The 72,089-nt window shown below is 40.3% G+C and overlaps 1 protein-coding gene across 1 annotated transcript; it reads left to right on the top strand.

The window, feature by feature from the left end:
* The first annotated feature begins 39,191 nt into the window (after window positions 1–39,191).
* On the top strand, window positions 39,192–59,095 carry LOC127029050 (cAMP-specific 3',5'-cyclic phosphodiesterase 4D-like). The gene is made up of 10 exons (XM_050914712.1): window positions 39,192–39,239; window positions 43,996–44,089; window positions 47,669–47,841; window positions 48,844–48,942; window positions 49,026–49,190; window positions 52,637–52,736; window positions 56,596–56,750; window positions 57,279–57,401; window positions 57,901–58,083; window positions 58,685–59,095. Exons 1-10 carry the CDS (start codon window positions 39,192–39,194, stop codon window positions 59,093–59,095), a joined length of 1,551 nt encoding a protein of 516 aa, XP_050770669.1.
* The last annotated feature ends 12,994 nt before the right edge of the window (window positions 59,096–72,089 follow it).

The following is a 72,089-nucleotide window of genomic DNA, read 5'->3' as shown; positions in this document are numbered from 1 at the left end:
GTGTGCAAAAAAGCCGATTAACACACAGAGTCGAGATATTTGTTTATTTCATGTCTGCGCAGAGATGGGTGCTAGGTGGTAACTCCACAAAGCTAGCACACCTGGTTAACACACGGTAAAGCATTTTATACCTTTCGAGCAACAGTTATCAGTATTTTTACAGTTTTGCTTAGTTACTCTCGTTCCTATTGGTTCTCGCAAGTCTCATCTCCACTTAAAGTCGCAGTGTCCTCCTTTTTTACTGCGCATATTCTGTGAGGAAGGGGCTTCTGTTGGTAGGGGGCTCTCCCTACTCAAGGGTGGGTTTTCTAGTATGTTAATTAGGATAGTTCACTCGCAGTTCAAGTAGCTCTTTGATTGCCCCTGTGCTTATCTTGGTATGTCTTTACCCACTGACTTATGGTGTCATCTTGTTTCTCTTCTCAAGGTCACGCCTCGTTAACTAAGTAGCATCCTTTGGTTTTGTTTCTCGCATATCTCCAACAATTCCCCCCTTTGAGACTTAGGTAAATAGTTCTTATTTAAAATAAGTCTCACTTAGATATTTTCATTCTAAAACTTCAGTCTCTGGGAGATTTCAAAATTTTCCAAAACTGCTCATAGGTTCCTTCCCATTGACATATGTCTCGCTGGAATTTTTCCCTGTCCTTTATAGGGAAGTTTTCAAGTTTGAGGGATTTATCTCCCTCTGTCATGAGCGTGCATACCCTGGGTGATTGCATTAGAGCAATTTGCTTCATCATGTACCAAACCTTAAAATACAGTATGATTATAAGCAGTAAACATGTTAGTGATAACAAGATCACAACAGGGTGTAGCATGAGATTAAGAATGCCTGTTGCCTTGGGTGACCATCCGAGGAGGGCTTCCCACCACCTATGTTCTCCATCTTTCTTCACCCGGTCCAAAACACGATGTATCTCTTCTGTGTCATGGTGAACGGTGATGAAAGTCTTTTGTCCCTCTTCTCGGGCACGTTCCAGCAACCGGTGTAGATCATTATGTTGTAAAAATTTTTTTTCACCAGCGTGAGATCCATCCCAATGAAAGTAAGCAATAGATCCTTAACTAAAGTATAATTGGATTGTATTAGCTGATAAGTCGTAACCGGAGCTGAATAGTTGAAATCACATCCTATAATGTTAGTAAAAGTTACAAATGCAAGTATTTGAGTGATTATTTATCCCGACAGTAATATTATCTACAACTATAAAATTACATAGAGTTCTTATACACACACATCCTTTCCCAATATATATATAAGCACAGTTCTAGGGATTTCTTCTGGATGTATCTCGAAGTGACAAACATTTTGCTCAGTGTCAAGACAAATGTCTTGAGCTTTGATGGTATTACTTTCGCAAATAAATCCCTGTTGTTCCCGTACCACACATGCATCAACTTCAACAGTCTGCCATCTGTTATTGTCTCGTTGGGCCCATACTCTATGCTCTAGTGGATAAAGTACAGTCCCATTGTGATTTAAGCCTAACGCGATGATCGGGTAGATGGCTTTTACTGATGCATTCTGTATGGTTACAACAAAGGCCGTGGCTTTGTTATGGATAGGATTGTGAGTGAAATTGCCCAGATACCACCATGACTGGAATTCTCTTTCAAATGCAGTTGCCTTTTCCCAGATTATTTCCTGAATTTCAGTAGGTAAGGTGCCGTCTTCACCTTCTCTTACAATTGCTGCTATTGTATATTGCACCCACAGTTGAGCCTGGATGCAACTAAGAGCTAGAGAAATATTATTTTGGGCTATACCAAGTGCATCTATGATTATTGGTGGTCCTTTTCATTAACCCTTTCCCGCTGAGGCAATATATCAGATAACAGCCATCGATGAGTTCCTAAGGGAGGATCGCAATGGATGTTCTAATTTTTTTAGATCATGTGTGGCTGTACTAAGTTTTTTTGCAAGTTCTTCATATCTATGCTGTTTAAGACTCTCAATCCTGTCCCTAGGATACCAGTTACATTTCTTTTTACTCGATTTGGAAGGGTAAGAGACTGCCCATGTAACCACGCTAACCATCCTGTATAGGACGCACTTACGAATGGTGAACAGGCTGGTTTAACTGCAGAGATATTAATCTGCATTGATAGTTCTACCCGTTTGAGGGACCATGATGGATTAAACAAAAGTCGTTGTTGTCCAACCCTTTTAACGACATATGGTCCAACTCTAGTTATCTGGGGGGTTATTTCCTTTAGTAATATCCTAATTACTTCCCTAGCCCCATTGTTGCGACAAGGGAAAGTCTCAGGCCATCCGGAAAACGTATCCACTAGAACAAGTAGATACTTATGTTGTCCACATTTTGGTAATTCAGAGAAATCTATTTGCCAGTATTCCCTAGGGGTTATTCCTCTTTTTACGTCACCTGCTGGCGGCTTTCTTTGTATTTTGGGATTATTTACACAAGTTTCATCTCTTTACTATTATATCTGCATTTGTCTGCATTTTTGGCCCTACAGCGTATCTCTTAACACCGCTTATCATAGCATCAGCTCCCATGTGAGTTTCTTCATGTAGTTTCTTGAGGAGAGCTTCCATCATTTTTTTTAATTTCATCGAAACTACTCCGACACTCTGGAGTCCATTCTAACAACTTCCCACAAGGCCCTTTGTGGCTGCGTATAAGGGTTTGGTTGTAAGTCCGAAATTGGGGATCCATATCCAGCAGAATCCGGCTATTCCCAGAAAGTTTAGCAGGCTTACTGTGGCTTCTGTACAAGTCTGTTCTGTATCTGCTCCAATTAAGATATCGTCCACATACTGTAAGAGAGTAACATTATCATTATTAGTTTGCCATTGTTCTAATTCTTTGGCCGGTACTTCACTGAACAAAGTGGGACTATTTTTAAATCCCTGGGGAAGAACGGTCCAACACAGTCGTCCTTTCCTTCCAGTAGTCGGATTCTCCCATTCAAAAGCAAAGAGTGTTTGACTCTGTTCATCCACTGGAATGCAGAAGGCGGCATCTTTTAGGTCCAACACTGTAAAATAGGCATTGTTTTCAGGTACAGATGCTAACAAAGTATAAGGGTTAGACACCGTAGGATGTATGTCTTTTGGTTATCCAATTTATAGCCCTCAAGTCCTGCACTAATTGGTAATCCTGGGAGTGAGGCTTTCTCACTGGTAAAATCGGTGTATTGTATTCAGATTGACATTCTCTGAGCAGTCCATATTGAATAAAGGTATTTATCAGGGCTTCGAGGCCCTTGCGAGCTTCCAGCCTAATAGGATATTGATGCACCCTTACTGGTTTTGCCCCCTCTTTTAGTTCTACTTTAATCGGACTCACGTTTTTTGCTTTACCTGGGTTTTCAGAAGCCGATACCAGGGGAATTACCACATTTAATACAGCATCTGGAATATTCTCTTCAATTTCTTCTGGTGTTTCATCTGTCAGCAAGCAGATCTGAGCTCTCCAGGTGGTTTCAGGCGGGATATGGAGCTGTACAGCATTCTTAGAAAAGGTTACTTGTGCATTTAGTTTGCATAATAAATCTCACCCCAATAAAGGTAGGGGGCATTCTGGCATGTATAGAAACTCATGAATTAATTTTGCTCCCCCAATTGTGCATTCCATTGGTTGTAAAAATGGCCTTAATGTTCTTTTTCCCTTTGCCCCAACAATAGGTATAGTTACTTTACTTAGAGGTCCTTTACAACTGGTGACTACTGAATGAGTAGCCCCACTGTCAATTAAAAAAAATCTATGGTCTCGTTCCCCAGCTTAACTGGAACCAGGGGATCAGCTGGGGAGACTTTAATGTTCTCCCCTGGTCCCCTTCATTCATTGTCTGAATCTTCTAACATAATAAGATTAGCATTTTCTGCATGATCCCGTTCCTTTGGCCCCTTTCGTTTCAGGCATTCATTCTTCCAGTGTCCCTCCTGTTTACAGACCGCACACTGATTTAGCCCTAAAGGGGTTCAGTTTTGCGGACCTCTTCCCTGCATTATTCCACCGCATCCTCCTCTTCCTTTACTTTTTCCTCTACCCTTCCCTTCAACATCATTTCCATTTATTGCCGCTGCCAGCAAAGATGCGTGCAACTTCATTTTGTTCTGTTTTTCTTTTCTTTCCCTCTCATCTCGATTGTTATAAACCTTATACTCTATCTCTATCAATTGTGAGATCGACATTCCCCAGCTCCATCAACTTTCTGCAACTTTCTCCTTATATCCTGAGTCGACTACCCAATAAACAACATATATTGAACATCCTCTGATTTGCCTCATCATCCGGATTCAAGTCCGTCCATTTTCTAGCTACCTCACATAGCCTTTCGTAAAAGGCTGATGGATTTTCCTCCGGACCCTGCCTTACCTCATAAAACTTAGACACATTCTTCGGTCTAGGCACTCCATGCTGAACCCATATAGTATCAGCTGCTGATACTGCTTCAGTTGAGCCCTCGTTTCCCCCCCCATTAGGATCCCATTCTGGGTCCCTTTTAGTAGGTAGGAACTCCTCAGAATCTTCTTGCCTGTTTCTCCTTCCCCTTCTTCCCTGGCCCTTTCAATCACCATTCTCTTTTCCTCTGCCGCAAAGAATGTATTTAGCAGAGCCTGTATATCTCCCTAGTTGGGATTATGTGTTAACATTATAGCTTCTAATAGTTGATGTACTCCCTCAGGGTTTCCCTTATAGGATCCAACAGATTGTTTCCAATTTAACAGGTCAGAGGTAGCGAATGGAACATGTACAAAAACCGGCAGTCCTTCTGGTCCCACCGCCTGTCTCGGGGGAGCCTGTACAACTGGTTCAGCGTGCCCTCTAGTCCGGCTGGAAATGGGGCTAAAATTCTCATTGCCCGATTGTAAATTAGGATCGATTGGCAATTGTCCAGCACTATTTTTGTATAGAGGTGGGGCTGTCGGGACTAACAGTTGCACATCTTTCTGCTCTTCTCCCCCTGCAATCTTTCTATCATCACAGCCTATGCAACAACCACTCTCCTTTTTCTCAGAAGCTGTATACATCACCAGGTCAGTCTTTAGCTTACATTTTTCCCGCATATCAGGTTTTCTGTACAAAGTCATAAAGGCATCAACATAAGGTACTTCGTCCCATTTCCCCATCCAACGGCAAAACGACATCAATTGTCATATAGCGTTATAGTTTACCGATCCATTTTCTGGCCAGACCTCATCGTCACCCAATTTTATAATTCAGCCACCATTGATTACAATATCTTTTCATTTTATCTTTAGTCATCAGATCTCCCCCAAACTTATTCCAATTTTTCAAAATACACCCCAAAGGGCTACAGGGAGGAATCGTGGATTGGCTTGATCCCATTTTAACCAAATTTACCTATTTGCCGGCTTTGACTCCCTTGGTCAGTAATTACCCCTCTGACCCCCCTTTGGTCAGTAATTACCCCTCTGACCCCCCTTTGGTCAGTAATTTCCCCTCTGACCCCCCTTGGTCAGTATGCGCACTCAGTTCTGACCCCCCTGGTCAATTAAGGCAACCCTTGCCGAGCGTCTATGTGCGACTTTACCCTTTAACCTTCCACGGGAGTCATTGAATTTGTAATTAAATTTTATACTCACCGATCCAAGGATTCATTCCCCTTTCACCCTGATACAAATATCTCTGGTCAGCGTTGCACCTTTGAGTCACTTGTCGCCCCGGCTTCGGAGGGAATCCGGAGGAGTCCCCGATCAATAGGTTGGTGCGCGCTGGAGCTCGGTCCAGTCTGGTCTGCTGTTGGGGACGGCAAGACGATCCGGGCAAGGCCTTATGGCCGTCCCATCTGGGTCACCAAAATGTTGTCCCAAAAATCAGGATTCTTTCACCCGGTGTGCAAAAAAGCCGATTAACACACAGAGCCGAGATATTTGTTTATTTCATGTCTGCGCAGAGATGGGTGCTAGGTGGTAACTCCACAAAGCTAGCACGCCTGGTTAACACACGGTAAAGCATTTTATACCTTTCAAGCAACAGTTATCAGTATTTTTACAGTTTCGCTTAGTTACCCTCGTTCCTATTGGTTCTCGCAAGTCTCATCTCCACTTAAAGTCGCAGCATCCTCCTTTTTTACTGCACATGTTCTGTGAGGAAGGGGCTTCTGTTGGTAGGGGGCTCTCCCTACCTAAGGGCGGGTTTTCTAGTATGTTAATTAGGATAGTTCACTCAAAGTTCAAGTAGCTCTTTGGTTGCCCCTGTGCTTATCTTGGTATTTCTTTACCGGACTGACTTATGGTGTCATCTTGTTTCTCTTCTCAAGGTCACGCCTCGTTAACTAAGTAGCATCCTTTGGTTTTGTTTCTCGCATATCTCCAACACTTACAGTGGACTGGGCAATATTGGGAATTTGTGTCACCTAATGCATGCTGAGAAAACAGTCTTAAAAATCAGCAGCATGTTTGGTTTTTAAAAGCTAGGAATATGCTTTTTACACATGTAGCATTAAATTAAGCAGTAATTAATAGAATAGGCATATCAATCTTGTGAAGTGAGTATGAAAATAACATTTGATAACTTCAGTGAATATCAAAGTTAAATCAGGCTCATTTTTTTTAATGGGATTTGCCTTAGACAAGACATAAACTCCCTAGTTAACCATAGTGTCACATACAGATGAACTACACTTGTTACACCCTTTCAGTTTTGTTCTCTGGTTTGGAGCTTGAGCAAAAATATGGCGTTGGGGGCTGGAAGGTGGTGGTACTAGAGCATCGGCTCCCATTGCCTGGGGCATTTGAACAGTTAGTTTGAATTCAACTAGAAGATGATCTGCTGGAGCTAATGAGAGTCTTTAAATTGACTTCATCAGACTGTGGATGGAGCCCATAGCCAGTTTTATTTAGCATCGTTATCTCTTTGATAAAGAGTTGGTAGAATCAACTGTTAAGCAGGGGCTTTGGAGAACTGGAGGAAGTGTTTAATTTGTTGCAGACTGTGAGCCTTTTTAATGTTTCTGTCCTCATGGTAAAAATGGGCTTGTGCATGTGTGTGAGCTCCCACGTAAACGGATAGACTGCTGTCTTTCTGAGTCCGCCAAGGTCTCTCCAGTGTTTCCTGTGCTGCTCAGAGCTTTTCCAGCTGCTTCAAACATTGTATGTAAATGGGCAAAAAGTAGCCAAATTTTCCCAGCTTTTTTTTTACTAATAAAAATGCAAGCCAAAGATGAAGAAGATGCCAGATCTATTTAGAGCATATCAGTTTTGTTTCATTTTTAATATGTTTTTCAAACTAGGGATGATTTTTATAGAGACTTAAAAGTATCTATTTAAGCAGATTGAAATATGATAAATGCCTTGTTACTTGATAAGATACCTAGTAATAATGAAAGGTTAATAGTTAATCTTTTACTTGAATAACGTCTGTGTATTTTGTATCCATATTACAAGTTCATCAGAGAATATACCCCAATCTAATGATGTACTTTTTCTTTTGTTAGTGGAACCTAATTACTTTCCAGTATGTGAAGTTATTTTCATTATTTTAAGTCTACCTTTGGTTTCTAATTTTTGCATGAATGGCAGGATGCGTTACAATTTAGCATTCAGAAAAGAAAATAAGTGATGATGGGTTATCATTGATTAAATAGAGGTCTTACGTTTCAAATGAAATGAATTGTCTTTAATGCTTTGCTATGCTATAGAAGTTCATAAGTGACCTAAATTGTCAAAGCTAAAGCATATTAATTAATTCATTACTGATGTACATTTAGAATATAAAATATTCACTGGTTAAAAACAATGAATAAAAGCAGTGTTTACAAAAGGTGATTACAGTATGGTGTTACAGTGCATACTGAAAATTGCTAAATATAAGTTGCATTTGAGCATTTTCAAAGGAAATATTGATTTAGCTGTAAAATTGATATTTGCAAGGAAACAATTTATTGGTGCTCTGTCAAACCAGGATTGCTTAGGAGTAACCCACAGTAACGTTACTGAGGGGCAAGCACATTGATGTGGCAAGTAAACCTTGATATCTATTTGTATATTCCATACTATTTATTCTTCTCGAAAAGTTAGCATAAAAATGTTTCCTACATTTGAACAATCAGCTGTGCATAATGCAAAGACGTTGTTAAAAAAAGGTGGAGGATTACTTAAAGGGTACCTCTCACCTGAAATCCTATATATTGTGTGACTTCAAGAGAGAGTCTTGGTGCTTTGTTTGGTGTTAGTTCCATTTCATAACAAGAAGCAAAATTCACCCAAGTGAGAGGACTCGTACAAAATCCTTTCAACTAGAGCACTGTTGTGATGAGACTGTATTAGAGACTAATAGATGTAGGAGTTGTACTTCAATGGCTCCCTATAGCTACCTTAAATAAAATGTAGTGCAAAACCAGCTGTGTTTGGGAAGGCTCCTGGCTGTAGGCTGTGGACTCTGAGCTGGTGAGACAAGAACCAGTTCCAGTCTGGAAGGTACATGAGCCATGTAGCATGAGAGTGGTTCTGAGCCAATACCCCCAATCTCACAATAGTCCGTGGTTGTGCTGGTTTTGGCTGGGATAGAGTTAATTTTCTTCATAGTAGCTTGTATGGGGCTATGTTTTGGATTTGTGCTGAAAACAGTGTTGATAATACAGGGATGTTTTCGTTATTGCTGAGCAGTGCTTACACAGAGTCAAGGCCTTTTCTGCTTCTCACACCACCCCACCAGCGAGTAGGCTGGGGGTGCACAAGAAGTTGGGAGGGGACACAGCTGGGACAGCTGACCCCAACTGACCACAGGGATATTCCAGACCATATGATGTCATGCTCAGCAATAAAAGCTGGGGGAAGAAGAAGGAAGGGGGGATGTTCAGAGTGATGGTGTTTGTCTTGCCAAGTAACTGTTATGCGTGATGGAGCCCTGCTTTCCTGGGGATGGCTGAACACCTGCCTGCCGATGGGAAGTAGTGAATGAATTCCTTGTTTTGCTTTGCTTGCATGCGCGGCTTTTGCTTTTCCTATTAAACTGTCTTTATCTCAACCCATGAGTTTTCTCACTTTTACTCTTCTGATTCTCTTCCCCATCCCATTGTGGGGGGAGTGAGTGAGCGACTGTGTGGTGCTTAGTTGCTGGCTGGGGTTAAACCACGGCAACGGTGTGAGGTAGGAAGGAACAAAAAAATGTTCACAGGATAGATTGATACTGCAGGTCTACATTAATGGAAGAACCAGGTATCCAGTTGAATCTCCTGACCCTCAGTCGTTGTTCCTGATGCATTCTGTTTCCAAGAGCGTGCTCTCCTGAGCAAAACTGATCCTTTGTATGTTCCTTCCCATCTATATTACGAATAATGAGCTACGCAGAAACTCCAGTAGCTAGAGATGAAAGACAGTAACAGGCCATTTCTTAAACTGCCTCTCAGCTGTTAGTTGCTGCCCAGCTGAGACTCAGTTGTGACACTCACCTGCTCTGCTCCAGCGCAAGGTTAAATAGGGTTGCCAAACCCAAAGGGAACCATCTGTGTTTACATGGGACAGCGAGGAGTGTTCTCTGTCAGGCATGGGTGCATCACTCTTCCTTACCAGCACTTGGCCAACACCTCCCAAGTGTGACCTGTTCTGAACCCTGCCAAACCCTGGCCAGGTATGCAAACATCCATGGCTGGCAAACCGTGTGCCAGGCGACAGATCGGAGCAATCACTCTGTGTGATCCTAACAGGGCAGCACCCCACCGCGCTCTGTGAGCACGACACAAGAAGTCAGCGCCCAAAAACACACTCGGATCCTATGAGTAGGATAAGAGGCAAATTACTGGTATCAATAGATGGGGGAGCAAGGAAACAATTCCATGAATATACCATGAGCTTCCTCATGCAAATACTGAGACCTCTTATAAGAGGGATTTAAGTCACACAGGTAATAAGTATGCAATTCAGGAAACTACAGAGCTGCCTTTGGCCTGGTTTTGTTATCTTGTCTTCATCTCTCTCTCGTGTACTGATAAACCCAACCTCACAGTACACCTGACTGTGGAACTGGAAACCACTTGGGTTTTGTGCTTGTTTGCTTAATTTGACCTAGGGGCATTTGGGTGAAGCGCTCACTTGGACAAAAAAAGAAGCATTACATTTTTGTGTGTTTCCACATATGCATGAGACAAGGGTGTAATGGATGAGACTGGTTATTTGTCCTGTTCTGGATGGATAGATTTTTATTTTTTTTTAATCTACATAGATTTAGAGCATGTAGTCTAAATACATAATCAAATGAAAGGCATGAAGGACAGAATGGAATGAATATTTGTTGGTGAATAACCCTTGCTGAGTTTTTTTCCTTGAAAGAACAATGACGCTATCACATGCACTTTAGTTAGAAGTACAAAAGCCATGGTTTAATAAGAACTGGAGCCTGAACCAACAAAATTGCATGAAACAACTTGTGGTCTGTTGGTATCTACTGTGGATGATTTACAGGCACTTGCTAAGGCGTGTTTATATCAGAGCCATACTGAGCTTGTTGCAGTGTTAGTAATATTACTTCACAGTCCACAATTCTCTGCTTTTGCCTGTAGTATCATTGCTTTTTTTTTTTTTTTTTTTTTTTTTTGTAGGATGGCTTTTACCTTCTGGTTTTTCTGGGTTTTGTTTGTTTGTTTGTTTGTTTGTTTGTTTTTTTAAACTGAGTGATAGTATTTAAAGGATAGGAAATAAGTTTGGTTCATATTTGATTTTTATATATATTAGAATTAGAAAAAAAGTCATATTTAATTTTTGCTTTTTCACAAGAACAGTATGTATGTTAAGCATGACTGTAGCTTTAAAAAAGATGATTAAAAGACTCATTTCTTTTAGTATGAAATGGCTACCATTCAACAAGATTTCTGATGAACTGTTAAAGCATGTGCTTGGCCAGGTCTACGGTAGGAACACCTTGTTGTCCCAAAAATCAGGATTCTTTCACCCGGTGTGCAAAAAAGCCGATTAACACACAGAGCCGAGATATTTGTTTATTTCATGTCTGCGCAGAGATGGGTGCTAGGTGGTAACTCCACAAAGCTAGCACACCTGATTAACACACGGTAAAGCATTTTATACCTTTCAAGCAACAGTTATCAGTATTTTTACAGTTTTTCTTAGTTACTCTCATTCCTATTGGTTCTCGCAAGTCTCATCTCCACTTAAAGTCGCAGTGTCCTCCTTTTTTACTGCGCATGTTCTGTGAGGAAGGGGCTTCTGTTGGTAGGGGGCTCTCCCTACTCAAGGGTGGGTTTTCTAGTATGTTAATTAGGATAGTTCACTCGCAGTTCAAGTAGCTCTTTGATTGCCCCTGTGCTTATCTTGGTATGTCTTTACCCACTGACTTATGGTGTCATCTTGTTTCTCTTCTCAAGGTCACGCCTCGTTAACTAAATAGCATCCTTTGTTTTTGTTTCTCGCATATCTCCAACAATTCCCCCCTTTGAGACTTAGATAAATAGTTCTTATTTAAAATAAGTCTCACTTAGATATTTTCATTCTAAAACTTCAGTCTTTGGGAGATTTCAAAATTTTCCAAAACTGCTCATAGGTTCCTTCCCATTGACATATGTCTTGCTGGAATTTTTTTCTGTCCTTTATAGGGAAGTTTTCAAGTTTGAGGGATTTATCTCCCTCTGTCATGAGCGTGCATACCCTGGGTGATTGCATTAGAGCAATTTCTTCATCATGTGCCAAACCTTAAAATACAGTATGATTATAAGCAGTAAACATAAACATGTTAGCAATAACAAGATCACAACAGGGTGTAGCATGAGATTAAGAATGCCTGTTGTCTTGGGTGACCATCCAAGGAAGGCTTCCCACCACCTATGTTCTCCATCTTTCCTCACCCGGTCCAAAACACGATGTATCTCTTCTGTGTCATGGTGAACGGTGATGAAAGTCTTTTGTCCCTCTTCTCGGGCACGTTCCAGCAACTGGCGTAGATCATTATGTTGTAAAAATTTTTTCACCAGTGTGAGATCCATCCCAATGGAAGTAAGCAATAGATCCTTAACTAAAGTATAATTGGATTGTATTAGCTGATAAGTCATAACTGGAGCTGAATAGTTGAAATCACATCCTATAATGTTAGTAAAAGTTACAAATGCAAGTATTTGAGTGATTTTTTTATCCCGACAGTAATATTATCTACAACTATAAAATTACATAGAGTTCTTATACACACACATCCTTTCCCAATGTATATGAGTACAGTTCCAGGGATTTCTTTTGGATGTATCTCAAAGTGACAAACATTTTCCCCAGTGTCAAGACAAGTGTCTTGAGCTTTGATGGTATTACTTTTGCAAATAAATCCCTGTTGTTCCCGTACCACACATGCATCAACTTCAACAGTCTGCCATCTGTTATTGTCTCGTTGGGCCCATACTCTATGCTCTAATGGATAGAGTACAGTCCCATTGTGATTTAAGCCTAACGCAATGATCGGGTAGATGGTTTTTACCGATGCATTCTGTATGGTTACAACAAAGGCCGTGGCTTTGTTATGGATAGGATTGTGAGTGAAATTGCCCAGATACCACCATGATTGGAATTCTCTTTCAAATGCAGTTGCCTTTTCCCAGATTATTTTCCGAATTTCAGTAGGTAAGGTGCCGTCTTCACCTTCTCTTACAATTGCTGCTATTGTATATTGCACCCACAGTTGAGCCTGGATGCAACTAAGAGCTAGAGAAATATTATTTTGGGCTATACCAAGTGCATCTATGATTATTGGTGGTCCTTTTCATTAACCCTTTCCCGCTGAGGCAATATATCAGATAACAGCCATCGATGAGTTCCTAAACCTGACAGGGAGGATCGCAATGGATGTTCTAATTTTTTTAGATCATGTGTGGCTGTACTGAGTTTGTCTGCAAGTACTTCAGCATCTATGCTGTTTAAGACTCCCAATCCTGTCCCTAGGATACCAGTTACATTTCTTTTTACTCGATTTGGAAGAGTAAGAGACTGCCCATGTAACCATGCTAACCATCCTGTATAGGACGCACTTACGAATGGTGAACAGGCTGGTTTAACTGCAGAGATATTAATCTGCATTGATAGCTCTACCCGTTTGAGGGACCATGATGGATTAAACAAAAGTCGTTGTTGTCCAACCCTTTTAACGACATATGGTCCAACTCTAGTTATCTGGGGGGTTATTTCCTTTAGTAATATCCTAATTACTTCCCTAGCCCCATTGTTGTGACAAGGGAAAGTCTCAGGCCATCCGGAAAACGTATCCACTAGAACAAGTAGATACTTATGTTGTCCACATTTTGGTAATTCAGAGAAATCTATTTGCCAGTATTCCCTAGGGGTTATTCCTCTTTTTACGTCACCTGCTGGCGGCTTTCTTTGTATTTTGGGATTATTTACACAAGTTTCATCTCTTTACTATTATATCTGCATTTGTCTGCATTTTTGGCCCTACAGCGTATCTCTTAACACCGCTTATCATAGCATCAGCTCCCATGTGAGTTTCTTCATGTAGTTTCTTGAGGAGAGCTTCCATCATTTTTTTTTAATTTCATCGAAACTACTCCGACACTCTGGAGTCCATTCTAACAACTTCCCACAAGGCCCTTTGTGGCTGCGTATAAGGGTTTGGTTGTAAGTCCGAAATTGGGGATCCATATCCAGCAGAATCCGGCTATTCCCAGAAAGTTTAGCAGGCTTACTGTGGCTTCTGTACAAGTCTGTTCTGTATCTGCTCCAATTAAGATATCGTCCACATACTGTAAGAGAGTAACATTATCATTATTAGTTTGCCATTGTTCTAATTCTTTGGCCGGTACTTCACTGAACAAAGTGGGACTATTTTTAAATCCCTGGGGAAGAACGGTCCAACACAGTCGTCCTTTCCTTCCAGTAGTCGGATTCTCCCATTCAAAAGCAAAGAGTGTTTGACTCTGTTCATCCACTGGAATGCAGAAGGCGGCGTCTTTTAGGTCCAACACTGTAAAATAGGCATTGTTTTCAGGTACAGATGCTAACAAAGTATAAGGGTTAGACACCGTAGGATGTATGTCTTTTGGTTATCCAATTTATAGCCCTCAAGTCCTGCACTAATTGGTAATCCTGGGAGTGAGGCTTTCTCACTGGTAAAATCGGTGTATTGTATTCAGATTGACATTCTCTGAGCAGTCCATATTGAATAAAGGTATTTATCAGGGCTTCGAGGCCCTTGCGAGCTTCCAGCCTAATAGGATATTGATGCACCCTTACTGGTTTTGCCCCCTCTTTTAGTTCTACTTTAATCGGACTCACGTTTTTTGCTTTACCTGGGTTTTCAGAAGCCGATACCAGGGGAATTACCACATTTAATACAGCATCTGGAATATTCTCTTCAATTTCTTCTGGTGTTTCATCTGTCAGCAAGCAGATCTGAGCTCTCCAGGTGGTTTCAGGCGGGATATGGAGCTGTACAGCATTCTTAGAAAAGGTTACTTGTGCATTTAGTTTGCATAATAAATCTCACCCCAATAAAGGTAGGGGGCATTCTGGCATGTATAGAAACTCATGAATTAATTTTGCTCCCCCAATTGTGCATTCCATTGGTTGTAAAAATGGCCTTAATGTTCTTTTTCCCTTTGCCCCAACAATAGGTATAGTTACTTTACTTAGAGGTCCTTTACAACTGGTGACTACTGAATGAGTAGCCCCACTGTCAATTAAAAAAAATCTATGGTCTCGTTCCCCAGCTTAACTGGAACCAGGGGATCAGCTGGGGAGACTTTAATGTTCTCCCCTGGTCCCCTTCATTCATTGTCTGAATCTTCTAACATAATAAGATTAGCATTTTCTGCATGATCCCGTTCCTTTGGCCCCTTTCGTTTCAGGCATTCATTCTTCCAGTGTCCCTCCTGTTTACAGACCGCACACTGATTTAGCCCTAAAGGGGTTCAGTTTTGCGGACCTCTTCCCTGCATTATTCCACCGCATCCTCCTCTTCCTTTACTTTTTCCTCTACCCTTCCCTTCAACATCATTTCCATTTATTGCCGCTGCCAGCAAAGATGCGTGCAACTTCATTTTGTTCTGTTTTTCTTTTCTTTCCCTCTCATCTCGATTGTTATAAACCTTATACTCTATCTCTATCAATTGTGAGATCGACATTCCCCCAGCTCCATCAACTTTCTGCAACTTTCTCCTTATATCCTGAGTCGACTACCCAATAAACAACATATATTGAACATCCTCTGATTTGCCTCATCATCCGGATTCAAGTCTGTCCATTTTCTAGCTACCTCACATAGCCTTTCGTAAAAGGCTGATGGATTTTCCTCCGGACCCTGCCTTACCTCATAAAACTTAGACACATTCTTCGGTCTAGGCACTCTATGCTGAACCCCATATAGTATCAGCTGCTGATACTGCTTCAGTTGAGCCCTCGTTTCCCCCCCCATTAGGATCCCATTCTGGGTCCCTTTTAGTAGGTAGGAACTCCTCAGAATCTTCTTGCCTGTTTCTCCTTCCCCCTTCTTCCCTGGCCCTTTCAATCACCATTCTCTTTTCCTCTGCCGCAAAGAATGTATTTAGCAGAGCCTGTATATCTCCCTAGTTGGGATTATGTGTTAACATTATAGCTTCTAATAGTTGATGTACTCCCTCAGGGTTTCCCTTATAGGATCCAACAGATTGTTTCCAATTTAACAGGTCAGAGGTAGCGAATGGAACATGTACAAAAACCGGCAGTCCTTCTGGTCCCACCGCCTGTCTCGGGGGAGCCTGTACAACTGGTTCAGCGTGCCCTCTAGTCCGGCTGGAAATGGGGCTAAAATTCTCATTGCCCGATTGTAAATTAGGATCGATTGGCAATTGTCCAGCACTATTTTTGTATAGAGGTGGGGCTGTCGGGACTAACAGTTGCACATCTTTCTGCTCTTCTCCCCCTGCAATCTTTCTATCATCACAGCCTATGCAACAACCACTCTCCTTTTTCTCAGAAGCTGTATACATCACCAGGTCAGTCTTTAGCTTACATTTTTCCCGCATATCAGGTTTTCTGTACAAAGTCATAAAGGCATCAACATAAGGTACTTCGTCCCATTTCCCCATCCAACGGCAAAACGACATCAATTGTCATATAGCGTTATAGTTTACCGATCCATTTTCTGGCCAGACCTCATCGTCACCCAATTTTATAATTCAGCCACCATTGATTACAATATCTTTTCATTTTATCTTTAGTCATCAGATCTCCCCCAAACTTATTCCAATTTTTCAAAATACACCCCAAAGGGCTACAGGGAGGAATCGTGGATTGGCTTGATCCCATTTTAACCAAATTTACCTATTTGCCGGCTTTGACTCCCTTGGTCAGTAATTACCCCTCTGACCCCCTTTGGTCAGTAATTACCCCTCTGACCCCCCTTTGGTCAGTAATTTCCCCTCTGACCCCCCTTGGTCAGTATGCGCACTCAGTTCTGACCCCCCTGGTCAATTAAGGCAACCCTTGCCGAGCGTCTATGTGCGACTTTACCCTTTAACCTTCCACGGGAGTCATTGAATTTGTAATTAAATTTTATACTCACCGATCCAAGGATTCATTCCCCTTTCACCCTGATACAAATATCTCTGGTCAGCGTTGCACCTTTGAGTCACTTGTCGCCCCGGCTTCGGAGGGAATCCGGAGGAGTCCCCGATCAATAGGTTGGTGCGCGCTGGAGCTCGGTCCAGTCTGGTCTGCTGTTGGGGACGGCAAGACGATCCGGGCAAGGCCTTATGGCCGTCCCATCTGGGTCACCAAAATGTTGTCCCAAAAATCAGGATTCTTTCACCCGGTGTGCAAAAAAGCCGATTAACACACAGAGCCGAGATATTTGTTTATTTCATGTCTGCGCAGAGATGGGTGCTAGGTGGTAACTCCACAAAGCTAGCACGCCTGGTTAACACACGGTAAAGCATTTTATACCTTTCAAGCAACAGTTATCAGTATTTTTACAGTTTCGCTTAGTTACCCTCGTTCCTATTGGTTCTCGCAAGTCTCATCTCCACTTAAAGTCGCAGCATCCTCCTTTTTTACTGCACATGTTCTGTGAGGAAGGGGCTTCTGTTGGTAGGGGGCTCTCCCTACCTAAGGGCGGGTTTTCTAGTATGTTAATTAGGATAGTTCACTCAAAGTTCAAGTAGCTCTTTGGTTGCCCCTGTGCTTATCTTGGTATTTCTTTACCGGACTGACTTATGGTGTCATCTTGTTTCTCTTCTCAAGGTCACGCCTCGTTAACTAAGTAGCATCCTTTGTTTTTGTTTCTCGCATATCTCCAACACTTACAGTGGACTGGGCAATATTGGGAATTTGTGTCACCTAATGCATGCTGAGAAAACAGTCTTAAAAATCAGCAGCATGTTTGGTTTTTAAAAGCTAGGAATATGCTTTTTACACATGTAGCATTAAATTAAGCAGTAATTAATAGAATAGGCATATCAATCTTGTGAAGTGAGTATGAAAATAACATTTGATAACTTCAGTGAATATCAAAGTTAAATCAGGCTCATTTTTTTTAATGGGATTTGCCTTAGACAAGACATAAACTCCCTAGTTAACCATAGTGTCACATACAGATGAACTACACTTGTTACACCCTTTCAGTTTTGTTCTCTGGTTTGGAGCTTGAGCAAAAATATGGCGTTGGGGGCTGGAAGGTGGTGGTACTAGAGCATCGGCTCCCATTGCCTGGGGCATTTGAACAGTTAGTTTGAATTCAACTAGAAGATGATCTGCTGGAGCTAATGAGAGTCTTTAAATTGACTTCATCAGACTGTGGATGGAGCCCATAGCCAGTTTTATTTAGCATCGTTATCTCTTTGATAAAGAGTTGGTAGAATCAACTGTTAAGCAGGGGCTTTGGAGAACTGGAGGAAGTGTTTAATTTGTTGCAGACTGTGAGCCTTTTTAATGTTTCTGTCCTCATGGTAAAAATGGGCTTGTGCATGTGTGTGAGCTCCCACGTAAACGGATAGACTGCTGTCTTTCTGAGTCCGCCAAGGTCTCTCCAGTGTTTCCTGTGCTGCTCAGAGCTTTTCCAGCTGCTTCAAACATTGTATGTAAATGGGCAAAAAGTAGCCAAATTTTCCCAGCTTTTTTTTTACTAATAAAAATGCAAGCCAAAGATGAAGAAGATGCCAGATCTATTTAGAGCATATCAGTTTTGTTTCATTTTTAATATGTTTTTCAAACTAGGGATGATTTTTATAGAGACTTAAAAGTATCTATTTAAGCAGATTGAAATATGATAAATGCCTTGTTACTTGATAAGATACCTAGTAATAATGAAAGGTTAATAGTTAATCTTTTACTTGAATAACGTCTGTGTATTTTGTATCCATATTACAAGTTCATCAGAGAATATACCCCAATCTAATGATGTACTTTTTCTTTTGTTAGTGGAACCTAATTACTTTCCAGTATGTGAAGTTATTTTCATTATTTTAAGTCTACCTTTGGTTTCTAATTTTTGCATGAATGGCAGGATGCGTTACAATTTAGCATTCAGAAAAGAAAATAAGTGATGATGGGTTATCATTGATTAAATAGAGGTCTTACGTTTCAAATGAAATGAATTGTCTTTAATGCTTTGCTATGCTATAGAAGTTCATAAGTGACCTAAATTGTCAAAGCTAAAGCATATTAATTAATTCATTACTGATGTACATTTAGAATATAAAATATTCACTGGTTAAAAACAATGAATAAAAGCAGTGTTTACAAAAGGTGATTACAGTATGGTGTTACAGTGCATACTGAAAATTGCTAAATATAAGTTGCATTTGAGCATTTTCAAAGGAAATATTGATTTAGCTGTAAAATTGATATTTGCAAGGAAACAATTTATTGGTGCTCTGTCAAACCAGGATTGCTTAGGAGTAACCCACAGTAACGTTACTGAGGGGCAAGCACATTGATGTGGCAAGTAAACCTTGATATCTATTTGTATATTCCATACTATTTATTCTTCTCGAAAAGTTAGCATAAAAATGTTTCCTACATTTGAACAATCAGCTGTGCATAATGCAAAGACGTTGTTAAAAAAAGGTGGAGGATTACTTAAAGGGTACCTCTCACCTGAAATCCTATATATTGTGTGACTTCAAGAGAGAGTCTTGGTGCTTTGTTTGGTGTTAGTTCCATTTCATAACAAGAAGCAAAATTCACCCAAGTGAGAGGACTCGTACAAAATCCTTTCAACTAGAGCACTGTTGTGATGAGACTGTATTAGAGACTAATAGATGTAGGAGTTGTACTTCAATGGCTCCCTATAGCTACCTTAAATAAAATGTAGTGCAAAACCAGCTGTGTTTGGGAAGGCTCCTGGCTGTAGGCTGTGGACTCTGAGCTGGTGAGACAAGAACCAGTTCCAGTCTGGAAGGTACATGAGCCATGTAGCATGAGAGTGGTTCTGAGCCAATACCCCCAATCTCACAATAGTCCGTGGTTGTGCTGGTTTTGGCTGGGATAGAGTTAATTTTCTTCATAGTAGCTTGTATGGGGCTATGTTTTGGATTTGTGCTGAAAACAGTGTTGATAATACAGGGATGTTTTCGTTATTGCTGAGCAGTGCTTACACAGAGTCAAGGCCTTTTCTGCTTCTCACACCACCCCACCAGCGAGTAGGCTGGGGGTGCACAAGAAGTTGGGAGGGGACACAGCTGGGACAGCTGACCCCAACTGACCACAGGGATATTCCAGACCATATGATGTCATGCTCAGCAATAAAAGCTGGGGGAAGAAGAAGGAAGGGGGGGATGTTCAGAGTGATGGTGTTTGTCTTGCCAAGTAACTGTTATGCGTGATGGAGCCCTGCTTTCCTGGGGATGGCTGAACACCTGCCTGCCGATGGGAAGTAGTGAATGAATTCCTTGTTTTGCTTTGCTTGCATGCGCGGCTTTTGCTTTTCCTATTAAACTGTCTTTATCTCAACCCATGAGTTTTCTCACTTTTACTCTTCTGATTCTCTTCCCCATCCCATTGTGGGGGAGTGAGTGAGCGACTGTGTGGTGCTTAGTTGCTGGCTGGGGTTAAACCACGGCAACGGTGTGAGGTAGGAAGGAACAAAAAAATGTTCACAGGATAGATTGATACTGCAGGTCTACATTAATGGAAGAACCAGGTATCCAGTTGAATCTCCTGACCCTCAGTCGTTGTTCCTGATGCATTCTGTTTCCAAGAGCGTGCTCTCCTGAGCAAAACTGATCCTTTGTATGTTCCTTCCCATCTATATTACGAATAATGAGCTACGCAGAAACTCCAGTAGCTAGAGATGAAAGACAGTAACAGGCCATTTCTTAAACTGCCTCTCAGCTGTTAGTTGCTGCCCAGCTGAGACTCAGTTGTGACACTCACCTGCTCTGCTCCAGCGCAAGGTTAAATAGGGTTGCCAAACCCAAAGGGAACCATCTGTGTTTACATGGGACAGCGAGGAGTGTTCTCTGTCAGGCATGGGTGCATCACTCTTCCTTACCAGCACTTGGCCAACACCTCCCAAGTGTGACCTGTTCTGAACCCTGCCAAACCCTGGCCAGGTATGCAAACATCCATGGCTGGCAAACCGTGTGCCAGGCGACAGATCGGAGCAATCACTCTGTGTGATCCTAACAGGGCAGCACCCCACCGCGCTCTGTGAGCACGACACAAGAAGTCAGCGCCCAAAAACACACTCGGATCCTATGAGTAGGATAAGAGGCAAATTACTGGTATCAATAGATGGGGGAGCAAGGAAACAATTCCATGAATATACCATGAGCTTCCTCATGCAAATACTGAGACCTCTTATAAGAGGGATTTAAGTCACACAGGTAATAAGTATGCAATTCAGGAAACTACAGAGCTGCCTTTGGCCTGGTTTTGTTATCTTGTCTTCATCTCTCTCTCGTGTACTGATAAACCCAACCTCACAGTACACCTGACTGTGGAACTGGAAACCACTTGGGTTTTGTGCTTGTTTGCTTAATTTGACCTAGGGGCATTTGGGTGAAGCGCTCACTTGGACAAAAAAAGAAGCATTACATTTTTGTGTGTTTCCACATATGCATGAGACAAGGGTGTAATGGATGAGACTGGTTATTTGTCCTGTTCTGGATGGATAGATTTTTATTTTTTTTAATCTACATAGATTTAGAGCATGTAGTCTAAATACATAATCAAATGAAAGGCATGAAGGACAGAATGGAATGAATATTTGTTGGTGAATAACCCTTGCTGAGTTTTTTTCCTTGAAAGAACAATGACGCTATCACATGCACTTTAGTTAGAAGTACAAAAGCCATGGTTTAATAAGAACTGGAGCCTGAACCAACAAAATTGCATGAAACAACTTGTGGTCTGTTGGTATCTACTGTGGATGATTTACAGGCACTTGCTAAGGCGTGTTTATATCAGAGCCATACTGAGCTTGTTGCAGTGTTAGTAATATTACTTCACAGTCCACAATTCTCTGCTTTTGCCTGTAGTATCATTGCTTTTTTTTTTTTTTTTTTTTTTTTTGTAGGATGGCTTTTACCTTCTGGTTTTTCTGGGTTTTGTTTGTTTGTTTGTTTGTTTGTTTGTTTTTTTAAACTGAGTGATAGTATTTAAAGGATAGGAAATAAGTTTGGTTCATATTTGATTTTTATATATATTAGAATTAGAAAAAAAGTCATATTTAATTTTTGCTTTTTCACAAGAACAGTATGTATGTTAAGCATGACTGTAGCTTTAAAAAAGATGATTAAAAGACTCATTTCTTTTAGTATGAAATGGCTACCATTCAACAAGATTTCTGATGAACTGTTAAAGCATGTGCTTGGCCAGGTCTACGGTAGGAACACCTTGTTGTCCCAAAAATCAGGATTCTTTCACCCGGTGTGCAAAAAAGCCGATTAACACACAGAGCCGAGATATTTGTTTATTTCATGTCTGCGCAGAGATGGGTGCTAGGTGGTAACTCCACAAAGCTAGCACACCTGATTAACACACGGTAAAGCATTTTATACCTTTCAAGCAACAGTTATCAGTATTTTTACAGTTTTTCTTAGTTACTCTCATTCCTATTGGTTCTCGCAAGTCTCATCTCCACTTAAAGTCGCAGTGTCCTCCTTTTTTACTGCGCATGTTCTGTGAGGAAGGGGCTTCTGTTGGTAGGGGGCTCTCCCTACTCAAGGGTGGGTTTTCTAGTATGTTAATTAGGATAGTTCACTCGCAGTTCAAGTAGCTCTTTGATTGCCCCTGTGCTTATCTTGGTATGTCTTTACCCACTGACTTATGGTGTCATCTTGTTTCTCTTCTCAAGGTCACGCCTCGTTAACTAAATAGCATCCTTTGTTTTTGTTTCTCGCATATCTCCAACAATTCCCCCCTTTGAGACTTAGATAAATAGTTCTTATTTAAAATAAGTCTCACTTAGATATTTTCATTCTAAAACTTCAGTCTTTGGGAGATTTCAAAATTTTCCAAAACTGCTCATAGGTTCCTTCCCATTGACATATGTCTTGCTGGAATTTTTTTCTGTCCTTTATAGGGAAGTTTTCAAGTTTGAGGGATTTATCTCCCTCTGTCATGAGCGTGCATACCCTGGGTGATTGCATTAGAGCAATTTCTTCATCATGTGCCAAACCTTAAAATACAGTATGATTATAAGCAGTAAACATAAACATGTTAGCAATAACAAGATCACAACAGGGTGTAGCATGAGATTAAGAATGCCTGTTGTCTTGGGTGACCATCCAAGGAAGGCTTCCCACCACCTATGTTCTCCATCTTTCCTCACCCGGTCCAAAACACGATGTATCTCTTCTGTGTCATGGTGAACGGTGATGAAAGTCTTTTGTCCCTCTTCTCGGGCACGTTCCAGCAACTGGCGTAGATCATTATGTTGTAAAAATTTTTTCACCAGTGTGAGATCCATCCCAATGGAAGTAAGCAATAGATCCTTAACTAAAGTATAATTGGATTGTATTAGCTGATAAGTCATAACTGGAGCTGAATAGTTGAAATCACATCCTATAATGTTAGTAAAAGTTACAAATGCAAGTATTTGAGTGATTTTTTTATCCCGACAGTAATATTATCTACAACTATAAAATTACATAGAGTTCTTATACACACACATCCTTTCCCAATGTATATGAGTACAGTTCCAGGGATTTCTTTTGGATGTATCTCAAAGTGACAAACATTTTCCCCAGTGTCAAGACAAGTGTCTTGAGCTTTGATGGTATTACTTTTGCAAATAAATCCCTGTTGTTCCCGTACCACACATGCATCAACTTCAACAGTCTGCCATCTGTTATTGTCTCGTTGGGCCCATACTCTATGCTCTAATGGATAAAGTACAGTCCCATTGTGATTTAAGCCTAACGCAATGATCGGGTAGATGGTTTTTACCGATGCATTCTGTATGGTTACAACAAAGGCCGTGGCTTTGTTATGGATAGGATTGTGAGTGAAATTGCCCAGATACCACCATGATTGGAATTCTCTTTCAAATGCAGTTGCCTTTTCCCAGATTATTTTCCGAATTTCAGTAGGTAAGGTGCCGTCTTCACCTTCTCTTACAATTGCTGCTATTGTATATTGCACCCACAGTTGAGCCTGGATGCAACTAAGAGCTAGAGAAATATTATTTTGGGCTATACCAAGTGCATCTATGATTATTGGTGGTCCTTTTCATTAACCCTTTCCCGCTGAGGCAATATATCAGATAACAGCCATCGATGAGTTCCTAAACCTGACAGGGAGGATCGCAATGGATGTTCTAATTTTTTTAGATCATGTGTGGCTGTACTGAGTTTGTCTGCAAGTACTTCAGCATCTATGCTGTTTAAGACTCCCAATCCTGTCCCTAGGATACCAGTTACATTTCTTTTTACTCGATTTGGAAGAGTAAGAGACTGCCCATGTAACCATGCTAACCATCCTGTATAGGACGCACTTACGAATGGTGAACAGGCTGGTTTAACTGCAGAGATATTAATCTGCATTGATAGCTCTACCCGTTTGAGGGACCATGATGGATTAAACAAAAGTCGTTGTTGTCCAACCCTTTTAACGACATATGGTCCAACTCTAGTTATCTGGGGGGTTATTTCCTTTAGTAATATCCTAATTACTTCCCTAGCCCCATTGTTGCGACAAGGGAAAGTCTCAGGCCATCCGGAAAACGTATCCACTAGAACAAGTAGATACTTATGTTGTCCACATTTTGGTAATTCAGAGAAATCTATTTGCCAGTATTCCCTAGGGGTTATTCCTCTTTTTACGTCACCTGCTGGCGGCTTTCTTTGTATTTTGGGATTATTTACACAAGTTTCATCTCTTTACTATTATATCTGCATTTGTCTGCATTTTTGGCCCTACAGCGTATCTCTTAACACCGCTTATCATAGCATCAGCTCCCATGTGAGTTTCTTCATGTAGTTTCTTGAGGAGAGCTTCCATCATTTTTTTTTAATTTCATCGAAACTACTCCGACACTCTGGAGTCCCTTCTAACAACTCCCCACAAGGCCCTTTGTGTCTGCGTATAAGGGTTTGGTTGTAAGTCCGAAATTGGGGATCCATATCCAGCAGAATCCGGCTATTCCCAGAAAGTTTAGCAGGCTTACTGTGGCTTCTGTACAAGTCTGTTCTGTATCTGCTCCAATTAAGATATCGTCCACATACTGTAAGAGAGTAACATTATCATTATTAGTTTGCCATTGTTCTAATTCTTTGGCCAGTACTTCACTGAACAAAGTGGGACTATTTTTAAATCCCTGGGGAAGAACAGTCCAACACAGTTGTCCTTTCCTTCCAGTAGTCGGATTCTCCCATTCAAAAAGCAAAGAGTGTTTGACTCTGTTCATCCACTGGAATACAGAAGGCGACATCTTTTAGGTCCAACACTGTAAAATAGGCATTGTTTTCGGGTACAGATGCTAGCAAAGTATAAGGGTTAGACACTGTAGGATGTATGTCTTTGGTTATCCAACTTATAGCCCTCAAGTCCTGCACTAATTGGTAATCCTGGGAGTGAGGCTTTCTCACTGGTAAAATCGGTGTATTGTATTCAGATTGACATTCTCTGAGCAGTCCATATTGAATAAAGGTATTTATCAGGGCTTCGAGGCCCTTGCGAGCTTCCAGCCTAATAGGATATTGATGCACCCTTACTGGTTTTGCCCCCTCTTTTAGTTCTACTTTAATCGGACTCACATTTTTGCTTTACCTGGGTTTTTTTTTTGAAGCCCATACCAGGGGGATTACCACATTTAATGCAGCATCTGGAATATTCTCTTCAATTTCTTCTGATGTTTCATCTGTCAGCAAGCAGATCTGAGCTCTCCAGGCAGTTTCAGGCGGGATATGGAGCTGTACAGCATTCTTAGAAAAGGTTACTTGTGCATTTAGTTTGCATAATAAATCTCGCCCCAATAAAGGTAGGGGGCATTCTGGCATGTATAGAAACTCATGAATTAATTTAGCTCCCCCAATTGTGCATTCCATTGGTTGTAAAAATGGCCTTAATGTTCTTTTTCCCGTTGCCCCAACAATAGGTATAGTTACTTTACTTAGAGGTCCTTTACAACTGGTGACCACTGAATGAGTAGCCCCACTGTCAGTTAAAAAAAATCTATGGTCTCGTTCCCCAGCTTAACTGGAACCAGGGGATCAGCTGGGGAGACTTTAATGTTCTCCCCTGGTCCCCTTCATTCATTGTCTGAATCTTCTAACATAATAAGATTAGCATTTTCTGCATGATCCCGTTCCTTTGGCCCCTCTCGTTTCAGGCATTCATTCTTCCGGTGTCCCTCCTGTTCACAGACCGCACACTGATTTAGCCCTAAAGGGGTTCAGTTTTGCGGACCTCTTCCCTGCATTATTCCACCACATCCTCCTCTTCCTTTACTTTTTCCTCTACCCTTCCCTTCAACATCATTTCCATTTATTGCCGCTGCCAGCAAAGATGCGTGCAACTTCATTTTGTTCTGTTTTTCTTTTCTTTCCCTCTCATCTCGATTGTTATAAACCTTATACTCTATCAATTGTGAGATCGACATTCCCCCAGCTCCATCAACTTTCTGCAACTTTCTCCTTATATCCTGAGTCGACTACCCAATAAACAACATATATTGAACATCCTCTGATTTGCCTCATCATCCGGATTCAAGTCTGTCCATTTTCTAGCTACCTCACATAGCCTTTCGTAAAAGGCTGATGGATTTTCCTCCGGACCCTGCCTTACCTCGTAAAGCTTAGACACATTCTTCGGTTTAGGCACTCCATGCTAAACCCCATATAGTATCAGCTGCTGATACTGCTTCAGTTGAGCCCTCATTCCCCCCCCTGTTAGGATCCCATTCTGGGTCCCTTTTAGTAGGCAGAAACTCCTCAGAATCTTCTTGCCTGTTTCTCCTTCCCCCTTCTTCCCTGGCCCTTTCAATCACCATTCTCTTTTCCTCTGCTGTAAAGCACGTATTTATCAAAGCCTGTATATCTCCCCAGTTGGGATTATGTGTTAACATTATAGTTTCTAATAGTTGATGTACTCCTTCAGGGTTTCCCTTATAGGATCCAACAGATTGTTTCCAATTTAACAGCTCAGAGGTAGTGAACGGAACATGTATAAAAACCAGCAGTCTTTCCGGTCCCACTGCTTGTCTCAGGGGAGCCTGTACAACTGGTTCAGTGTGCCCTCTAGTCCGGCTGGAAATGGGGCTAAAATTCTCATTGCCCAATTGTAAATTAGGATCGATTGGCAATTGTCCAGCACTATTTTTGTATAGAGGTGGGGCTGTCGGGACTAACATTTGCACATCCTCCTGCTCTTCTCCCCCTGCAGTCTTTCTATCATCACAGCCTATGCAACAAGCACTCTCCTTTTTCTCAGAAGCTGTATACATCACTAGGTCAGTCTTTAGCTTACATTTTTCCCGCATATCAGATTTTCTATACAAAGTCATAAAGGCATCAACATAAGGTACGTCGTCGCATTTCCCCATCCAACGGCAAAATGACATCAATTGTCATATAGCATTATAGTTTACCGATCCATTTTCTGGCCAGACTTCATCATAACCCAATTTATAATTCGGCCACCATTGATTACAATATCTTTTCATTTTATCTTTAGTCATTAGATTTCCCCCAAACTTATTCCAATTTTTCAAAATACACCCCAAAGGGCTACAGGGAGGAATCACGGATTGGCTTGCTCCCATTTTAACCGAATTTACCTATTTGCCGGCTTTGACTCCCTTGGTCGGTAATTACCCTTCTGACCCCTTTGGTCAGTAATTACCACTCTGACCGCTTTGGTCAGTAATTTCCTCTCTGACCCCCCTTGGTCAGTACCGCTCTGACCCCCCTTGGTCAGTATGCGCACTCAGTTCTGACCCCCCTGGTCAATTAAGGCAACCCTTGCCGAACGTCTACGTGCGACTTTATGCGCCCCCCTGGCGACTTGATGCGCACTCGGCTCTGACCCCCTGGTCAATTACGGCACCCTTTGCCAAGCGTCTACGTGCGACTTTATGCGCCCCACCGGCGACTTTATGCGCACTCGGCTCTGACCCCCCTGGTCAATTACGGCACCCTTTGCCAAGCGTCTACGTGCGACTTTATGCGCCCCCCTGGCGACTTGATGCGCACTCGGCTCTGACCCCCCTGGTCAATTACGGCACCCGTTGCCAAGCGTCTACGTGCGACTTTACCCTTTAACCTTCCATGGGAGTCATTGAATTTGTAATTAAATTTTATACTCACCAATCCAAGGATTCATTCCCCTTTCACCCTGATACAAATATCTCTGGTTGGCGTTGCACCTTTGAGTCGCTTGTCGCCCCGGCTTCGGAGGGAATCCGGAGGAGTCCCCGATCAATAGGTCGGTGCGCGCTGGAGCTCAGTCCGGTCCGGTCCGCTGTCGGGGACGACAAGACGATCCGGGCAAGGCCTTATGGCTGTCCCATCTGGGTCGCCAAAATGTTGTCCCAAAAATCAGGATTCTTTCACCCGGTGTGCAAAAAAGCCGATTAACACACAGAGCCGAGATATTTGTTTATTTCATGTCTGCGCAGAGATGGGTGCTAGGTGGTAACTCCACAAAGCTAGCACACCTGATTAACACACGGTAAAGCATTTTATACCTTTCAAGCAACAGTTATCAGTATTTTTACAGTTTTTCTTAGTTACTCTCATTCCTATTGGTTCTCGCAAGTCTCATCTCCACTTAAAGTCGCAGTGTCCTCCTTTTTTACTGCGCATGTTCTGTGAGGAAGGGGCTTCTGTTGGTAGGGGGCTCTCCCTACTCAAGGGTGGGTTTTCTAGTATGTTAATTAGGATAGTTCACTCGCAGTTCAAGTAGCTCTTTGATTGCCCCTGTGCTTATCTTGGTATGTCTTTACCCACTGACTTATGGTGTCATCTTGTTTCTCTTCTCAAGGTCACGCCTCGTTAACTAAATAGCATCCTTTGTTTTTGTTTCTCGCATATCTCCAACAACCTCATTAAAATAAGAATGTCACGTTACAGGAGAAGTAAGATGAATCCAGCCATACCAGTGAAGCTGTTTTTTGTCCCTACATAGTAAGACAGTTTTCTGTGTGAAATAGGCAATACCCGTAAAGCTCAGTTTTTACTGGTATAGCTGTATCAGTCTTGGGGTGAGTATGCCATCACGGCTCTGAGAGTTTAGGAATTGCTCTTCTTTGCACATGTTAGACATAGCAGTCTGCAAAAGTGCATAATGTGGGTACAAACCTCTTTTTGTGGCTATGCTACAGTAGATATTTATGGGGTAGGTTATTTACTTGCAGGGTGCATATATATATAAAAATATAAATAAGTTATATTATTAAATAAGTTATATGGTTCTGCATTTTATATTCCTCTTATTACAGACCTATTTCTTAGCCCAAATTGGCACTCATGTTGGGGAAAAAAAAACCCTCACAAAGGACAAAAGGAGGGGAAAATTGCAAAAGTTTTTCTTTCTAGATATCCTTAAATTGTTTGTAACAACCTGATATTTGCATGAGATCTGTGGGGTGATCAAGCAATAAGTGCAATATTCCTGCTTTTTACTGGTGGCAAGCTGGAATTCTTTACTTGTATTTTTTTACCTACTATGTCTGTTAGACGTGGCTGCTAGTGTTAACTAGGCAAATGTTAAATAGATATGAGCTAGGAAAAGGAGAAAAACTTTCAGATGTGTTTAAAGCCAAATCTTTTCCATTCAGTAAGAAGGGAACTTTTAGAATGTCCTAAAATATATATTTTAGAAAAAAAAAATCCTTTTTCTCTTTTTATGATGCTTAATGAAAAAGTACTTGTTTGCAGAGGAACATTTTAGTATTAGAAGAAACCACCTTTACTATTTCTCTAGTGTGACTACCTTTATGCATTTAGCACAAGTTGTCTTGGGAAAGGCTTAAACTTTACTGTGTTCTTATCCCATAATACGAATATCCTTATGAGGCATTATACTGATGTATAACGCTATTATGTAGCTATTAAAATAGCTTGCATAAATACAATGGATTTTTGCATATCAAGTAGATATGAAAAATATGAAATTTCACAGTTTGCTCCAGGTTCCCTGAACTCATGTCCAGTGCAAGCTGAGCACACATTTGATTTGTGTGCCAGCATCTTTTATAGATATAGAGATAACCTTTGAGCAAAACAGTTTGGTGTCTGTTGAGAAATATGCTGATATGATGAATTAACTCTGAGTGGAGTAGGTATTTCAACTAACATTGCAGTAATATAAGCATGATTTTAAAAAATCTTGCCTTTGCCTAGGATGTTTGTTTGAAGCATTTCCAGACCGGAGGTATAAATAACTGCCCTGTTGTTTCACAACTTCTCCAGTTGTGATGCAAATATATTGTATGTTTATATCAATATGCTGTGGATACATTAAAAAAATGCATAAAAATGTGATTTTTATTGTATTTTTATGATGCGATATATATATCTGAGTAAAGGTAAAGTGTTAACGTTGTTTTTAGGGCAAAACTTGAAAAGCCTTCTGTTCACATCAGATGCTGTTCACAATAGTAATTTCATGGATGAAACCACTGGATTGTGGTTACGCGTTTGATTCTGTTGGTTGCCAAGTGGGACAGAGATAACCACCTGAGCTATTCATCACTGCCTTTTGCTAGGGCTACCGCCCCCTCAAATCTGCTGTCATAACTGCAGCTGTAATCACACCCTACTCCACTTTGATCTAAATTAGCTTTTAACAGTAGCTTTTGTGTAATTTACATCATTTTGACAGCATTGAATTAGGGGGAAAGTAAATATAAAGCAGAATATTGTAAACTGCAAAATATTTGTTGAAATCAAACTCCATTTACTGCAGGGTTTTTTTAGAAACCATTATATGCTTACTGTACCCTATCATTATGTAGAAGAATTCCAGCAAGAAAATTGTAGGTGAATATTGTGTCTTAAAGATTGCCATTGGTCCCCAAAACATGGGTTGAAATAGGGTGTAATTTTTGTTGCTTGTGCAATTGCTCTGGAGTGTCTGTTGAAAATACTGCAATTGTAGAGAATACCTGTAAAGACCCTGCTTCAGTATGGTTGAAAATTAGTGGACTGCATTGTGAGATTTCTTGTCTAAAAAAGTTTAATGTGTTCCTTTATATTCATAGCTAATGCTTATATTATCGCTAGAGGGCAGTAAATACAAACATTGAATTATGTATTTTACCAGAAAGTCTTTTTTCTTCTTTATTCATTAAAAAAAAAAAAAAAAGCCTTTATTAAACAACTTAGCTGCTGGGTTTTACTACGTATTCCTCCTAAAATAATTCAGAAGGACATTGTCATCTCAGTCTGTTCAGCAACATAAAATACTTTGATGCATGAGAATTATTTATCATTTCCCAAATAAAAAGATCTGTAAAATTGTATAGCTTAGGCTATTCCATTGTGTTTAATGAATGTAATTCTGACAAGCAGGAGGCTGCCAAGAAAGCCTTTTTAAAGCAGCATAATTATGCTACAGTTACAATCCTTAAATCTAAGACTCTTTCAGAAGAGTTAGGGATTTGTTCCAATTACAGCTATCAGTTCTTAGCCAGCAGTGGAGTTCATCTCTTCTTGATATCAGCATAAAACCCAACTTTGTCTCCACCCTTGCTGCTCACTTGGTGTGTGGTAGCTGATTGCTGCAGCTGGAACAACTCCTTGTATTTGTAAAATTCCTTTTTTTTTTTTTTTTTTTTTTTTTTTTTTTTAAGTTCTACATTTTCTCTCCTTCCAGTCAGGGAGTCTTAGGTGGAACCCAGAGAAGTTTGGTGAGGCTGGTTGATTCAGTGTAGTTTCCTTGTCCCTAGCTGTCCTGCTACTTCTTCCTCCAGACCAGTTCTGTTTTTTAGCTCAGTTGAGTCCATCCACATGCCCTTGCTTGCTGGATGAAATGACCATTCTTTGCTGCTGTGGTCTCCCACAGGACTTTCCATTTTGTGGGGAGGCTTTCTGCTAGGGCTCACACCAGCATAAATGCCAGATGAAGTTGGCTAATGCTGTGAAAACAGTCTTGTGTTTGTGACCAGTAGGAGTTGGATTTGACATGGGTGATTATTGCTGTTTTCTGGTGTGTGGAGGTCAGCCTAAAAATGTTTTTTGATATTTTCAGACAGGCTTCTCATTTGGCTTATGAGATATGTTCAGGCTATCTGTTCCTGTTTGTAACACATAAGACCTTGAAAACTAAAATCTGTGATGCGTTTAGCTGTCGTCGTCTTTGTTTTACTTTTTGCCACTTACTAGACAGTATGCACTACATCCAGCACACTTGTATTCAGGATTGATGTTCAGACATCTCTTTGGAGGTTCCTAGTGCAGCTTCATAGTCAATCCAGAGGGTTGCAGTTGAGAGTTAAAAAGCACTGTTCTGCCTTCAAAGCTAAACACATTTCTGCAGGAGCTCCTGTATTATCCATTACTGACTCATAGAAGGAAAGACCAAGACTGTAAATCTCCTGTGGGACAGTTCAGAAGTATTGCAACTAAATCAACGAAGTGGCCCTTCAGCCTTCTTCCTATCCTTTTCCTCAAGCCTGAAACGTTGCTGTCTTACTTTCCTGTTGACTGAACCTTCAGGAATCTTTGCTTACTAACAAGAGCAAGAAAGGAACACAGATACTTTATTTCAGAGGATCAAGGTTTTTCCTAGACTGCTGAGAATATAATTCTCTTCCTTGTCCTTGTCAATAATGTGTTTCTGTATATCAGAAGCCCTATACTGGATCTCAGGAAAAATGAGCTTTCCTTGAATGTCTTGTATTCCATAGGTCCAGTCTGTATGCTCTACAGTGCTTCACAGGCATCTGTAGGTCCTCCTGGTAAATCATGAGTGTCAATATGACAGATGAATAAAAGGATGAAACCCTCACTAATATTGGTGATATCCACGTGTCTTTGCACACGTTTGAAATTATATTTAAAGAGCAACCTAATAATGGATTTCTTCACATTCTTGTGGAAGGAAAATAAAATTTAGGTTAATAGTAATTTTTTTCTGACTATGGCGATAGTACAGAGCTTTACAGGGAACCAAGAAATAGTTTAAGTAGTATGAGTGCTGACAGCTCCAGAACTTTGCAGAGGTAGAGATTACTGCTTCAATTATAAGAACAACATTTGAGGTAACTCACTGCAAACCTGATTTTATCACAAATGCACAGCTTTTAAATTCTTAAAGTTGCTTTCAAGCAGAGCATTTTCATTGAAGATGTATAAACAGCCTTCATGATACGAGTTATTTAGAAGGTAGAATTTCTAGAATGAGCATCTGCAATAGGTAGGTTGAATTGTCGTAGACTCATAGGGCCAAATGGATTACTGGATCTCCTGTGTCTCTTAGATGGCTAATTTGCACATAACTGTAGAAGTATTGAATTCACTGACTTGTGCTTACCTAACATATGACTTGCATTTGGCTAAAACATATCTTCAAATCTAGAAAAGCAGTCTTTTTAGAAGATACCAAGCAGCAGAGAATCTACCACTTCACTGCTGGTGTACTCTAATTTAATAATTCTTGTTGTTAATCCATGTGTCTTGTTCGTAGTTTGAGTTGATTTCAATTCAGCTGCCTTCCGTTGCTTCCTTGGTGCTAGTGAACCACGTCTGGTACACTGTATTTCCTCTTTGTCATGGTTCTACACAATAGCCATATTCTCTAAGTTAAAAAGCCTGAGTTTTTCTTTTACTATAAAACATTTTCTCTATCCTCTGAATAATATTTGTATTTTTTTCCCTACGCACTGTACATGACAGAATTTAGGAAAACAGAGATGCCAGAGCTGTATGCACTATTCTATCACTGGAGTTGTCAGAATGGTGTGTTAAGAGTGCGCCTCTCCTTTTATTAAGCATCACAGAAGATGCAAATTTTTGGGGGACCACAGCATCACTATGAGATGTCCTGTTGTGTTTCTTTTCTCCGGTGATTCTATAAACTCTTCAGGGTTTCTGCTTTCTTCAGTGTAGTCCACCATTTTGTACTCATGGGCTGTGTTTCTTGTTGCCGGGTATCTTTGCAGTTAAATTCCTTGAATTGTCATTTACGTGAATGGTGTCAACATACTAAACAAGTGAGGCTGCTGTCAGTGACTTCCACATCCTCATAGTTTATAATTTTCTTTTTTTTTTTTTTTTCTCCTTTTTCCCCATTTTCTGTTATCTGGAAGTTTTCACACTATGAAAGTTTGCATAGTAGTGACTTAATTCCACATCACTAATGAAAAAATTGAGTACAATATGTCGCAAATGGAGTGATGCACTTCACTCGTAAGAGAGAAGTAGCAATATGTTTATTGATATAAAACAGCGATTTAACACAGTTTGATAATAAATGCGACAGTGGTTTAACAAGATTCAATGGCAATGTACACTTGATTATTTACTGCATAGAGGACAGGGTCAGACAAAACTGTCAGGGAGACCCTCCTGTTGAGTCATGAGGTTCAGAATGGACCCCCTTGCTTTCTAAACTCCTCAGAGAGGGTCTAGGTGCGGCTGGATCCAGACTTAGTCCCAGACTTGGTCAATGGTTTATGTCTAAAGGATTATATATGCACAATCAATCCTTTATATCACTTAGCTAAGATTTCAAAGTTTAGCATGCTATTAATCACTTACCAAGAATCTGTTGCAGCAAGGACTCTCTCAACCTCGAGGAGTAACCTTGAGAGGCGTCCCTACTCAAGGGGAGATCCTGGCGTGCAGCCCGCTGCCATGCAGGAGAGCTCAATGGGCCCTGGGCTGTCCACTATTTATGGAGTAAGATAATTGACTTATAGTCATATTTGCATACCAGCCATATTTTGGTTGGCGCATGCTCAACTAGCCCTTGGCTATTGTGGTGTTATCTGTCTTCCCCAAATCCACTTTGAGCTGGATGCAGCCATCATGACCAGACACAGCCATTACGACTGCCACTGGTGGTTATCACTTGAGCAGGGTTATGGGAAATAAAGGTCAGGTTGGGGGGGGAGCACACCATCACACCATAACGTAGTCTCAGGTGTTGCAGAACCTGACTTAAAACTGTCCCGTTAGATGAAGACAGCCTGTTGATCATTGTTAGAAATGGGTCAATAATCGCGTTCTTAACCCATTTAATGTGTCCCCTCTCAGTGTTGGGATTGGTATCGCAGAATTTTATACAGTACTAAATCAAATGCCTTACAAAAATCCAATAATATTACATATTCAAAGACAAAACAATATTGACTAGCATTAATTACATTCCTATCTCTTAGTTCTCTATCAAGCAAATGCCTAAAATATGTGTATTTCAGCTTTTCCATTATTTTAGCCAGGACTGATGTTTTGTGAAGTGGCCTGAAGTTACCTAGCCATCCTGCTTGCAAATTTTAATTGGCACAAAATTAACATTTTTGTAGTCTTTCAAAATTTACTAAAGCTGAACATCACAGTTCCTGGGATCTCTGCCACCTCTTTTATGACTCTTGTGGACAAAGTTGTCCAGGCTTGTTGATTAAATAATGGCTAACATTTCCTCTGGTTATTAAGGGACTTCATCATCTTTCTGCCTTTCAAGGTCATTGTCTTGATTCTTTCTAAATACACAACAGTGCTCATTAAAAACTTCCTTTTTTCTGAATTATTTTATTACTCAGTTACTGTCTTTTCAAATAATACTTTTCTCATTTCCATATTCTTTGCTTGATTGGAACTGTCGTAGAAAAATGTCATTATTCCCTTCTTCCCCCATGTTTTATCTTTATGGATGTATGTGTGTATGAAAACAAAAGCTCCCTTTCACATTGCTGGATTTCCACTTATCTCTAACTTCTGTTTTTCTTATCTTGAATTACTCTAGGTATTTAGTTGTGTGTGGCAGTTATTTGCGGTGCACTCATCTATCCACCATAACCTCCTCTAAAGCTAATTATTCATTCATTCCAACCTGGGAATTGATGATGAAAATGAACCAAAATGATTACTGTATATCAGTGCTGGTGTGAATTTCCCAACTATAAATTTCTAAGGTAGTCAATTATACTTTTACATGTAGCTGAAGTCAGAGGGCATGCTTGCTGAGTCAGTGAAGTCATACTAGTGAATTGTATCACAAAAATTGGTAGTTTTGTGAGATTGAGGCTATGGGTCTCAGAAAAATCATACAAATTAGTAATAAACTGTCAATATCAGGTGTCATTTCCTACTATCAGTTAATATGCAGCTACAATAAATTGTTGTAACATACAGGTACATTGGAGGAAAATGTTTTTTCATGATTTTACATGCTACAAGAATTTTGCAGATTCAATGAAGTATGCATGTAGTATTTCTACAGGCTTGTAAACATCTTCAAAAAAAGAAATAACAGAAAAGTCACATGAACCATAAAATCTCAATAAAATCAAAATTATAAAGCTAATAGCTCTATAAACACCATCCTTCGATAAATTCAATAAACTAGAATTCAGTAACTTTTATGGATGTCTTTTGTCTTATAAATTGGTGGGGAATAAAAAAAATCAAGGAAGATTTTTTTTTTTTTTTTTTATACATACTAAACACCTAGTGTAATTTACATAGCAGCTGTTTTAAATATTCCTTATCTGAAACAAGTTCTGTGCTTTGGCGGTGTCCTGGCTTCGGCTGGGATAGAGTTAATTTTCTTCCTAGTAGCTGGTAGTGTTATGTTTTGGATTTAGTAGGAAAATAATGTTGATAACACACTGATGTTTTCAGTTGTTGCTAAGTAGTGTTTATACTAAGTCAAGGATTTTTCAGCTTCTCATGCCCAGCCAGCAAGAAGGCTGGAGGGGCACAAGCAGTTGGGAGGGGACACAGCCAGGACAGCTGACCCAAAGTGGCCAAAGGGATGTTCCATACCATATGACATCATGCCCAGTATATAAACTGGGGGGAGTTGGCTGGGAGGGGCGGATCGCTGCTCAGGAACTAACTGGGCATCGGTCAATGAGTGGTGAGCAATTGCATTGTGCATCAGTTGTTTTGTATAGTTTAATTCTTTTAGTATTACTATTGTCATATTATTATTATAATCATTAACATTATTTTCCTTCCTTTCTGTCCTATTAAACTGTCTTTATCTCAACCCACGAGGTTGTGGGGTTTTTTTTGTTGTTGTTGGTGTTTCCCCCCCCCCCCCCCCCCCGATTCTCTCCCCCATCCCACTGGGTATACAAGGGGGACAGTTGTTAATAAGATTTAAGGAGGAACCAGCCTTTAAAGTAACAAAGAGAAGTAATTTAAACTTGGCTTTCCAATGTCCATTCTTACTACCTATTGCAACTGAACTTTCATACTGACATGCTTCACTTCTTAATTAACCAGAAGTATAATGGCTGTTATTTTACCATCTTTTAAGTCACGATTGAAATTGCCTTCTGAAGGGAGGCAGTGTGGCTTAAGTATCAGGGATTGTCCCAAGAGTAGCATTGCAGAGTTTTGTCAGGTCCTTCTCTCCCCCTCCTTGTAGCCTACTGTACATGGGTTTGTGTTAGCACTGGAGATCCTCACACAGATAACTTTTCCCAAAGACAAAATAAAAGGAGTTAGAATAAGAGAGTAGCTCCTGGAGCCTCTAAATCTACAAATTTCTCAGTAGGGTAAAATCTAATTCCCTGTGTTGGCTCTCCGTGGTTGCCTGGTCCAAGCTCTTCCAGCTTTGCTGCTAGCAGAAGGCCCTCTGCAAAGGCTGGGTGGAGGAGGGAGCTTGGCAGGGACCCTGTGCCCATGGGGACACCAGCCTTCCTGCTTCCCTTACAAATCTCGGGGCAGCTATGTGAGCCTTTTTACACTGGGTTCAGAGGAGTCTTTTGCAGTCATCAGTGTTGTGATTTTTGAGATGGGGTGGAAGGTAATGTTGCAGTGTATTTAACTTCAGAAATCGACAAAAGTATTTTCAATTCTCAGTGTTGATGCTAGGTAGGTGGCAGCAGTGCTCTCTTGTGGGTGATCAGAAAACAGTGCAACGCAGATGCAGACAAACTTTATATTCAGTGTTACAAAGCTGAGCTGGAAGAAACAGGAGAAATATTTTTCAGAAATACTTTTTAGGCTATTTTAATGTCTTGCTGAGTCTCTAATAATCCAGGTCTGTTTTCAAAACTTAATTATTTTATATTCATCTACCTGTATAGATCCAGGACAGGTATAACTGTGTATATTATACAGAAAATGCATCAGTAATGTGTTCATTCACATGTTTTTTATATTACCTATTTTAAGAAAAACAATATGCTTTCCATATGAAAATACATAAGTGCTGGATGATCTGTTGACTGTATCCATTTGTCACATTGCTATACATTTCTCTTCTGTAAGGAAGAAATTTGTTAATCTCATATTTTGCCCTATTGATTTTTGCAGGTTCGATTCTTTCTCAAGCACTTAGTGTTGCTGACGTTGCTGTGTAGCATCACCCAGAGAAGTAGAAACCACTTCAGCCAAAAGCTCCCTTATGATCGTTGTCAGTCAGCATCTTCCAATGAATCAGCAGTGTGGGCTTAGGCTGAATGCTGCACCTCATTCAGCTTGTCCTTAGACATTTGCTCATTGGCATATTGGGAAACTCTCCCTTCTTTTGATACAACAAAGACTCAGAAATTTGCCGCAGTAGTGCATATGCCTTATGCAGAGTGGTGCAAGATAATGCATTCCTCCTTTTAAGTTTTGGTCTCTGTAATTGATTATATTAATCTGCCAAGGCAGAAAGAGCAAAAGTTGAATAAATACAGTGAGAATTTAAGGACTCTTATATCTCGCTTCTGACTTCTCCATGGAAACTTAATGTTTACTGGGAATTGTAAGACACAACCTGCTTTATCTTAATAATGACTGCTTTTATCTCATAAAATAAAAAAGCAGTAGAAACTAGCAGACTGGCCCAATGGGCTAAACAGATCAATTTTTAATCTAGATGGCATAAAAGCCAAAAACATTTTCATTGTTACAGTACATCACAGACTGCTCAAGAATCCTCATAGCTTTACTTCTGTTGTTTTTTCTTCATAAAAAAGCTTAAATATATTTCCCTTCCATATGAAAAATTAAAAACACTTGGTAATCCACATGAAGATACAGAATACTCATTTTAACTGCTTGAATGGCGCGTCCGTTGAAGAGAGCTGGTAAATGCTGCTGAAACGAGAACTTAACCCAATTATTTTTGAATGGTGTGTGAATGCTGCAGGTGGGGATGCCATTATTAAATGGTATTTGCTGTAAAAAAAGAAATACCCCATGCCCAGGAGAGTCCCCAGCACTGGCCAATGGGAAAATACCATACATCATGTCACCAGCCCCTCACATTTATATCTTTTAGGGTGACATACTATTGGCTGCTAGTTAGGCTCTATGGGAGGGATTACTGGCACCGTTTGTGGCTTCCCCTTCAGGTCCTTATTTGGTAGCTGTTGATAGAGCAAGTCTTTCCAGCAGCTGAGCATCTTGACATACATTATTCATTAAGTCCTGGTGTTCAGGAGATATGCATATCCCTAGCTCTTCAGATATTTCTTCAACTTGGACAATATGTCTCTTCAACGTTGCCTCTGAATGCTTGGAGTTTTACAAATGGCATTTATACAATCAGAAGACCACGCAATTGGATTTCATTTCAGTATGCCTCCTGTGCACACAGTTGCTGAGAACCTGAAGATCAGCAAAAAGAATTAGGAGAGAATTTTTCCTGGAAGTCTTTTGCAGTAGCAGATAGCAAAGAACTGATTAGCTTAGATTGATAGTATAGAAAAAAATCAAAAATGCCTGAGGCAAACTATTTACTCTCAGTTTCTTGGGGCTACATAAAGGTAGGATTTTGTTTTACTTTTTAAGAACCTTGATTTGTGGTGCATGATTGCATGATTACTGGATAGCATGAATATTTGTGGGTGATATGACTAATATGAATATAAAGTAAAAAGTCAGAAAAGTAAGCCTTTGTTCAGCAATGAGAATGAACTGCACAGTATACAGTCTTATAAACTGTTCTGGGACTTTTAAAATAATGTTGCTTCAGTGCATAATCAGACCAAGTCTAAAGCCAAAGAAATTTAGAAGGGTTTTATGTTATTTTAAAAAAAGATTGCTACAAAACTGTATTTCTAGACATTAAAAGATAAAAAAAAAAACAACTAAAAACTGAGATACTATACAATAGGAGAGAGCATGAGTAAAGAGGCTGAGGATAATGGGTGAATGTGTGACTCATAGTGGTATTAATAGCTGAAGAAATGTGAAATTATCAACAGCATGTTCCAGCAGCATTTTCTGGTAGCCTCTGTGTGTGTGTGTGTGTGTGTGAGACAGCTTATTGATTAAAACACTGGGAGACTGAAAATTGTCATCTTCTAATATTGATCTACATTATTATGTGGAGCAGCTTTGAACTAGCTTGAAACTGCAGTACTGCTAGAAAATGGAATTAAATAAGCTTTTATCTCTTTTATAGAAAAGTTTTGCACCAAGGAATTAAATCAATATGCCTGTCAACGTACAGAATTGAAATTCACTTAATACAAAACCACGTTTGGGCTTTTTTTTAGCCCTACTTGTGTGTTTGTGCTTAAAAAAATGATGTTGCCTTTATAATTGTTATCAAGTGTGAAAAAAAAAAACCGAAACCAAAACCAAACCAAAACAAAAAAACCCCACAAAAAACCAACATCATCCTATGCTTGACATACAATAACTGTTCCAAATCATCTTGTTTTAAAGAAAATTCTGATTTTTCCTGAACTAAATAATGCAAGTATTGAATTAAATGACTAAAAATAATACAAGCATTATATTCACACATGACTGAATCTCTTATGCTCATTTGTATTGATACCTACTTTTATCATAGGTTATTTCTTTTAAAGTAGAAATGTAAAACCCTCATTAGGTCATTGTGTCCGATTAGGTCATTGTGACCGTTCTCTGCTAATGCAGAATTGTTACAGTATATTCTCAAGGATTTTGTTCAGTCATCTGTGAAGAGGTTGGATGCCATTATGCTAGCTAGGTGGATTCCTTTCTCGTTTACCAAAAAATAAGATGGAATTATTTTCCATTCAGCTAAAAGTGAGGTATTTATTGTAATTTGCTTGGAAGTATTTCCTGGATTTCCAGGCAGCTGCTGTCATGTTCCTACTTGCTAAATCACAAAAATTCAATCACCGATCTTCAAAAAATGTTCACTCTTACTGTTTAGCCTTTAAAATGAATAGATTTTTTGTTAATTGAAGTTCAACAGATAGCATGGTAGCTATAATTGATTACATATGGAAAAATATGTCCTCTGTATAGACAGTGTCCTATACTGTGTATAGACAATGATTTTAGTTAAGAAGCTAAGTAGTACCTGAACACAATTTTAGTACAGTGCTTTAAGTTCACAGTATACACATTATAGGAAAAATGTGAAGAGAAGCAAAGATGATCTGCTTTTTATGACATTCATCCTGCTCAGTCCAGATGTTTTCAAAATAAATGACAATTAAAGTCTTGTTGCTGTGGCGTCAGCAACATGTGAAAGAATATGAGGAAATTGCACTTCTACCATTCTTCAAAGCCAAAAGCTTCTCCCATTGAATTCACTGTTAGCAGGAGGGCCTTGCAGAAGCTGGAGGACTTGTTTTACTGTATGCCCATATTCAGCAGCAACACAGTGTTCCACAGGTTTCATGCTGACGGTCTAGCTTTTATGTTATGGTGACTTATGGGGTGATGGGAGGTGGGAAGGCAAGGCTTTGCATCAGAATAGTCGGGAACATAGGATTAGAAAACACTGCCATGCTCCTTCCAATCCCTGTGGACATCCATACAATAAACATTTAGTTAGAAATTCTTAAAGAACATCTACTCCATAAGTTCCACAAGATTATTCTCAGTATGCAATAACAAACCTAAAAGATCAAAAGCCAAAATTGTACTCACTATAGGAAAATAACAGCAGGGACTGAGGTCAGCAAGATGTACTAAACTCTTTGCATTTATATGGTATCATTTCTATGTAATGCAGAAATAGACCAAACACTAAGCCACAGGTGAGGGCAAAAAAGACTCCCAATGGTTCCTGCCAGTCTGACCAGGTTGGAAAATGTTGCTTCCTAGCTGCTAGTCATTAAAGGGAGTTTAACTCTGAGTGTGCAAACAGGACACCAGTTAAGCACTTGAGAAGATGTAATGCCTTTAAGCATCATCACCAGGTCCTCCATCTGCTTTCTCTAAGTGGAACTAGCCTCCAGTATTAGCAAGTAAGGTAAACCTTGTCCTCTCTACCTCTTCCCTGCAATTAAATTTATGATTTGGAGGAAAAAAAGTCTTTCCTATTTGTTGTGTCAGGTAACCGCAGAACATAGTGCAAACAAACACCAATTTGGTTTTTTTTTTTTCAAACCTGGGAAATTTTTAAAGAGAGTTCCTGAACAGTACATATCAGTGGTGGCTAGATGATTTTTCAAAGTACAGAATGTGACCCAGTAGCGTTGCTCTGCAGCTGCAAAAACAGTATCGCAAAGTTGGGCATCATCTAAGAGGGTTTATCAGGAAACAACCAGACAGATGAGGACCTATTTAGTTGGGATCCAGTGAACTAGCTGGATTAAATTAAGGAAGAGAGAATACTGGAGTGGTAATGGATATACCGATGACAGGCCTGGAAGTTAATGCAATTTTGTCATCTTCTGACATTTTATTAAGATTCCTATACGCTATATTTAATTTAAAGCTGTGGTTTCTGGATACTGTCTGGAGGCAAGTCATTCTATGAGATCTTCATTTTTTGCCTTAAATAATTCAGTTTCTCACCTTCATGGGTGCAGAAAAAAAGCAGGCAAGCGTGACTTAAATGTGTGTTAAGTTTAAAGAAAGGCTTTTAAAAATACTCTTTGGATTTTTTGGACCAGTCCCATTACTGCCTGGCAAGTTTTACTTGTTTTTTTAACATTTAACATTGGTGACAAACATCTGACCTCACTGTAGAGGTTGATACTGATTTCGTGCAGAATATATAGCCCTGTATTTCATAGTATGCATAACTATTTGTAGTATGGTTCTAATTTTCAGAAATCTGTTGAACACTTGCTAGCACACAGCTGTATCTGAGATCAAAGCTGAGCCTTTGGCTTGTGACAAAAGTAGAATTCGGTCTTTGTAGCAGGAAGTTCCTGAGCTGATCACATGTCAAGAGGGCAGGAAAATGCAGTGGCTAACGGTTAGAGTGTTATATTAAAGGTAATTTTTATTTGGCACGCTGTGAGCAATACAGTAATTGGTGACTTACAAAGACATTGTGAAGAAAATAACACCTTTCATTATGCAAGGCCTCTTTGAAGAAAGGGCTTTGATGATTCCAATGGGATGGAAAGGAGGTGATTAATGTTTAGTCTAGTGCTTTATCCAATATAGAAGAATAAACTACCAGTTTTCAACATAGATGAATGTTTACAGGGATATATACTAAGGATAGCTATTGCTTGATGTAATAAATAGTCATAACTGGGTGAACAAGATGGAAGAGGATTCTGAAAATGGCACAAATTATTTGGCTTTGTTAAGAGAAAAGATGACTGAGAAATCTAAAAACAAAATGAAAGGATGGCACAATGGGAGGCAAAATTCAATAGTGACAGATGCTAATTTACATTGGAAAGAGTTGTTTGAATCGCTAATAAATATTGCTGAGTTCTATTTGTTGATAATATCAAAGCAGAGCTATAGTCAATGAAAACACGTGTAACATAGCTAGAGCTGTATTACACAATTAACCTGTCGAACATAATGCCACAAGATATGATTTAACCCTGAGTCTAGAAGGAATCAAGAAAGGCTCAATGATGAGTACATAATCAATTATACGTTTCGTGGAATGTTAATATCCACTTGTATCCAATAGAGTGTCTATGTGAATTGCTAACTTAAGGGGAAAAGGAAGTTTCCATAGATGGGTATTTTCTACTCTGATGTTTCATACAGATACAGACAATTTTCTGAGACTGCAGAATGGGCAAGTCATTGTGCTGATCTAGTATAATAATTTAAGTAAAAGACAACAAACCTACTTCTATTCGCATTGACGTGTAGGAAATCAGTAAGATATTTTGATTTTTTTGAGCAGTGCTGTCAAATATATTTGAGTAGATTAATGATGAGAGGGAAGATAAAATTGAAAGATTACAAAATGTATCGCAAAAATGCACAAATAGATTAATTTACAAATACGATAAGAAACCCCTAGTAGAGAAGGGGTCCTGTGTAAATACATTTGTATTTTCTCTCCAAATTAAAATAAAAAAATTGAAAAGACAGGAATATTAATTATTTGTGTGTATGCATAGTCTTATAGTTTTCAGCTACTAGTAGGACCCTGTGCCTTAGTAATTGATTCACTATGGAGTATTTTAGGAGGTTAAGAATTATGTTGTCCAACCCACGAATTAGTAGAGCAATGTTATATGTGATTTTTGCTTTTACAGTTATCTTAATTTAGTATATATTCTTAATGTCGTATTCTTTCTATCCTAACTAAAATACATATTGATCACTAACTTACACTTTTTGTTTGTTTGTTTTGTTTTCCAGTTTAAAAGAATGCTCAACCGGGAGCTAACCCACCTATCTGAAATGAGCAGGTCAGGCAATCAGGTCTCAGAATATATATCGAACACATTCTTAGGTAAGACTGTGATGGGAGTTAACTTTTTTGCCTTTTGGTTTTTTTAATCTCTCTCTGGGCTGTGATAGAGTTTAAAAGCAAGTAGCTTTCCATATTAATTTCTATTTTCAGAAACTGCACATTTAGTATTGCATTGTTCAGTGTTTGAGCAGAGAGATCATGTTAGATCCATTTCGTCACAGGTTGTTTAGTTTGTGTGTGTGGTTTCCCTGTGCGTGTAGTTACAGATAAATATTCGTATACATATTTTCATGTAACATTACAACTACTATATTGCTACCATATTAAGAAATGAATATATAATAAGCTAATTATCTCATATATTAAAAAGAATTCTTCCACTGTTTCCCTTATGGCCAGAATGAAAGTTACTGCAAAGAGGTTTCAGTGTGCTGGAAGCACACAAGCACAAGTAACCTCATAAAATCTCGTAGCGCACAGTTCTGATGCTTTGGTATTCCCTGCCTGTGCATGAGAGGGTTGATGAATATGGCTAAGTCAACATCTGAACAGACTACTGCCAGGAGAATTTGTGTGGCTCGAGCTTGCATGGTGGGATGTGAGCATTAAAAAAAGCCTGACACAATATTACAAAGAGTATGGTTCGTCCTCTATGGCTTTGCAGAAGGCAGTATATATTTTTTTTTGCTAAAACTGGTGAAAATTAATAAAACTTGGTTCCATACTGTTGATTTTGAACATGAAGATAAAGATAATATACCAATCTCAAACATGTTTTGAGCAAAACACCATTGGTTCATAAAGACTGTGCATATAAGGGGAGGCACAGCTGAATACGTCTAAATTAGGATAACAAGTACTTTAAAAAGTGCCAGTCACACATGTTAAGATACATCTTGTTTTATTTGTGTGAGATACCATAGCTGGGGCTTTTTGTGTTTTTTGAAAGAAGTGGGTTTTTTAAGTACATTTTATCCTGCTTGTCACCATATCCTAAATGGATCACTTAATGTGTCTATTCAGTTCACCCATGATTGCAGTAGCGTGCCTGAGAACTGCGGCACAACAGGGTTTCAGACAGTAAGAAAGTGATGAGCCTCTGTTATGGAGAAGCAATATTGCACAGCTTCAGGAGCCCTGAAAGTCACAGTGTACAGTTGCCTGAGAAGATGACCCACTTAGGCTAACTGAAAAGACTGATACATCAGTTTCTGCTTGCTTTTACTTGAAAACTTAAGGCTCATTTTGACAGGGTAAGGAAATGCATCTGTCAGCGTTTCACATGAGACCTCAGTCTTGAGCAGAAAGAGTGCTGGAAAGGCAATCACTTCTAAGTTGGGTATTCTTTTGTGGCTGCATGTAAATGGAAACCTAGGATACTTTAAAATGTAGGTATACAAGGAGGAAAACAGGAAAACACATCAGCTACAGAAATATTGCTTAAATAGAGTATTTTCAAAATATGCAGTTTAAGTATATAGATTCTGAGCAACAATGTGAAGAGGGAAAACATTCTCTCCATAGAAAATTTTAATGAATCTAGTTAGTTAAATATTTTTTAAATACATAACCTATCTCCTGAACATCTACAGACTTTCTCACATTTGAAAGTTAGGATTGTGTCATGAAAAAACAGGTTTTTACTGTTCTTCTTCAAAAAAAGATGGACTGTTTTCCCAAATAGGGCTACATGACATGTATGAAGTTATTCATAATGACAACAAATATATTCCTTGTGTAAGAATTAAGGCTCCTACATTGAGTATGAGAATATGTAAGGTTTTTATTTTTTTGGTGTAATTAACCTGTTTTCCTATGAACAGAAAATGTAAGAGAACCTGTCAATGAGTATAGCATAACCAGGGTCAAAATGGCAAGCTGTCTTTTCTAGATGTTCAGATGGGCCCAGGATCCTTTGCCCTGTGTGCTCGTAGTTACAAAAGCACAGGCAATCCTGTGGAATTCCTTTGGAGATCTAAAGTCATTCAGACAGACACTTCCTTTCACTTGAGTTAGTCTGACAGCTCAGCTTATGAACCTCCCTTTGATGGGTCTAAACTTTGTGCATATGACCAAAACCATAAACATCAAAGCACGAACACTAGTCACTGCTCCTCATCTGTTGTCGGTTTGTACGTTAAGAGGTGCAGCGCTCCTCCTCCCCCTTTTTTTGATTGTCTGTATGAGGAGAGTAGTGAAGTATGGTGGGGGCAATCAGGGAACTCGGTGCTGCAGGCTAAAGCTTGGTGACATTTCCAGTCTCCTCTTCGCTGTGATTTGTTTGGGATTTGAGGTGTCCAGTAAATGCAGGCTGCTAAAGGGTAATTAAAAAAAGAAATGAAAAAAAAGAGGAAAGTGAAGAAGCAAACACAATAACATTCTAGGAATTAGGAATGGATTTGCTACCCTTGTCTGGTTTCAACATCTTTATTGAAAATGACCATTGCAGGAAGGAAAAAATGGACATATATTTTCAAGAGCCCCCCCCCCCTTTTTTTTTGTTATTTCTTTTGTTCTAAGGTGTTTTTAAATCATCATTTTTGCTAGGCTTCTACGTTAGAAACATCTGTTCTGGATTTTCCTGGTTTTGCTGGAAGATTCTTGAGGACTAGAAAAGGTGCAGGTATATTTCAGCAGAGAAGAGATAATTTGGAGTGAGTCATTAAAACTCTGTTTAAAAATGGTATGAATAGAATAGAATTAATGCAAATTCCTAGCAATTTTGGCAGGAGAGTCCTTTGTTGCACTAACTTGTATTTCTTTGGGGACCACAGATGTCTGCAGTGCTCCACACCCCCATACTGTTTCTGCAGCAATCATCTGGCAATGGCCTAAATATACTTTACTCTCAGTTTAATCCTTGTCTATATTGTTAGAAGGTTTTGCTGGCACATATGTTGATGTGGTATATGAAGTGATGCTACTCATACTGCTATGGAGGCAAAAGCCCACAGGAAAATGTTGGTTTTTAGCAAAACAGTCCTTTTGTCAGTATTACTCTGATTGGGAGGTGCAGAAAAGAACTGCATTGCTGGCATGAACTGCCTCTACATCCAAAGCGTTTGTTGATATGGCTCCGCTGGCAAAAGTCTGAGTTGTGCAGAGTCTTAACACAAACAGGACCAGTCCCCAAGTATTAGGTCCTTTGAGTCCTGAAATGTTTTGTAAAGGTTTACATGAGATACCGTTTTGATTTTTTTAGAACTACAATTTCAGAGAGTGTTTTTCCCGGAAAAGAAGAAATTTAAAATTTTCTTAAGAATGAAAGTTTAGATTTCTTTTCAGTTGTAAAAACATTTTTTAAATGAAAGGATTAACCTTATCTACAGTGTTGGGGTGCAGGAAAAGTGGAAATCAGACAGTCGCAAGTCACATTTAAAGCCAGTTCAGAAATAATGAGTCAATTTGTGAAATAGAAATCTGCTTATCTTGAGGTATAGGTCTATGTTTATCTTTTCATGTTTTTACTGCTCTTGATATGAAATATCTGTTGCAAAATCTCCAAACATAAAAAAAAGTTTTGTTAAGAATTACAATATCTATAATACGCAACTCAACAGTAAAGTGGACAAAAATATTTGTAAATCCTTTCAAAATTATTCTTTTATTCTTTTGAAGACAAACAACATGAAGTTGAAATCCCTTCTCCAACACAGAAAGAGAAAGAGAAAAAGAAGAGGCCAATGTCCCAGATCAGTGGAGTCAAAAAACTGATGCACAGCTCCAGCTTGACTAATTCCAGTATCCCCAGATTTGGAGTTAAAACAGACCAAGAAGATGTTCTTGCCAAGGTAGAGAATATTTAAATCCTTGAATTAAAATAGAGGGTGGACTTGTCAGTATTATTCCATCCTCTGCTTATAACCATTGATTTCAAGCTGTAGCACCAAAGGCTGGTCTCACTTGAAATAATATAAATCCAGTGAAATGGAAGAATAACAAATAAAATCAGAATCAGGCCATGAGGATTAATTTCCACATGAACAGGATTTCAGCAGGAATGTTTGCTGTCTGGAGATGGAATATAAATTAGTATTTCTATATGCATTAATAAAGCTGCTTATTCATAAATAATATCTGAGGAATGAATAGTAAACATACCATATACTATCAGAGGAATGAGAATATATAGCAGCCCTATGGTTTTTTTTTTTAAATGCACAACTGGATATAGCATTAGAGCTATCCTTGCAGGTCCTGTCTTAAGCTGTATCGTTTTATGTACATCAGTTGTGGTTTTGTTTTTAGTGACATTTCCTGTGATTTTTCACACCAGCAGCTATTTGGCAATAATCTAAAACTGGCATAAAGTGATTATTCATTCAATTTTAGATTTTTGCATTTTGAAATATGCCTATCCTTATGTTTTCAGGAATCTCCCCCTTTATTTGAAGAGTCTGTTTCTGAGAACCAGGGAGACAGCAGCAGAACCACAGAATCTCTCTCTGGAGGTTTCCTCCTCGCTGAACTCTGCTGTCACTGGGCAGTGAGATAGCAAAGTGTGTCAGTTCAGCTCATTCAAGATACTGTAGCATTTTTCCTTCTGGAGCAATCCACTTCAGAGGGGCACTCTTTCCTGCCTAGTGAATTAAAATCTAGAAAGTTGGTAGCTGCAAATTCAAATGTTACAAGATTAGTAGCAGCAGCTTTCCCCCTTTCAGAGTTTAGCATATAATTTTCACAGTGGCAAGGTCTGAATCTTCATGAGTCTGCTGTTTGTAGCTGTTTCAATCAAAAATCGCTGGAATATGTGTGTTAGGTTTCAACATGTCTGTTGCTTGATTCTGTTCTAGGAACTAGAAGATGTGAACAAATGGGGCCTTCAGGTTTTCAGAGTAGCAGAATTATCTGGAAACAGACCTTTGACAGTCATCATGCACACCATTTTTCAGGCAAGTAGCAGTAGCCGTACTGCTTTTTGCTTGTCTTAGAGATTTTTCTGTGCTTTGTAATCTTAATTGTTTCTCTATTCTAGGAACGGGACTTGTTAAAAACATTTAAAATTCCAGTAGGCACTTTAATAACTTACTTGATGACCCTAGAAGACCATTACCATGCAGATGTGGCATATCACAATAACATACATGCTGCAGATGTTGTTCAGTCAACCCATGTCCTGCTATCAACCCCAGCATTAGAGGTAAACTACGCTAAGGTGGGAAAGAGGCAGGCATGAGAGAAAGGGACATACTAAGACTCTTCTAAACTAAATGTTAAAGATTTGTTTCTGCAGTATTTTTTAAAAGAAATCTTGACATTTCTTTCATGAATTGTGCTCTTCTAAAGATATTTTGTGAGGATCAAAGTTTATTTACATGTAAATATTGTGCAGAAAATGTCACATCTTTTTCTTTTAAAACATGATTTTATACTTACAGATTTGTGCTGTCATAACCTTTTTCATTGTAACACAATGCGTAACTTGTTTCCACCATCTCATTATTAATACTACATCCTGTTCTGTCATTATTTCCCATGTGAGACACTGTGTTGGGTTTGTGTAGCGAGACACTGTGTTGGGTTTGTGTAGCGAGGGAGGGGCTACAGGGGTGGCTCCTGTGAGAAGCTGCTAGAAGCTTCCCTGGCTCCAACCTGGACCCACCTCTGGCCAAGGCCGAGCCAATCAGCAACAGTGATAGCGTCTCTGTGATATAGCATATTTAAGAAGGGGAAAAAAAAACTCCTGAGGTGGTGAGGGTAAGATGGAGGAGAAAGAAGAGCTACAGTAAAAAAAGAGGAGGAGAGGAAGAAGATGGGAGAAGAGGAGGAGGAGCTCCAGTAAGGAGTGGGATGTGAGAGAAACAACCATGCAGGCACCGAGGTCAGTGAAGAAGGAGAGGGAGGAGGTGCGCTGGAGCAGAGATTCCGGCAGGCTGTCCCCCTGCAGCCCATGAAGGGTTAACGGCAGAGCAGAGATTCCCCTGCAGCCCGTGGAGGACCCCATGCCAGAGCAGGTGGCTGGGCCCAGAAAAGGCCATGACTCCATGGGAAAGCCCACGCTGGAGCAGTTTGTGGAGGACTGCAGTGCGTGGAAAGGACTTGCGTTGTAGAAACTCATGGAGGACTGACCCCCGTGAGAGGGACCCCACGCTGGAGCAGGGGAAGAGTGTGAGGAGTCCTCCCCCTGAGGAGGAAGGAGCAGCAGAAACAGCTGTGATGAACTGACTGCAACCCCCATTCCCGTCCCCCTGTGCTGCTAGGGGGGAGGAGGTAGAGGAATCGGGAGCAAAGCTGAGCCTGGGAAGAAAGGAGGGGTGGGGGGAAGGTGTGTTTTTAAGATATGGTTCTATTTCTCATCATCCTACTCTGATTTGGTTGTTAACGAATTAAATTGGTTTATTTTTCCCCAAAATCGAGTCTATTTTGCCTGTGACCATAATTGGTGAGTGATCCCTCCCTGTCCTTGTCTCGACCCATGAGCTTTTTGCTGTGTTTTCTCCTCCCCATCCTACCTGGGGGGGAGGAGTGAGCGAGCGAGCGGCTGCGTGGTGCTTTGTTGCCGGCTGGGCCTAAATCATGATAGACTCTCACTAACCACAGTTAGTGGAATTGCTTAGGAAAGATAGTGATAAAATGGGATTCCCTCAATAGGGCTATTTGTTGGTTGTTCCCCCCCCCCCCCGCCCCGTTCATATTCATTCTGATCCTGAAAGGCTACTTTTGTGTTTGTTTCACAGGCAGAGTGGAACATGTACTAAATTTTGATTGGACTATCTCATTTTTTTCATAAATATTTCAAAATTATTTGGAAAACAATAACATTTCATATGTTCTTTTCTGAGGAATTCTCTTGTTGAAAGTGCTTAAATCTTGGAAGTGAAAGGAAGCAAAAGAAAGATAGAGATTACTTCCCCTTTTTAAGCACAATTCAGCCCTTAGTATAGCAAACATTGACATATCCCAGTAAATTGTTGGAAAAAGGCAGATAAAGCAAGTAGTTTAAATTTTAGTAGTTCAGAAGGGTTTGCCGTCATTTTCAAGAGGGGGCTGCATTTTGACTATTTTTCATAATGACCAATCTTTCATGTTACTGAATTGTCGTGGTTTGACCACAGCCAGCAACTAAGCACCACGCAGCTGCTCACCCCTCCCCCCTCCCAGTGGGATGGGGAGGAGGATTGGGGAAAAAAAAAAAAAGGTAAAACTCATGGGTTGAGATAAGAAAAGTTTAATAACTAAAGTAAAATATAATACTAACTAATAATAATATAATAATAATTGTAATGAAAAGGAATATAACAAAAAAAAAGAGAAATAAAACCCAAGAAAAGACAAGTGATGCACAATGCAATTGCTCACCACCTGCTGACCGATGCCAGAGCCGCGATCCACGCCTCCTGGCCAACTCCTCCTTGTTTATATAGTGGGCATGATGTTCCATGGTATGGAATACCCCTTTGGCTAGTTCAGGTCAGCTGCCCCGGCTATGCTCCCTCCCAGCTTCTTGCACACCTGCTTGCTGGCAGAGCATGGGAAACTGAAAAGTCCTTGGCTTAAGATAAGTGCTACTTAGCAACAACTAAAACCTCAGAGTGTTATCAACATTATTCTCACACTAAATCCAAAACACAGCACTGTACCAGCTACTAAGAAGAAAACTAACTCTGTCCCAGCCGAAACCAGGACACGAATGCTTCTGCTTTACCTTCTCCTTAACGAGAGGGTTATAAGTGGACCTTAAGACTATTGGCAGGTCTTGATCCTCAAAAGACTCAGGAATTCTCTTGGGAAAGATTTTCTTTATCTCAAGAAGGAAGATCAGATTATGTTCTTAAATCACCACTAGCTTCACCAAACAGCTGAACTGATAGTCAGTAGCATTTTGGGGTTTTTTTTCCAGATCAACTGTTTTTCATGGCCTTGTTCTCAGTGGAGCTTTAGCCAGTAAAATAGCACTATCTGCCTGGTGCCACTGCTGACCTACACACTTCTGAGCTGTTCTTGATCAGTTATGAAAGCAATTATATAACGTGGGTGCTTGTGACAACAGGGGACTGGACTCAGTGACATGCCGGGTCCCTTGCAGTTCTCTGTTCCTATTTTCCTAATAATCTCATACAGAAGAAAAATCAATAAATGTTAAGTAAGATGCCTTGTAGTCTATCACCCTTTCCTTTAGCATCATTTAGATGTGCGTCTGCACAATGAACACATTGTCCTGTATTTGAATGTAGACGTCAGATGTAACATGATACCATGATATGTAGGAATCAGACTGAAATTTTTAACTTTAATTTGTGCTGTAGGTTAGAAATCTAAGTCTGTACTTAATGATCTAATAAAAGTGGATTTATTTACAGACTGAAGCTGAAAAAAACCTTCAGTTGTTACTGAATTTAGTGATGCTGTCAGTGTGAAGTAAGGATAATTTTACTTTCATGGTCAAACTTGAAATATTTATGAAATTCTACATAATTGACAATTTTACAAAAGGTTATGATAGTCTATGTATAAAATCTCTTAAGATCCCTGATACATTCCAAATGCGTTTTGCTTGTTCAGATCTAGATTCAAAGTAGAGTCCTTTTTATTGAAAACATTTTTTCATTGATTAGTGATTGTCATTTCTGTTTCATGATTTTCTAGGCAGTGTTTACTGATTTGGAGATTCTTGCAGCAATTTTTGCCAGTGCAATACATGATGTAGATCATCCTGGGGTTTCAAACCAGTTTCTTATCAACACAAGTAAGTTTGATGTTCAGTGTTTTTTCTCAAAAATTTGCTGCAAGATCTGCACATAGCACCTGAAAAATACGCAGTTCGTTACTTGTTTGCTATATCTGTACCTTTTCTCAGTAAATGGATAGGCGTTTGTATTTTTAACTGGATATTATTTTGCATTGCTTGTAACTTTAGAAATAATATACATAGTACCCTCTAGCAAAAATTACTAAGACATGAACTATAATCCTGGCACTGTTTCAATGTATTGGATGTGGTCTCTTTCCTGGAAGTTAGTTGGTTTACATTAAATAAATAAAGTTGTAGGAGAAAAATGAAGGAAGATTAAATAAAATATCAAAAAAAAGGAAGACAACAGTTTCTGTGTTTATATTGGAAGCATATGGCATGACCAAGGATAGCCATACATTTTTAAGAAACTTAGAAAACAAATTTCTTTTTAGCAGACTGGCAGGCCCATCTCTGTCTCTCCTTGGCTGCTATACTTGTTTTCTGATCTCTGCATACTCATGCCTCTTGGACTGAATTTTCTCAGCCTGTCCCTGCAGGCTATGGCAAACCTCTTTTCTTTTTTTTTGTGAGTCTCTTGCTGGCGCTCCATGTGTGGAGGAAAAAGCCCTAATGAAATGAGACCCTAATGCCATCTCTGAATTTGAAACCCAGGGTACTTGTTCTGCATTCCTCAAGGCTGTTCTCTGCAGCATTGCATGAACCACTTCCCCCTCTTTAATCTTCTACTAGAAGAAAAACACTATTAGCTTTGTTGAACCTGATCATGACACATTTACTGAACGGCTTGTTGCCCCAATGTAATCTGCTTTGATTTCAGTGGCGTATGTTACTATTATAAGTGGGTAGCACATTGTAAGTCAGCGCAAGTTCCGTCATACGATGTTATTTCTTTTGCCATCTGATGACTTCTTTTACAATAACTGACCCAGAAGTACAAAAGTTGAAATAATACTAAGAATCCAAGCACATAAGAAGAAAAAGCTACAGAAATGGAAACATACCTAGGGTTGCATATTTGACCCATCTGGTTGCACATTTATAGATGCTGTCATTCCTGCACTTGGGTGAATCTATTGCACTGGTGCTAAAATAATATGACCCCATATCAGCAGTATAGTTTGAAGAAGGGAGCTCCTGTTCTGACTCATTGCTGCTGTACGTTCAAATAAGACCTCCACTCCAGTCTAGCCTGCATCTAATTTTATTTGCCTTAATGGCCTGAGGGCTACCCTGTAGTGAAATTCAATTTGGTGACTCATCTGCAAGGAGGAGGATTGGGATTGACTCTAGATTTCTGGTGCTGTATTGGTAACCAGTACAGTTCAGCAGTGTGGTATAGGAAGAGAGTGAATCAAGCTTTGTGCACAAAACAGTGTGCAATACCCAAATTCTTAAGAGTAGGCATATGTAAGTAAAGTTTTAATTTGTTTGTTTAATCAGAAATTGAATAGCAGGATATATTGGTGGCTATGAGGTGCTATGGGGAAACCACTGAGTTGTTCAGGTTTAAGCAGGATGACTGGCTAGTTGAAGGGACCAGTAGTGATACATAAAGCTTTTGCTTTTAGGCAGACAGCTGAAATTCAGCTAAGTTAGGAGTGATTATTATGCTGCTTATTTAGTGGCTTAGAAGAAATGTCTTGTTCTTCTCAATTCAGCTTTTGATAGAGAAGGCTTCCATGTCAATCAAGTAACATCACTAATTGGAACTGCTGTTGCCAGGCTGAAAAGAGACAAAGGGATTTTATCCCTTTTGAGTTATGTGTACAAAGAAGAAACTGTAGGGACAGAGACAAAGACCATCTAATTTAGATTTTATTTAGCTACCTAATACCCATCATTTTCAATGAGAGCTTAAGAATCAATGCCCACATGGCTTGTACAAAAGTCACACATGAAGTCTCTCAAATCCCAGATTTTCCTAACCTCTAGAAGATCATTTGCTTCCATCTAGTTTTGTTTTCCAATGAACCTTACAATGTATTAACATTTCACTAAGAAGTATAAGAATACATTTTTTAAAAGCATAATAGACTTATAGTTACTTAAAGTATGTACATATTTGCCATATTTCAGCTTATTCTTTATAATTACTTGTGATATTTCTGAATATTATTTCCCTATTTCAGGTTTTAAAGTCTATTTACACAGTTGTCTAAAAATCTGATCCATCTTGAATGCTATTAAAGAACAAACAAATATGGATTGTGTTAGCATCAGAGGAGATGCTTATTTGATCATTGTACCTCTGTCCTTCCAGACAAATACTCTTGAAGCTTATAATGTGTTACAGATTACCAAGGGGGAACTTTCTTCCATTTCCATCTCCTTTACAAAGTTGAGCACATTTTAGCTCTGTCTGTAGATCCAGCCCTTCCAAAGTAGTTTGGCAATGTTGAGTGTTTTGCAGTTGGAGCTCGTCAGAAAGCTGTTTGAAAGGAAAATAAACCAGTGCCTGTCATCTTTGTAAGAAAAATAACAAGTAGGCAAGCTTTCTAAATGTTCTGTGAAAGATGAAAGAGAGATCATTTGACAAACTCACTTTCTTTTTCTTTTTGCTATTATGGTTTTGCTGCCATCAGGATAAGGAAAGGTAGAGGAAGGGTTTCCTGATTCACAAGATCAATGTATTCAAGACAGGAGAGGAAGACAGCAGGAGAATGCATAATGAGGCTAATGAAATCTGAAGAGCAGAGCTTTTATAGGCACCCCATTGAGCTAGAGGGATTTTAAAACAAAGCTGCTGTAAAAGAAGATAAAGAGGACAGAGTAGAATAGACTTACATATGGTTAGATTTAGGATAGAACAGCTGTAATAAATAGAAATTAATATCAGCACATGACAAGTGTGATTGCATAAAAAGTATTCATTTTTGATGACACATTCATTTGCAAGCTGTGTCTTAAAACATATGCAAGCTGATTGTGTGGTATCCCTGGGTAGAATCTAAAGCTGTGCAGAAAATTGTAACTGCTTTTATTTGTCAAAGCTGGCTGTTCAGTGGGCCTAAGCAGACAAATGCAGACCTTGTGTGTGTGCCTTAGTACAGGCATTGCTAGGAAGGTGTATGTTATTCTCGCAGCCATATGGAGTGACCAAGTTAAGAATACTTGTGTTAGAGAAGGCAGCATTACAGCATCAGGTATTAATCGCACTCAAGTATGAGGCAGTAGGCAAGGCCACTGCTTGCATTTTCAAGTCACGTGACCTTCCAAGAAAAAGACCAGAAGCATAACTGTTACCGTCCTACCAGCCTCCTCTCAAAACATCCTATTGTCGTGGACTAATGACCCCTAGGCCTAACTGGCTAGGCATCTGAATGCCTTAGCTAACTGCAGAAGGACATGGTTTGAAAACCAAGATGTGTGCTCTCCGTCTGACCTGCAGCAAAGCCTCAGCTGTGTATTCCCAGGTCTGAGTACTGGATAGGTGCAACTTGACTTAAACAATTGAATTTTAGTAGTTGTGATGGGAGGGAGGGATGAGAAGAGAAAACATCAGTGTGTGTTTTAATTTAGGTGTGTTTATGCATATAATATTTTCCATGTGACCTCATGCAGATATGAAAATGTATTCTGAAAAATACATTACTTGTATTTTTTCTAACTTGCCACTCCAGGTATGTGTACATGCTTCACTGCAAAGCTTTTTTTTTATTTCCCTCAACATACTTTGCCTTGATTTGTTAAATTAATTTTGTAACTTTTGATAGTGTGTGAACTACAGCAACTCTGTTTCTAAAAGTTCATCTGCAAATCTTATTATGAATGTAATGAATTTGAAAAATCATAAGGGATTTGGTAGAAGCATGGGCTTTAGTAATGTTCTGCCCTGTGACTATTATTGCAGATTCTGAACTTGCCTTGATGTACAATGACTCATCGGTACTGGAGAATCATCACTTAGCTGTGGGCTTCAAGCTGCTGCAGGAAGAAAATTGTGACATTTTCCAGAATTTGACCAAAAAACAGAGGCAATCATTGAGGAAAATGGTCATTGACATTGTGAGTTCTGCTTGAGAGTCCCTCTTCCATAGTGCTAGCAAATTGAATAATAAAGCACAGAAACGTTTTATGATAAATTACATGTCATTAGACCCATAACCAATGAAGTAAAAGTTTGAAGTTTTATTGTGTATTGTCCAAACATGAATAGTGGGTTCTTTTCAGTTTCAGTAACCATCTATACATTTTTGGAAGGTATACAATCCTCCTTCAAGCTGTTTTCATACTGATGTGTATGCCATTTCACCATCACAGTTAGAAATTTGCTACTGAATTGATGATGAGCTTAGGCTGATCAGATCTTTCTGAACAATTCTGGACAATCATTTTGTTGTGTTCTTAAACTAATCAAAATGAAAACTTATTATTTTGGACACTAATGACATACGGGACTCAGACTTTTATAGTGTATTCAGATACAGGAGTTATGGGCTCCCCCCAGAACTGTTTATTTCTGTGTTCAAAGATTTTTTAAAAATCAGTAGAATAATTTACATAATATTCATTTATTCATTTGTTTCTTTCAAGGTACTTGCAACAGACATGTCTAAGCATATGAATCTATTGGCTGATTTAAAAACTATGGTTGAAACCAAAAAAGTGACAAGTTCTGGCGTCCTACTTCTTGATAACTATTCAGACAGGATTCAGGTAAGAAAATTCATCTGCAAATGGTCACTTGTATTGACTTACATCCTTAATAACATTGGCCTGCCTATCCTCCAGCATGGGTTAGATCAGTTGTCTATTCTCACACCATGACTCACTCCCTTCCCTCTTCTCCCTCATGTTTCCTACCTGTGACATATTCTGTTAGGTAGTGAGTGAGACTCTGAGAGAGTAACGGGGTGGTAAAGTACTTCTGGACTGAATGTGGCTTTGGCCTTCCCTTCAAATTATCAGCACCTGATTGGTCTTTCTCTCAAATATTTTCTGTCTCTTATACATGCAGAAGCAGCAGAAGTGAGGTAATTCATGGCTATTACTGCAAGTGTGAAAAACACCCAAGCACATAAGTTTTTGCTGTTTAGAATAAATCTTGCGCTACATGTATTTTCAAGATTCTGTTTCACAGCCACCAAAAGTGTAAATGGAAAAGCAGCTGTTTTTCTCCAGTGTAATAACACCGTAATTGTTCAATCTATTTTAGGTTCTTCAGAATATGGTGCACTGTGCAGATCTAAGCAATCCAACCAAGCCACTCCATCTCTACCGCCAGTGGACAGACAGAATAATGGAGGAATTTTTCCATCAAGGAGATCGGGAAAGAGAGAGGGGAATGGAGATAAGTCCCATGTGTGATAAGCACAATGCATCTGTAGAAAAATCACAGGTAATTGATTTGAGTAGGCAGTTAAATAAAACAGTATGATATTTTAACAGAAAAGGGTGGTCCATAGCCATTCTTTATGTTTTGATGAATTTCTGAATGCACTATTTCCTTTATTTCCTCCTAGTTAATTAATTCAGCTCCTGAGTAGTAAGTGAGGGGAGCTGAGATTCTTACTGTGAAAACATAGCACATGGCAGTGTGTTTGCTGAAGGGATTCCATCACTGTAGTGATCTGCAATGAAGCATATGCTTCAGAAGAGAGTATTGTACAGCTGCTCATTAGGGTTTCCTTCAAAAGCAGAATTAAATATAAAGCAGCTGTTTGGCTCACTAGATGCAGTGGATTTGTTTGGAATGAACAGTTCATTTGAAAACAAATCCTTTCCAAGTCCTTAGCCAATATCCTGAATCAGACTTTTGAAATGTAGAAGACCCTATTTACTACATAGAACAGCATAGGTTCCTTTCAGCCACCTTAAGGGTAGCATGTCTAGTGTCTCTTACTAGCGTTATCTTTCTCAGACATTGCATGACTTATAGGCATAGTTGTTTATTTCTTTGTGAATAAGAGTTCATCCTAATTTTGTATTACTTGAAACAGGTGGGTTTTATAGACTACATTGTTCATCCTCTGTGGGAGACATGGGCAGATCTTGTTCACCCAGATGCCCAGGATATCTTAGATACACTGGAGGACAATCGAGAATGGTACCAGAGCACAATCCCTCAAAGTCCCTCTCCTGCACCTGATGACCAGGAAGAGGGTAGGCAGGGCCAAACTGAAAAATTCCAGTTTGAACTAACACTTGAGGAAGATGGTGAGTCAGACACCGAAAAAGACAGTGGAAGTCAAGTAGAAGAAGACATCAGCTGCAGTGACTCCAAGACTCTTTGCACCCAGGATTCAGAATCCACTGAAATTCCTCTTGACGAGCAAGTAGGGGAAGAAGTAGAAGAGGAGGAGAACCAGACAGAACCTTGTGTGGTAGAAGACCATTCTCCTGTCACGTAACAATGAAGACGCAGTCTCTTTCTCTCTTGCCCTCTCCCTTTCTTTTCCTCTTTCTCTCTGTTTTTGGGTTTTGGTTTTTTGTTTTGTTTTGTTTTTTTAATTAGGTAATGGTTTCCAAAGTGTATGTCATATGCTACAACCATGGTCGCAACTCACTGTCATCTGCCAGGACGTTTGTTGATCAAAACTGACCTTGATGACTCAGTTTGGCACTCAGGAATATTGTAACCAGAATTTTCACCTCCATGGCATCAGAAAGAACAGGGGAGAACATCCATAAACTACATTTTAATAAGCTCTCCATTTGGCAGATCTGATTAAATAAAGCAAATGTTTTCAGAGGAGTACCACCTGCCAACCGAATGCTGGTATGCTTTGATAGTTTTTTAATTCATTTTATTTCACAAGCAAAGCATTGGATACTGTTCATCATCAGAGGAAACAGAAAATAAACTGAGGTTCCTACTGGAAAACAAATGCACATAAATGATGGGACACAACATGAATCTGTTACCAATAGGAAGATGAGCTGTGGAAATTGCATAATTTTCTAATTTCAAGTCTTCCCAATATGTGACTGAAAAAAGTGTGACCTAGTGGGTTGCACTAACCTCTACATTTTGTATAATATGTAAAAGAGAGATCTTTTGTAGAGCTTACTTTTATTATTAAATGTACTGAGGTATTATATTTAAAGAAAAACACTTTCAGACTTCATCTGCCACTGTTTTGGTTTTTTTTTCCAAAGAGTAACTTGCAAGTTTTCAGTAAAAATTTGTGTTACACTGGATAATACTTCTAGGTTTTTTTTCCTTTCCTTCTTTTTTTGCACCTTAGAATCTCATGGTAATATTGAGCTGTAAAAGTCTATTATTTTATATATTGGTGAGTTCCATGAATATCCTTTATGTTACATAAAACTCTTTCAGTATGATGGCTTTTTTTTGTTTTTCATCATAATTTTCCCAAACATATTAGAGGAACTTACATTGTGCTTTTGTCCTCATAGTGGCCTGATCCTGCCAATTCTGTCTTACTACCAGAAGTGGTCCCAGTGAAACCAACTGGACCACTAAGATTAGAATTTGCAGGACTAGAGCCCGTAAGAAAGGTAATGAATTGTCTTTTTAATACAAAAGCAGCTCTTCTGCTATATTAATAAAATTTGTCCCTCTGAAACATGGTTTCCAGACCATTTTTGGCTGTGAGCTATAGACTGCTAAATCAGAACCGGCTAATACAATGTATGGAATATTTATTTTGGCAAAAAAAGCATTAATGTAATATTTCCAGTTTTGACTCTCTTAATGACTTTTTATCTGTCAGCTATCTAGTTAAACTGTTTGCTAATCTGAGATGTGTACAACATAAAAATAATGATTAGCATTATTTTTTCATGTGTTTGTTGCAAGAAGAGCCAGGTCAGTCTTTTCTTTTTATGTTTTTAAGTAAATGAGCAATGCATCATGAGAGTTGTAGTTTACTCCATGTTATTTCAATCTCAGATCTTTTCATCCTTTGTCCAGCTTGTGCTGAGGGAATCCTGCTTTTCAATTTGATTGGTACTGAAAGCTTCTGTAACTTGGAAAGTTAAAGGGAGGTAGGAGTTCATAGTTGTCATTTTCCAGTCCTGTTGTTAGGTCACATGAAAGAAGGACTTTTATCTCCTCCACTTTACCCTTCATTAAAATTGTAGTTTTGAGCATAGAAGATGGGAAATAGTTGCCTAGGGAAGTTAGCAGACTCCCACTCTGTAAAATTCTGGTAAAATGACAATATCAAGATGATTTCTTAACAAAAGAAAACAGAAACAGCCATTTCCTGTTTGGATTCATTTTGTAGTAAATTTGCAGATATGAATACAGGGGTTTTTTTAAGTGTCTGAGATCTAGAATAAAAACCTGTTTAAAAATGATTGGCTAATAATTCAGCTTTTAAATGCATTTTGCATTCTTCTATATCCAGGTCATAGTTTTCTCTACCTTTAGCTCTCACAGGGCCTTAGCACAGAAGATGCTGAAGGAGGAAAGAGAATGAAGAGAACTCATAGGGGTTTTTTTCAGTTTTTGACTTTTGTTGTTGTTGTTGTTGTTCATCATTTCTTCCTGAACCTGATCCATCTAAAAATCCTTTCAATCCCCAAGAGTGCCTGGAACCTTAATAATGGAAAAGCAATATAAATTCCAAAATAACCAATAGGAACCTGAAAAGGTTTTGTGTCTGCACTAATTGAAAGTAAATGAAGAGAATAACACCATATTGTGAGATATACACCCATACATGTGGACAATCAAATAATAGAAAATTATATCATTTCTTAGAGCCAGGGATATAATGCACTGTACAAAGGTTTTTGGTTTTTTTCCTCTTTTGCCAAAATGTGTTTTAGCATTGCACACTGTTTTAAAACAATACAATTTACAAGTGGCTTTATGTGTTCTGAATATTTTTGCCATAAGAAAATGCAATGAGTTGGGTATTGAGTGGGGAAAAAAAGAAAATTCACATTGCTAATAACAGTACGCTTTAGCTTGCAAGTTACTGTATTCAATAATGCTGTATTTGAATTCTTAAATTGTTTCATGTCATTGTTAAAAAACAATAATGAAAGAATATAGATAGAACAAATAGCATTCATAAGTTTAAAAAACTTGAATGAAATGGATTTTACAGAAAGCTTTGACAGTTCTTTTCAAAAACATTATTTATTTTTTGTGCCATGCATTTTTCTCACCAAATGACCTTACCTGTAATACAGTCTTGTTTGTCTCTGTTTACAACCATGTATTTATTGTAATGTACATACTGTAATGTTAAATGTAAATTATCAGTTCTTATTATAACATCATCCTTGTCAGGGTGGTGTTGCTATATTTGGAAACTCTTGGTGAGAGAATGATTATTGTGTATACATATTCCTTGTACGTTTTTTCTTCTGTAATATATTCTATGTCACCTTAGAGCTTGTTTATGGAAGATTCAAGAAAAGTATAAAATACATACAGATATATCTATAAAAAAAGCTGCAGGTCTTTGGTCCCAGGGCTGTGCCTTAACTTTAAACAATATTTTCTTCTGTTTTGCTGCATTTGAAAGTAAGGTAGCTATGGGGCTAGGGCTGGGCATTTCTACCATATTTTTAGTTGCTAACTGATGGGGTTACTAGTACGAGCTAGTATGCATGATACTACAATGAGCTTTTATTCATGACCCTACTGGAAGTTCAAGCTTTTCCAGACTTCTGGCAATATAATTGTATTGCCTCTCTGATTATCTTTTTACAGGCTGTCATCAGGGATTATTGCAGCCATTACTTGCTCCTAAAAAATGATGCTGTATTTCAGTACTGAATTGTACTGAAACAGCTTTAGAAAGCATCTCTAATAAGCATTTGATTTTAATGCATATTGGAAAATGGAATAATTGGAATTAAGAGTATAACTCATACACTTTTTACAATTGTCTGTAATATCCCTTCTTTATTTAGTAGCACAAATTATCACTGTATAAGTAGAATCCATAAAGTAGGACAAAAGACAACTTTAATCTTGGAAATGCTTTCCAACACTAATATTAGTGTTTATAAGCAGCCAAAGCTTTTATTTTGTATAGATGTATCTAAGGCTTTATACAGGTGTGTATAGCACAATGCACTAGATCTACAGGAGAGTGGTAAACCTTTAGATCTTTTAATAACACTAGTATTAGATTTGCAGGTTGGACTCTGAGTATCTCTTGCTGTTTGACTATCACGTTGCTCCAGACTACTTAGAGCTGATAGCAATGAATTTGCTGGAGCGAGGTAAATACCTCTCCTCCATTCCGGTGATGCCCAGCCCTTGTAGCATGCGACTTCTTGGTGAAAGGAGAGATTCTTTTTCAAGAAAAAACAGCCTCCTTTTTGACACAAACTGTAGATTTTAGCAGCCCTGGCCCAAAGGAAATCGATTGCTTTTGTTTTAAACAGTATAAAAGGGATGCTATAATGACAGAAATCCTGAACAATTTTTGTTATTGTTTTAATTTGATTTTTTCCTTTGGCTATGTCTTGAGAGTGGCAACTTGTGTGAACATTGCACATGACAATTCTTTCACTGGTTTCTTAACCTCTCTTACAGCCTATGGGATAGTACTGTACATCAATACCTTCATATGAAATTTTTATATATGGAAATAAAAGCATGGGTTGGTTCTGCCTAGTTACTGTATTTGATTTTCTTTTGCAAGAAAGCATATTGCCAGAATATTACCGTATTTTTGTCATCATACTGTGTTTTGCATAGATAATACAAAATAAATGTGGGGGCAAATCAGAAAAGTCAATCAAATGTGGTATTCCATAAAGAAGTCTAATCCAGAAAGGTGCTATACAGTTATATAGAAAGGCATTCAATCTCAGTTTTCAGGAAATTTTACCATTGGCTTCAGTGGCAGAAGCAGCCTATCCTGAGAAGATAAAACTTCAGCTTTAAAGGAACTAGGAGACTACAGATTGCCTAGAGGAGCAATACACTGGGATATCACAAAGAAAAAAGAAAGAGAGTACCGTAGTTAAATATTGACCAGACAATCTTGGCTCTAAATGGATGATAAAAAGAAATTGTTTTTTAAAATACAATTCATAAATGACAGCTGTTATCTTGAAGAAGAAATGTGGTCTTAATGCAGGTCCAGCTCTTGAAGTGGCTTTCATGCACCTCTCCTTGATCAGAGTGGGGGTTTTGTTGTTTGGAGGGTTGGTTGTTTGCTTAACTGAAAATACTTTCTGATTGAATACAAAACAAATTCTATGTCCATTTTTTCCTTAAGTCTCTTAGATCCTTCTTTGGGTTTGGGGTTAGTTTGCAAGGAGTATCAACCCTTAGGACTCCTTTTTAATCACACCTTGGTGGCAGAAGAGGCTGGTAAGTGCTGTGCTGGGAAGATGAAGAATGCTGCACTGAGCATGGCAGGGCAGATAAACCGGGTGGTGCCTGTCACTCTTGGCAAGCTCATCCTCGCACATTCCCAGTGGCCCTAATGGGAAAATGGTTTGCATACATTATGGCTATTATGAAGGGAAGAAGGAACCCCAAATTCTTGTTAGCACTATTAAAACCTTTTCAGTAAGGAGCTCAGGTATCACAGTTGTGCACATGGTGAGCCTGAAGCTAGCAGGATTAGCCCACTGCTTCCTACATCCTCTGGCAGCACTTTCTCAGTCTCTGTGCGTGGCAATAATAATGTGTCAGAATAGGCAAGTTTCAGAGCAAAACCAAAATGGATCCCATGTTTCACTGCAGCCAGCTGCTGCTATAGGAGCTGAATATTTTTGAACTAATGACTCCTTTATTTCCTAGTGAGACAAATAGTCTGAATAGCTGCAGCTTCGTTCGCTTGATCTCTCTGCTGCACTTAAAACAAAAGTCACAGCTGCTAGCACACATAGTGTTTACTGGGATGACCAGCCCAATTTCTCTACCAGCTGTGAATAATTTTGCATAGTTTTTCCAGAAAAAAAAAAAAGCAAAAGTTCAAAGATGTTATAAAAGCCTTTAGTTAGTTCAATTTAGTTTAGCCTGCAGGGTAAAGAAAATCCCCAGCTTCCTCCTGTCAAACTGGTTGAGAAATCTGCAAAAGTAATAAAGGGGGTGTCGTGGTTTAACCCCAGTCAGCAACTAAGCACCACGCAGCCGCTCCCCCCTTCCCCCTCCCAGTGGGGTGAGGAGGAGGAAAGGAAAAAAAAAAAGTAAAACTGGTGGGTTGAGATAAGAATGGTTTAATAACTAAAGTAAAATATAATACTAACAATAATAATAATGAAATATAATAATAATAGGAATGAAAAGGAATATAACAAAAAAAAGGAAGGGGAGGGAAGAAAAAAACCAGTGATGCACAATGCAATTGCTCACCACCCACTGACCAATGCCCAGTTAGTTCCCAAGCCGTGATCCACCCCTCCCGGCCAACTCCCCCCTGTTTATATACTGGGCATGACGTTCCATGGTATGGAATACCCCTTTGGCTAGTTCAGGTCAGCTGCCCCGGCTATGCTCCCTCCCAGCTTCTTGCACACCTGCTTGCTGGCAGAGCATGGGAAACTGAAAAGTCCTTGGCTTAAGATAAGTGCTACTTAGCAACAACTAAAACCTCAGAGTGTTATCAACATTATTCTCACACTAAATCCAAAACACAGCACTGTACCAGCTACTAAGAAGAGAGTTAACTCTGTCCCAGCCGAAACCAGGACAGGGGGATAGGAAGTCCAAACAAATCTGAGTGACAAATTGGGAGCAAAACCTGGGCAGGGAGAAATATCCTCCAATTAAAATAATCTCATCTCATCAAAGGTGATCCCGTGGCTTGGATATGGACATAGGAGAACTGAGTTTGATTCTGTCTCAGTTCCCCAGGTGCAAAACTGTATTTTTTTCCTTCTCACAAAGCAAATATTTTGAGGTCCTTGGAGTTATTGTGGCAGTAAGAACTATGTATGTATTTAAGATGGACCTTTAGAAAGTAAAAAATTGTTTGATACAATGCAGAGTTTAACACAGCTTTAAAGACTAAAAATGTGTGATCACTATCTCTGCTAAACAAGCCCTTAGCATGGAAGGAGAAGGATGACATCATACCTGGGTAAACAGCCCTTAGTGAGAGCGAGAGAGAGAAGATACATGGTGTGTGGCCCCGGATAGCATTTATCAGGTGAGAGACTATCAAGGAATCAGTGATACAGCATGTGTGCGATGATGCTGTGCTGATGGCAGCTGCAGAGAAATGTCCCTTACAAAGCTGTGCCTGTAAAAGGACTAAAGAAATGCTTGAGAAGCAGTAAATGGAAGACTATTTAAACAACCTTTAGTGCTGCTAAGGATCTTATTGGAATCACGGTGTTCAGGTTTGGTAATGACGCTTAGAGATGCAGTTTGAGGAGAAAAAAAAAAAACAATGAAAAAATAATGTTTAACAACCTGGAATTTTGCTGTCTAGCAGGATTCAAGGAATATGACCTATTTATCTTACCTAAGAGAAGGTTAAGATATGGTTTGATCATATGGGGACAGAAATGTGATAGTCCCTCAGTCCATCCTTTTGTCTAGCCGCTGGCAAGGGAGCCAAATCACTGGAAGCTGACATGTGACAAATTCAGGCTGCAGGACGGAGCAGCTGCGTCAACTGGTTTCATTCACTCTTCATGCTTGCAGGTACCTCACTGGGGACCAGGATCTGGGGAAACGTCACTGTTACAAGTGAGCGATGTGCTGTGTGTGCTGGGAGCCACACACACTGCTTAGTGCCACAGGTCCTTCTTTTAAGGGTATTTAACAATATGTGCAATTCACTTTGGTTTAGCTTTGCCTGAGAATGGGCTGGTTCTTTGTCCAAATGGGGGTGGGGATGGGGGGTGAAGGAGAGGGAGATGCTAAGAGATGGAAGGGCTTTTTCTGTCGCAAGAATTTTCAAACCATAAAGCAGTAGGGCTGTTTATTGCAAAATAGCAAAGCATTTTCTTTGCAGGCAAAAAGCTTTCTGTCTCTATTTCTAATAACAGCCTCCAGTCTGAGCTGATATTCTCATTTAACCTTCTTCATTGTTCTGCTCCTTCCCCACGTGCTTGCAGGAGGGAAAGGACACTGCCGGATTTAGGGGTGCTGGCAGTCATGTTCCTCCTAATGCCAGTGTGGGTCCTGGGCTTGTGAGCCGTGTGGGGAGGGGAGATTGGGCTGCAGCGCTCCGACCATTGCACTGTGCTGTTCACGGCAGCAGTTGTGTGTCACCCTACATTAGCGGCATGGCGTTGGCCCTGTTTTCCTCAGCTGAACCAAGACAGCGGGGTGTAATTGCACGTGTGCCTCCCCCCATTTTTTTAATGAGCGCAGCCCTCATCAGCCAGGCTGCCAGTGGGGTGAGGGCATCCAAAAGGGCCAGGCTGGTCTGCTTCTCTCTCTTACCCAAAAATATGTTTGGGATTGGGTTGCCTTCTCCCATCATCAGACAGCTGAGTTTGACAGGGTTGGTTCACTGTGTTGGTCAACAGGACTGTGTCCAGCCAGGGGAGAAGACGCCTCTGTCGCAGGAAGGGATGGGTAGAGTTCATGGAGGCAGACTCCTGCTTTCTGCTCTTGTGATATGACTAAGCTGTGTGCATGGATGTGTGTGTGCATTTTCATATGTGTGTCTTTCACTTCCACGTACATCAAATAACTTTGCACTTGGATGGCCTCACCAGCTACTGGAGCTTGTGCTTCAAGTACCACTATTCCCCCATCCCTAAGGAATGCAGTTACATCTCTTATTTAGGAGCTACAAAGCCTTTTGTGCTTAGTGCTTAGACACTCCCCACAACCAACAACTGGAGGATGGCCTGGCCCATTCCCCCGGTTTCTTGCTCTCCAGGTGACACCATGATAAAATCCCTGCAGGAGGGAGTGCTGCGCCGCCAGCGCTGGAGGAAACTCTCCCTGGCCAGCGGGAGAGGAAAGTTTTGCAGTTTGTCCAGAGATCTGTCAGAGCACTGTGCTGGACTGCATGATGATGCATGGCATGATGGCATCCCACCTCACACACTTTCAGGGGCTCCTTCTCAGTGTGAAATGAACACTCACCGTAAGACAACCGTGCATTTCTGCGAGTCGCAGAGCTTACGAAGCCGGTTTTCTTCTGCTCTGGTGTTTTTTCTGAAGTCTTAAGCTCCCAGCTAAGCCTACCCCTGCATGGGTAGATACATGTGTGGGTTTTTCTCCTCTAGCTGGCTGTTTATTTTCATGAAACTATTAGGAATTTGGGCCCTTAAATGTGGTAAAATTTGGCTCACAGGTTCAAAAGTTAGAGGACAGCTGTGTAGGCAGCTGGTGTTGGTGCGTGGGCTGTGTTTCCTGGTGGCGGGGGGGACGGGGACTCCACTGCTTACAATTAGCTGTCTCCTGGACCCCAGAAGAAAGAGCTGCTTTACTGGAGGCATCATTTCCTTGGCAAGTACTGTCCATTAAAGAAGTGTGACGGTTCCCACTGCATCCCAAATACAAACCAAGTGGCAGACGTCCTTCCCAAGGCCTCTTGCTGCTAGGGCAGGGCTGGTGGGGCCATCCCTCCTGGGGGGCTCTGCCTCCCACTCCCCAGCACCAGGTGGCTGCAGGAAGGGGCTCGGTGCCACATGGAGTGAGGAGAGGCACAGGGCAGCGAGTGCTACCCTCCAAGGTGTCCAGCTGCTGGTGCAATGGTACATTTCCATTTAATTAAACAAGTTAGTGTCTGTATGTAGAAGGAGCATGCTTAGGATACAGTAGGTGTCAGTTGGGTTTTACTTTTTTTTTTTTTTGCTAGTGTGGCTTTTCAGGAGAAGAGTATCTCTGTAACACCTCCAGTTTTGCTGAAGGTTACTCATGTAAGCTACCCTCAGGTGCAATTAGCTAATGAGATCTCATTGAAACCTATCAAAAATGGTCTGTCCAGGATTGCCTTGAAGTCCAGTATGAAACCTTCAGGGAAACACACAAGTGAGGAAAGGGAAGGGGGAAATGTTTCAAGGAAATTTAGAGAAAAACAGGAAAAAAAGTATGAAAATGAGGTTATTACCATCTGGCCCAGGGTTTTGACACTTCTTTGCAGAGATGCAACATCCTGCTGTGTCCTCTGATTTCCGCAGTCCCCCAGTGCTGTAGGCACCTGGGCCTTCGTGTTGAAAAGCCATGGAGGGGCTGGGGGCGGCTGAGGACAGAGGGAGAAATGGGAAGAAACTGAGGAACAAAGCCTCACTCAAGGAATGTCTCAACCACAGACGCTCTGCTGCTCTTGAAAGGATTAAAGAGCTACAAATCTCAACCAAAAAAACCCCACTGTGATCTGAGGCTGTTATGTACTGGTGTTTCGGGCTGCACAGTTGCTCGCTCTCTTGCTCGCAGTGCTGCAGCAGACTTGCCTAGGCTCAGCCAGAGTAGTTGCTTGTTGCTAAATGCAGCCCATAGGTTGGGGTGCCAGCTGCTCTGAAGCCATCAGAGGGACGGGTCCCCCGGAAAACAACCAGTGCCCTGAGGCTGAAATGCACTCCCAAAAGTCTCCCGGCGGCAGCCACAGTGGGAGGGAAACCTGCTGTGCTTCTGTGGGTTGCCCCGGAGGAGCATCGCTGCCCCCACCGCTCCCTTGCTTGGCGCCGGTACGGAGCAGTCTGTACATTTAAAGGGTCTTTAAATCCTACTTCCCAAAACAGGAGCCGGGCACTACACTGTTCACAGCGAACTGCAGGCTGATCCACAATGCTGATGGCACTGCGAGGCCAGGGCAGACATGATGCTGGGCAGTGTCCCCAGCAGAGCCAGAGGAGCTGTCCCGTGGGAGCTGTAAGACCCAGGCTGTCTCCTAATGCCCTCCTCCACAGTCAGTCATTAGTATTAACGAATACCATTACTATTCAAACAATTTATCCATTAGACTGTCCAAGCTGGAAAAGCATTCAGCAGCACGACTTGTAACTGAACTGGTTGTGGATTTTTTTTTTTCCCCTGCAAGTAGGCAAGGCAACTCTCAAACTCACACTTTATTAGAAGTATTTGATAGCATTGTCCCTTTTTCCCCACCAAAATTCCCTGTGCAAGCCCTATCTTCATAAATATTAATACCTGCCGGTGCTTCTCACTGTCCCGCAGCTGCCCAGAGAGACTAGTAGGCATGCCCTTTTAAAATATGTTGTTGCAGATCCCATTCAGCCCTTGTGTCTGATTCAGGTGGCTTCAAACCTCAGGCCTTCTGCTCTGTTGGGTTTGTTGGTCCCGGCACTCTGCCAGCTGGGGACAGTGGTGAGGCCCCAGTGCTGTTTTCCCGTGGGATGGCTGTGGTGGCAGCACTGGAGCTCATTTGCTCCAGATGGGCTGTTTGCACAAGCCACCAGGCGGGAGGAAGTGTGGGTGGTGATGCAGCATGTTTCTCTGGCAGGTTGACCAGCTGGCAAAATTCTCAGAGCTTCGTGCTTGGTGAGTGGTGAAAATCACAACCGAGTGCGACGGTGATGTTGTGCGGGGATGAGTGGGGGGTGGCGTGGTGAGCAGGGTGAGGTTTTGGGCTACCTGTGCTCTTGCTTACCCCCAGCCAGCCTTAAAAGCCTGGAGGTTTATTTTTAGATACGTTTGGGCAATTTTCTGCTGCTTCTTTGCAGAGTCCTGCAGCTCTGCTTGTAGTCACAGCCCTCCCTGGCAGCAGTAACGGCAGCTTTTTTCCTGGGGAACAGATGTTAGGGTTTGGCTCCTTTTAGCAAAAATTATCCTCACAGTGGTACCCAAGCTTTCCTCTGCTGTACTGGATTCAGGGAGAATGGAGATGAAATCCCAGTGCCTCCCCTCCCCTTCCCAGTAGCTACCCAATAGCAGGCAGTGGATTCCCGCTGCTTTCTGGGGGCAGGTTGTGTGTCCACAGGGGCCCTCGCTGCAGGGGTGCTGCCATCCACACCGCGATCCTGGGCTGCACAACCTACTGCTGTGCTGCTGGTGCAGCGCTGAGGAGTGGCTGGGCCAGTCACTGGCTGCCGCAAAGGTATTTTGTGTGTTCGTGGCAGATGGGAAATGCTGCTTTGGGCACGTGTTAATCTCTACACATTCATTTCAGTACAGAGCAGCATATTATTGTGAAAAATAGAGTAATAGGTGAAAAAAACCCTTTGAAACAGGCTTCATATCCAAAACTCCATATTGCATTTCAGGCATCACTGACAGAGTCACATACAGACCACTCTGCCTCTGATAAATTGAAATTTCCTCTAACAGGGTAGAGTTTTGTGCCTGATTTAAAAAAAGGGGAGGGAAGGGGGATTTAATTGTGGGTCACTGGAAATCCAGCGAATTACTCTGAAAGCATTAGTGAGAGTAGGTATGAATCACTCCTTTCTCCTTCGTGCTGCTTCAGCTGAACTGCTCCAGTGTTCAGCTTCATTAATAATACGGTGGGGAAGCAAGGCTCGGCAGCATTGTCTTCTGTCACAGCCAAAGGGGAGAGCGCATCTGCAGATCCGCACAGCCGCTCTTACACTAAAGCTCTGGAAAGGACAGCTGGGTGTGTAAGAGAAGTAAACAAAATCTGTGCCTCTTGCTGTAGCTAATAGTGGTATGTGATAAAAGGTGAGCGCACCATCCAAGGTGAAGTGAAGGTTCCCCAGGAGGAGGAAACAAACGCACAATAGAAAACGCAACCTTGACATCTGCAGCAAGGCTCATACAGCAACATAACTGTGCTTGTTTGAGGAGAGGGAAGAGTAGGGCCTCCTGATTTCTGCACTACCTCAGTCAAAGTCTCTGAGGATCCCTTAATTAACAGCTAAAAAAGCATGAGTTTGTTCATGAAGTGGGTTACAGCAAGACAAAGAACTGCCCAGCACCCCGCGACCCCCCGGGCCCGCTCTGCGAAGGTGCCTGGCTCTGCTGCTTGCCTGGCCTCTACCTCCCACCTGGGCATCTCCTGGGGAGGGCTGACAGATGGAGGAGGGTGATGCAAGGGGGGCATAGTCCTGGCTGAGGAATTATTTCCCAGTGAGCATCCAAGCACAGAGGGTGATGGTGGACGGAAGGATGCTGGGAGCGCCCTTAGGGTAGGGGGGAAAGCTCCGCGTCCAGCAGGCATTGAGAAAGATGGGCCACAGCTTGCTCACAGGGCAAGGGAGGTACCTCCTGCCATCACGGTCCTGGGACGTGGAGGGGAAAAAGTCCTTGGAGGAAAGGTCTACGGGACAGCTTGTGTAGTGTAAGTCAGGCCCTGGTGAATAGCAGTGGTGAACAGCTTAACCGTGGGCACGGCAGATTAGAATCCTATTTTAGTTCATCTACAACTTATTTTGTCATCTCTTCTCACCAAAAGTAAAGTAGCAACTTCCCCCGATACAAAGGGAAGTTAACGTCTGCTTGCTTTGAGCAATTGTCCATGTCAAGGTGGTGGGTTGGTGTTTGACATCAGCTAACAAGCTTTAGTGCAGCATGGAGTTTGTTGTACATATCTATGGGTTAAGGGTTTCCAAAAAGCTTTTACAGTA

This window comes from Gymnogyps californianus, unplaced genomic scaffold (genome assembly GCF_018139145.2).
Source record: "Gymnogyps californianus isolate 813 unplaced genomic scaffold, ASM1813914v2 HiC_scaffold_66, whole genome shotgun sequence".
In the NCBI taxonomy this organism is placed as follows: domain Eukaryota; kingdom Metazoa; phylum Chordata; class Aves; order Accipitriformes; family Cathartidae; genus Gymnogyps; species Gymnogyps californianus.
This window is presented reverse-complemented; position numbering and strand designations above follow the sequence as displayed.

Bases quoted from the DNA above. Each gene is read 5' to 3' on its own strand.
- LOC127029050 (XM_050914712.1), top strand. From the start codon at position 39,192: ATGCCTGAGGCAAACTATTTACTCTCAGTTTCTTGGGGCTACATAAAG. The intron at 44,090-47,668 runs GTAAGACTGTGA...ATTCTTTTGAAG, and splicing joins TATATCGAACACATTCTTAG to ACAAACAACATGAAGTTGAA. The intron at 57,402-57,900 runs GTAAGAAAATTC...AATCTATTTTAG, and splicing joins ACTATTCAGACAGGATTCAG to GTTCTTCAGAATATGGTGCA.